This window comes from Momordica charantia (assembly GCF_013281855.1).
Source record: "Momordica charantia cultivar OHB3-1 chromosome 9 unlocalized genomic scaffold, Mcharantia_2.0 BLBB01000009.1, whole genome shotgun sequence".
Lineage (NCBI taxonomy): Eukaryota > Viridiplantae > Streptophyta > Magnoliopsida > Cucurbitales > Cucurbitaceae > Momordica > Momordica charantia.
In genome coordinates this window covers 9,462,679-9,534,767 of record NW_028275167.1, presented here as the reverse complement: position 1 = coordinate 9,534,767, position 72,089 = coordinate 9,462,679, and the positions used below count along the sequence as shown (strand labels likewise).

Below are 72,089 nucleotides of genomic sequence, written 5' to 3'. Positions count from 1 at the left end.
AACAATTATAGATCTTGATAACTTGATGAACACCAAAACTTGATCAAAATAGTCGAGGCACGCTTCAATAGTGCTGACCTGAAGACAATTATTCGCCCTGCACAAGTTGCTAGCAGACTACAGCGATCGTCTCAGCAGGATACAACGACTAACTCTGGTAGAACTGCAACTTCGAACTACTCAGATCTGGCAGAACTCTTAGACACTTGCTCTTAACACAAACTAGAACAAGAACTCAAAAAGAAGAGAGAATTCTTGAGAGAGAAGGAGAATACTCAATTGAGGTATGCTTGGATATTTCAAAATGAAGAAAATCACAAATATATACAGTTGTTTAAACATGAAACTCCTCACACAAGAATTAAGTTCAACTTTAACAACATGAAGAAAAACTTCTCATTTGAAGTATAACTTCAAGTTTAACAACATGTAACTTTAACAAAATAAAGTTACATAACACAAAATTGAAACAAAAACAACTTATGAAATAAATAATGACTTTGTTACAAACGTAAAATAAGTTTCAATTTCTTAATACACAAATTTAATTTCTGAATGTTAAATTTGTATACTCAACGGTTTTCTCAATATCTTCAAGTTTCACTTTCTTTCACTATTAAAAATGCAACAATCCCCCCACATGAAAGAAAGTGAGACAGAAAAAACACGACCAAGACGTTGAGAGTAAATAGATAAGTTATCCTGTCAGGAGAGGTGTCTTTTGGACTTGAACCTTCCTTAGTGAATATTTATCGAATTTACCGAAGAAATAGTGAGAACTAGCTCTAGAACTATCTTTCTCATGATAAATTGAGACAACAAATATCACACATAAGTTATCTTGTATCTTTGAGTTCTATACAGTTGTGTCCATTTTGGTCCTGGACAAGATCCTGAATTCATGAGAGCTTTAGAGAACATAAACCATTTGAAAAGTTCTCATAGAACCGACCCAATTCTACTCTCACATAGGTGATATTGATTAAGAGTATTCTGTCACTACTCCTCTTGTAATCAAGATATCAATATGACCTTAACATCAGCAGATTACACACATAACATCATAGACATTGGATGAAACTATAAGTTTCTTAATGTGTCAACTATGAATTATCCAACCAGTTTGCCTATTGAACAGATCTTGGGATCTCCAGTCAACTAGGTTAGTTTACCACCAGATATTTCATTTCATAGGCTTTAGCCTCATTTCCCTCGATGTATATGCAACTTGCTCTCTTGACAATTCTTTCGTTGAAGGATCTGCAACATTCTCTTTTGATTTTACATAATTAATGGAAATTATTCCATTAGAGAGCAACTGCTTGATAAAATTATGTCTGCGTCTTATGTGTCGTGACTTCCCATTGTAGACATTATTCTTAGCTCTCATTGAGGCTGCTAAGCTGTCACAATAAATACATATGGCACTTACAGGTTTCGGCCACAATGGAATATCTTCAAGAAAATTTCGAAGTCATTCTGCTTCTTCTCCAGCTTTATCAAGAGCTATAAGCTCTGATTCCATAGTATACCGTGCTATATACGTCTGTTTTGAAGATTTACATGACACAGCTGCTCCACCTAAGGTAAATATATACCCACTGGTTGACTTAGTCTCCATACTATCAGAGATCCAGTTAGCATCACTAAATCCTTCCAGTACAGATAGATATTTCGTATAATGCAATCCATAGTCCAAAGTGTACTTCAAGTACTTTAAAACTCTGACTAATGCATTCCAATGATCATGCCCGGGATTGCTAGTGTATCTTGCCAATCTTCCTCTGAATAGGCAATATCAGGTCTTGTACAATTCATTATGTACATTAAACTACCCACAACTCTAGAGTATTCTAGAGAATATACACCTTCACCATTATTCTTCTTCAACTTACAATTTGGATCAAACGGAATAACTACTGGCTTACTTTCAAAATGACCAAATTTTCTCAACACTTTCTCTATGTAATGAGATTGAGAAAGTATATATCCACTTGGATTTTTTGTTATTTTGATTCCAAGGATAACATCAACAAGACCAAGGTCTTTCATATCAAAGTTGGAATTCAACATCCTTTTAGTGGAATCAATGACACTTCTAGTTGTGCTCATTATCAACATATCATCCACATATAAGCAAACAATGACGCAATCTTGATCTATGGTTTTAACATAGACACATTTATCACACTTATTTATCTTAAATCCATTAGATAACATAATGTGATCAAACTTCTCATGCCATTGTTTGGGTGCTTGTTTCAACCTATATAGAGACTTGACAAGTTACCAAACCTTATTTTCAAGTCCTTTTACAACAAACCCTTCAGATTATTCCATATATATTTCTTCATCTAAATCTCCATTTAAAAATGCAGTTTTTACATCAATTTGGTGTATTTAAAGCTGTTATAGCAATTAACATCCTTATAGATGTAATCCCCGTCACTGGAGAATAGGTATCAAAGAAATCTAGCCCTTTTTTTCTGACGATAGCCTTTAGCTACTAAACGAGCTTTATATTTATCAATAGTGCCATCAGCCTTTGGCTTTCTTTTGAAAATCCATTTACTTTCAATTGGTTTACTCCGAGGAGGTAAATCAACCAATACCCAGGTATTGTTTTGCAAAATGGATTTTATCTCACTATTGATAGTTTCTCTCCAATAAGGTGCATCTGAAGATGACACAGCTTCTTGAAAATTTTGAGGCTCCCCATCTATCATATATGTTATGAAATCAGGTCCAAAGGAAGTAGCTTTCTTAGCTCTTTTGCTTCTTCTAGGTTCTATCTCAGTTTCCTGATCGTTTTGACCTTTCGAAAAGCTAGCCTTATGATTCCTTTTGGTACCATTACCTTTTGGTCTTTCTTCTTTAAAAGGAAATATATCCTCAAAGAATTCAGCTTCAATAGATTCCATAATAGTATTGTTATTAATATTAAGTATTTCTGATTTAATCACCAGGAATCTATAAACAGCACTATACATGGCATAGCCTATAAAGACACAATCAACTATCTTAGGTCTAAGTTTTGTCCTTTTTGGTAAAGGAACTTGTACCTTTGCCAAACACCCTCACACTTTGAGTATTTTATATGAGGGTAACTTCTTTTTCCACACTTCATAAGATGACTTATAAGTCTTCTTACGTGGAATTTTATTTAAGATAAAATCTGCCGTAAGTAAAGTCTTCCCCCACAAATTATGGGGTAAACCTGAACTATTTAACATGCAATTAACCATGTCCTTCAAAGTTTGGTTCTTTCTTTCAGCTATACCATTTTTTTGTGGTGTATAAAGTGCTGTAGTTTGATGGATTATACCATTAACTTCACAAAATTCAGAAAGTGATGATAATTCATATTCACCACCTCTATCTGATCTAAGCACTTTTATTTTCCTCTCAAGTTGATTTTCAACTTCTGCCTTATATGTTTTGAAACATTTAAGCATCTTTACTATGTAATAAATATACATATCAATATTTACTACAATCATCAATGAATGTGACAAAGCATCTATTACCACCTCTTGTGGGAATACTTTTCAAATCACATACATCACTATGGATTAAATCAAGTAACTCATTACTTCTTTCCACAGATGAAAATGACTTTCTAGAAAACTTTTATTCAACACAAACTTCATATTTGTGTCTATTATCAATGTTAAAATTAGGCAATAGTCCTACACATCAGTGTCAAAGAATGATAATTGACATGCCCTAGCCTAGAATGCCATACATCACACAACTCAACAATATAAGTAGAATAGTTGTTATTATTATTGTTGTTCTTGGTCACTTGTGCCAGTACATTCAATTTGAACATGTCATCATTTAGATAGCCCTTTCCCACATACATACCCCCCTTAGTCAGAATAAACTTATCTGACTCAAATACAAGCTTGGACCCATTTTTGTTGAGTAGGGTTCCTGACACAAGATTCTTTATAATCTCTGGCACATGCCACACATCAGTGAGGGTAAGTATCTTTCCAGAAGTCCTAATCAGCAGGACCTTTCATCTGCCTACCACTGAGGTTGTTGAAGCGTTTCCTATGTACAGTTTATCACTGTCATCTAGCTTCTCATAAGTGGTGAATAGTGATTTATCCTCACAGACATGCCTAGTAGCACCAGTATCAATCCACCAACTTTTGGTGTCAAATGCCATATTTACCTCAGAAATGACAACAATTAAATTGTCATCTTCCACAGTGTTGGCCTGGTTGTTGGAGCTTTGTCCCTTCTTGTGTCTACAATTTGCAGCTATATAGCCACTTTTGCCACAAACCCAGCAGATTGCACGAATGCGCTTGTTAGCGTCATTCCTTGGCCCAAGATTCACATTCTTTGTCTTGACTTGATTCTTCTTGGGATGACGCCTTGAAGCTTCAGCAATATGGGCATTAGCTTCAACTTTACGTGGCTCTTTGTCTCCCTTTCTGTTGTCCTCTTCAATGTGGAGTTTCACAGTAAGATTCTCCATGGACAACTCCTTTCGCTTGTGTTTGAGATAACATTTGAATTCTCTCCAAGCAGGAGGCAATTTCTCAATCACAGCAGCAACTTGGAATGGTTCATTAATAATCAATCATTCACTTTGCAAATCACTGATGATAATTTGCAATTCTTCCAACTGGTTGACTACCAACTTGGTATCAACCATTTTATAATCTAAGAATTTTCCAACAAGGAATTTCTTAGTACCGGCATCTTCCAGCTTATACTTCTTGTCTAATGCCTCCCACAATTGCCTTGAGTATCAAAGGCATTGCAGTAGACATTATACAAGGTATCATCCAGGCAACTCAGGATGTAGTTGCGACATAGAAAATCTGAATGCAACCACGCTTGCTTGGCAGATTCAGTTTCAGGAGTGATTGCTTCTAGGGGAGTAGTTGGGCATACCTCCTTTAGGATGTGAGCAAGATTTAGGGTGGTGAGGTAGAAGATCATCTTCTGTTGCCATCTTTTGAAGTTTTCTCCCTTGAACTTCTCTGGTTTTTCTACATGTGATTTGACAATGGTCGATCCCATCATCGTAGGAGCATTGACAGAAGTGTTTGCAGCCATCAGATAATTGTCTTCAGATTGTTGGGTAAATATACGCTGTATATGTAAACTGGATAATAGTAGCAACAATTTACAACGTAACTGGCTACAAACAATTATAGATCCTGACAACTTGATGAACACCAAAACTTGATCAAAATAGTCGAGGCACGTTTCAATAGCGCTGACCTGAAGACAATTATTCGCCATGCACAAGTTGTTAGCAGACTACAGCGATCGTCTCAGCAGGATACAACGACTAACTCCGGTAGAATTGCAACTTCGAACTACTCAGATCTGACAGAACTCTTAGACACTTGCTCTCAACACAAACAAGAACAAGAATTCAAAAAGAAGAGAGAATTCTTGTGAGAGAAGGAGAATACTCAATTGAGGTATGTTTGGATATTTCAAAATGAAGAAAATCACAACTATATATAGTTGTTTAAACATGAAACTTCTCACACAAGAATTAAGTTCAACTTTAACAACATGAAGAAAAACTTCTCATTTGAAGTATAACTTCAAGTTTAACAACATGTAACTTTAACAAAATAAAGTTACGTAACACAAAATTGAAACAAAAACAACTTATGAAATAAATAATGACTTTGTTACAAATGTAAAATAAGTTTCAATTTCTTAATACACAAATTTAATTTCCGGATGTTAAATTTGTATACTCAACGGTTTTCTCAATATCTTCAAGTTTCAATTTCTTTCACTATTAAAAATCCAACACTTCTTGGTTAAACCAAGAAATTCATAGGCCAATTCACCAAGGTTCTCCTACTCAAATAACATGTTATGCTAGATGTATGGTATATTGTTGGGATTCTTGCATTTACAAGCTTATTTTGGAATGAGACACTCAAACACAGGGACGGATGCAGGAAGGGATCGGGGAGCACCGCCCCCATAAATTCATAAATAAATAATATATAGTATACTAATTGGCAAACAAAATTGTTTTTCTCCGTTGGCTTTGATCTCAATGCACAGGTGTCGTGCCCCCACCTCTTGATCCCGCGATTAACGCTTGGAATCGTATGTTTATTTCCATTTATAAGTAGTTTTTTTTTTTTTGAATAAAAAAGTAAGTAGTTTTAATTTTCATGTCTAACTAAATTTATATTAAATTTAAATTTATAATCCTAAACTTAGGTAAGCATCCTATTTCTATTCAATTTCTACCCATTTATCCATTAATTTGAAGTGTTGTTAATTTGGAGAGCAACACTTCAAAAGAATCTCAAAATTAAGTTTCTCAGTTAAGTTTGATTAAAAATGAGTAGTTTTAACTTTTCTGTCCAATTAAATTTATATTAAATTTAAATTTTTAATCCTAAATAAGTATCATGATTTTCATGTTTCTATTCAATTTATACCAATTTATCTATTAATTTCGACAACAAAATTTTAAAAGAATCTCACTAATTTAATAAAAATCAAATTTCTCGATTAAGCTGGATTAATGTACAAAATGCACCATTAAATAATTTTTAGAACTTATAAATTTAACTAAAAATACCAACTATTATTTTTTTAAAATCCCAACTATAATGTTTTTTTTAAGAAGACTAACTCTAATGTTTTCTTTTGTCTATTTTTTCCAACAATTTCAAGTGAAAATCTATCAAAAGATCAAATTTGCGATATATTTTTAAAGTTTAAGGGAAGATTACAACACTTATTCCATGAGTAAAATGCAAATTGATATATTTTTTTTAGTACAACACCATGTGGAGTGGAGATTCGAACTCACAAATTTTTTTTCGGAAATATGTGACTTAACCAATTGAGTTATGCTCAGGTTGGCATGCAAATTTATACGTATGACAAAATTCATACTTAAAATTGATATTTTTCCACTATATTTATATGCATTTTTCCTTCCTAACTTAAAATTTTGGATCCATCACCCCTCGAACATAATGAAACTTCGTTCATCCAGTACTATATGACCCCTAAATTGATGGACAAATTAAGATCGTGAAGGGTGGAGATGTATCTATAATTAGGTGGCTCACAAATTCAAGGTCAAAGGAGTGGTTGAATATTGTTACAATACAAAAGTCAAAGAAGTGGTTGAATATTGTTACAATACAAACTAAAAGTAGAAGAAGCTCATCCACTTTCCCAACCGCCAAAAGTAGAAGAGCTACTCTTGGCCAGAGATAGGGAAGTTAAACAACAACAAATTTGCTTAAGGGGTGTTATAAGTTCATGACCAAAACATTTTTTTTATGGGAAATAAATTTCATTATTGATGATTTGAAATATAACAAAAGATTTCTCCAATTAGATGCGAGAGAATTAGATTGTAACTAAGAAAGGATCTCATTTTTTTCTCCAATATTATAAAATAATATTGATATAAATGTTGATTAAACTAATGGGTGATGATTTGATATTACATGACAATAGGTGTCAAGAGTCGTAAGAAGTCCTAATAATTTTTGTGAAGATATCATTTTTGTTCAAAGTTGAATTATAAGAAAAAAGCAGTCGAATCAGATTCTCTCTAATGATTGAAAGATGGATCTTCTCATATTCTAGCTATTAGGTAGACACCACTGATCTAGATATAAGAACTTTGGAACTTGGTTCCATAACGTTTTCGTTTCTTGTTTTCGCTCGGTGAGAAACATAAGCATTAAATGTTCCTATTTCTCATTTTTTAATTAAAGGAAATGTTCTAAATTGTGTAAAAATTTTAGAAATAACAAAATTAAAAGTTTTTTTTTCTCCGTCATGTTTATAGTTTTTTCCAAAACATAAACAAAACATAATTTTATTATTACTGAGTTATAAAATAAATATTAACTATTAACAAATAAATATAACATTAAAATTTTGAACATTTAATTTAACAAATTAATTTTTATATAAAACTTTACTTTTTATTTTAAAAAATTAGATATATTATTTAATTAATATAATTTGCCACATCGGCAAGTACAATAAACAATTTAATTGCAATTTGCCAAGTCATTTTAATATTAGTTAATTAAGAGCAAAAAAAAAATCAGGGACTATTTAGAACTATTTCTCAAACTTCAGGGACAAAAAATGCTTATTTTAAAGCTTCATCAACCAAGTTGACACCTGCTTCAAACCTCAGTGACTAAAAGTGCTCATTTTGAAACTTCAGGGATCAAGTAGGCATGTACCTCAAACCTTAGGGGCCAAAAATGAGAATAAAAAATGGGTATATGATAACTCTCCAAAAGAGAGTTATTTGAGTAATTAACTGCGTAAATCTGTGCATAATAGTGAGGTTGTGTGTGTGAAATTGCGTTTTGTGTCCGAAATTGCTTATAGGAGTGAAGAATTGAATGAAAAGTAAAAGAGTATGCTTTTAACTTATTTATTTGATAATTTGGTACAGTTTCTTCTTAGCTCCCTACTTTCGACTTCTTTTGTGTAGGATAGGAAATTGGAGAGATGAACTAGTGGGAATGTAGCTGAACTAAAGGAAAGGGCAGGAGCATTATCGTGCCAAAGCACATAAAGCTGGAGCAACTGCAGGCGGCAGCACGTGACCACACTGTAATTGACCACGAATGGATTTTAATCGTGCCTGTACAGAGACCAACTAGGTACCTTAAAATTAGGACCTGGTATAAAAGGGGTAAAGTTACCTCAGCCGACACATATAAACACATCCCTAGAGAGAAATATTCCTTGCATGGTGCTGAAGACAAGAGAGGAGACACCCATTTTCGAGAAAAAAGTTGACGACAAGGGCTAGAGCTACTGGTTTTTTGTCTTTAACTAGCAACCTCTAGGTGCTTTAGAGTGCTCTTTCATGAAATGGGTTATATCGTCCTTTTACCCATTGTATTTCTCCCCTCCCCATGAACTAACCCCCATTTCGGAGGAGATTTCATGTTGTAATTCACAAACAGTAATATTCTAGCTAATTGACGTGCTGATAAATAGAGTTGCATTAATGTTTCATCTTATTGATTTTTGATGGCCATTTCTTTCGATTTGTTAGTTCTTGTATGATTTGGAAGTATACACAAGTTGTGTGAATAGCTCTATTTGTGGTTAGCTACTTTTCTTTAGTAGATTTGTGGAAATGAGGTCTTCATGCTTGTAAACTGCTCTTTTATGCTTGGGTATTTAGCAATGGGAGTTGTAAATACTCATTTATAGGTGTTTTGGAAAGGAACCATGTCGGTTTGAGCATCAACCATGTTTTTAGAGTGTTGCCTATAAGTGAATGAAAGTTGAAGAATCTCTCATATCTTAACATATTTTTGTTTTATCTCAAATTTATCTGTGCTAAAGCGTTTCTTGGCCCAGCACCTGCTAATTGTGTCTTTTTTCTCTTGGAGTCATTTTCACGCACATGTCTAATCGTTTAAATTTTAGCTAGTTATCCCTTGATAGTATTTTGTTACTACGTAATTCTTGAACACGAACTTGAGATTTAACACTCAATCCCTCTGGATTTCGACCTTATTTATACTACAATCGACGAATATGGTGTACACTTACACTTGTATTCACATTGGTTATGGACACGCAATAAGTTTTTGGTGCCATTGCTGGAGATTTTGTTGTTGTATTTTAAGTAATAGTGTTTGAGAATATGGCGCTGAAAGAGTTTTCTCTTTCTTACATTTTCGATTTGGCCTACAGCACTTGCGCACTCGCCCCCTTGACGCCAAAACTTGCTTGTCGCCCACTCCATGCCATTTGAGGAAATTATTTCCTTTTTATTTTATTTAGATTATTTTATTTTTAAATAAATTAGATTTAAGGAAATAGATCGCACTGCTGGAAATGTGTTTGCAATTAATTTATTTTCTTTTATTAACCTTAGATTTTAGGTTTATTTTATTTTACAAAATTCTCGGAAAATGTCATTGGCTTTTGCCTATAAATAGATGTCTTTCCCTTGTAGTTGAGATAGCTAGCGAACTTTGAATTAAGTAAAACTTGAGAGGTTTCTATTACCTTTGACTACGTGCAACCTCTCCCCAAATATTGTATTCTTTTGGGTGGTTGAACTTAGGATATTTTATTTACCCTCGGAGCGTGCTTGTTTATTGGTCACCAAACTTGTGGAGCGTTTCTGACCTTGAGTATAGTTAGTAATCTGTCTACTCTTTCTAACGACTACAAAGGTAATCTACCAACCTTTCCTCACGAGTTGATGATTGGTAACAAGTGGCTAGAGGCTCGAGAAGTTTATACGCTTGGATTGTCGCGTATCGATGGTTAACTAAGAATTCAAATAAATATTTTAAAGAAATGTTAAAAATATATCAAATAAATTTCAAGGAAACCGGCGTAATTTTAAAAAGCATAATGGTTACTAAGAGTGGTTAAAATAAATAAAAAATTAGGTGTAACAAAAGTTTAATCGAATCACTTTCTTCAAACATTTTCTAAAGTCCAGAATTGGAGACCTTGGGAAAAGTCAACAAAAGTTCAAATAGGAGACCAGGAAGCCTCGAAGCCCCTCAACTTTAAAATAATAAGTATTATATACTAAATAATAGCCTGGACTTTTCAAGATCATACATTGGCATAGTAGATCGTGCCACCAAGTCTCTAAGGTAGGAGGCATTTGAAGTTGTCTATACTTTAGGCCGGACCTGTAAGTCAAAGTTAAAATGAGCAAGTTCAATATAGACCACATAAAAGAATCAACCCAAATTTGTGATGTTATTCATCATTGGTTTCCTGGGAAAACTCTTCCACGTCATCACCTTTTTAATATGTTCAACAACACATAAGCAATAGAACATACTAAATCAATCATCATTCTACGAGCACAGCAACATGCATTCAATATACTCAACTCTAAGTGTTCTCAACTACAAGGCTCACTAAGCCTCTAGCTCTCTCAAGCCTTTTCAAACTTATCTCAAATTTCTACCAGACATATTCCAACTCTCATCACATAGATCCTTGACCATTTGTACTTCAGGTCCCGATACTTTATCCAACATTGGCGTATCGACCATCAACCATTTGTACCCAATAGTGATGTATCAGCGCTCAACCATTTGGACTCGAGGCCCTGATACTCGCCCATTCTTTTCCCATTTCATTCCAGAACTCACATCCAATCCTAGTCTCCTACGAGGATCTTAGCACATACTCTCTAAGTCATACTAACAACGACTCTTCACAATAAGTCAATCTGGCATGCTGTTATCTTGTCAAACACAACCACATTCGCTCTCTCAACAACATCAACCTGCTATTCACAAATTAAGCCACAACTAACAACTTTCCAGCATGGTTTTAATCGTACATAAAAATAAGCACAATAAACCTCACAACAAATCAGTATGCTTCCTTCACAAAATAAACAATATAACATTAATAACCTCAACAATAATATCTTCAACACATTTTAGCAAGTATATGGTTAACATACATCTCATCCGTCCATAAAAGTTCATCATAAACAGCATAACATGCTTCTAGTCCAACAACAACTAAGAAACTATAAGAGATATATGTTAGAGTAAACATACAGCAACACAAAGACACAATCACGCACGAACACGCCCCAATCTTATACATGTCTGAATGGCAAAATACATATCATCTTTACAACCTCATTGGTCGGTAAAAATTAAAGGATATGAAGAAGAACGGAATCTAGCAATTTTCTAATTCGATCAACTTGTTCTTCTTTACTCTTTAGTCTCTTTGATATATGAATTATATATATCTACTATGGGTTTTTTTCACTCTCTCCGATGTATAGAGGTTTGCAACTTAGCACTTGACCGCACGATGCAAATTAAAGAAACTACAACATTAGTTTCCTTCCAACAGAAAAAAGTAAGTATCAACTTCGCTATCTATTTCGAGAGTTGAAGAGTTAGGTTATCCTAGTGAGATTTTGATCAGGATCTTTTTGTGCTCCTATAGGCAATTTGGAATTCTCAGACTTTGGTTTATGGGGGAGAAATCGATGACGGATATCAGTATTTGGGTAGAGCAATATATCACAAGTTAGAGGTCAATTTGAAACATAAATAGACAAAAAGCAATGTGAAAGCTTCCCTTGGGTGATTTTTATAAGGTCAACACAGATGCACCATTTATTGCAGGTCGGGACTAGCATTATCATTCATGTCCTAAGGGGCAAGGTACTACAGCAACTTGAGCTTCAAGCCTCCTCGACTTTTAAACACTTAGAATTATTACTAGATAATAAACCAAGCCCCCAGGGCAGCCGGTGTTCAAATCTTCACCTTAAACTTTTTTTTTTTTAATTTCTACTATATATATATATATATATTCTCTAATTTTCTTTATATAAATATAAATATATTTTTTTGTTTAAAATTTTTACTATATATTATATATTTTTACTTATTATATATATAATTAAAAATATAATTATATATATATACAATTTTTATATAAATATAAAGATATCAATTTAAAAAAAAGACACTTACTAATATATATATATATATATATATATATATATATATTAAGTCTAGGGGTGTCAAAAAAAATCTGATACGCCGAAGAACCTGAGCAACCCAACCCCAACCCAACCGTTGGTTAAATTTCAGTTTGTGATTTGGTTCGTAGATTTAGAAAAGAAGATGTTGGTTCAACCTGAATCAAACCGGTTTGTGGTCACTTTTGTTTATGTTTTTGTCCCTACAAGATGCATATTCTACCTACGGAATGCATACCTAAATTTTAAAATATAATATTTCTTGGAAATTGCATTCTCACTGCCACTTTTATTACATACAACGTCTTCCACGGCCACATTGTAAATTTGGATTTTACAACAAAAGATGTATATAGAGAAAATGTCCGAATAATTTATATATATATATATAAATAGCAGGTAAAAATACTCAATGATAAATAACAATTTTGCTCTATTTTATGCCTTTTTTTTTTTTTTTGAGAAGAAAACAACTTAACATAAAACAAATTCCGGAAAAACTAAATTGTCCAGCCACGAGGGAGTTTGACAACTTCACTCTTCCCTCAAATCGTTTTCCATCGCTCGTCTGGCTAAGTCATGGGCCACCTTATTTGCCTCTCGACTGATATGTCTCATTGAAACTATCTTCATATCTTCCATCATCTGCCAAATTTCTTCCAAAAGCCAAATAATTTCAGTTTGATCTTGACACTGTCTGTGAAGTAGATGAATGGCTTCGAGGGAGTCAGATTCCAAGTGAATTGGTCGACAGTGTTCTTGTTGAATTGGTCGACAGTGTTCTTGTCGAATCGCACGCAATCCCTCGCAAATAGCCATCACCTCTAGGTAAGTAATATTTCTTTCCGTTCTTATAATTCTACAGTCTGCTTTGATGACTTCTCCCTTCTCGTCTCTTAAAATCCAGCCAATCCCGCCAGTGTTTGTATCAGCTCGCCATGCTGCATCCGTATTTAACTTCCATGAATTTGACGTGGGAGGTTTCCATCGGGCACCTGTATTATCTCCAATTCGCCTTATCAGGTGCAAGTCCTTGTTTGCCGACTTTCCTTTTAGATTTGTGTCTCGACCTGCACTGTTGATTATGTATCTGTCAATCACCAATTGAATATCTCTAGTTTCTGAATGAACACCTTTGAAAATTGATTTGTTCCGCATTTCCCAAATCTGCCAAGCTATTATCATGCTTCTTCTACGTTCTTCTTCACCAGCCTTATCCATTAGCCACTCCTAATACTCTTTTGTAGTCCAGTTTGTCCTGTTAATGTAGAAAAAATTTGCTTCAATAGGGGTGTAATTTATCCATATATCTTTAATTACCTTACATTCCCATAGTATATGTTGAGTAGTCTCTTCTTTTTTCCCGCAAAAAGGACAAAACAGATCAGTAATAATTCTTTTTTTCACCAGATTAACTTTAGAAGGAATAATATCATTATAACTCTTCCAACAGCAGATTTTAATCTTTGGGGACACATTAGTTTTCCAGAACTTCTTCCACCACAGCTTTTGATTTTCGCCATTAGAAGTAGAACATTCTTTTGCTCGCTCCAATTCCATCCCCAAGTGATAGGCGCTTTTAACCGTGAAAAACCCTCTTTTGTCTTTATTCTATATAATTTCATCTTCTTGACTCTGTCGCGGTAAAGGAATTTTAAGAATCATTTCAGCTTCTTCCTCACAAAAGTTATCACGGACAAGATTCTCATTCCACTTTCCCCTTTCACTCATTAGACATGCCACAGAATTGTGCTTCATCCCATCTTGGACATAAACTGGTGTGCAGTTGCCTTCTCGAGGAATCCATGGATCATTTCCTATGGTAACAGTCGCCCCATTCCCAATTCTCCATCTACAGCCTTTTACAAACAAATCTTTGGCCCACATTATACTTTGCCAAACAAAGGAAGGATTTTTCCCAATTTTAGCCCTCATGAAGTTACCATGAATAAAATATTTTCCCCTCATAACCCTCGCAAAAAGACTATCCGGACTCCTAATCAATCTCCAACATTGTTTTGCTAGCATAGCTTGATTGAAAATGCTCACATCTTTAAAACCCATACCCCCTTTATCTTTACTGATACACGTCTTCTTCCAACTCCTCCAATGTATTTTCTTTGTCTTATCTGATGATCCCCACTAAAACTTAGCACATAAAGAATTGATTTCTTTGCACAAGCTAACAGGTAACCTGAAACAATTCATGGCATAATTAGGAATGGCTTGAGCAACTGCTTTAATCAATACTTCTTTACCTCCTATTGAGAAAATTTTCTCCTTCCAACCTTGAAGCACCTTCCAAACTCTCTCCTTAATTGAGTTAAAGGCTTGACATCGACTCCGAGTTATCTGTGAAGGTAACCCCAAATATTGCCCTAGAGTGTTCGTATACTTGATCTTCAATTCATCTTTGATATAATCGATCATCTCCGAACTTGTGTTTTTGCTGGCCATAAACATTGACTTTTCAAAGTTGATAATTTGCCCTGACGTTTTCTCATAGAAGTGAAGAACATTTTTAATAGCTTGACAATCTCGATGGGTAGCTTTGAAAAAAATCAAACTGTCATCTGCAAAAAACAAATGGGTTATAAAAGGGCAATATTTATTTATACACAAACATGAATAATTTCGAAGTTGTTCCTCTTTATTAAGGAGTGTGGAAAGACCTTCTGCATAAAGGAGAAAAAGGTACGGGATAAAGGATCGCCTTGGCGAAGACCTCTTTGAGGAAAAAAATTCCTTCTAGGAAACCCATTAAGAATGACTGAGAAGCTAACAGATGCAACATAATCCATTATCAAAGAAATCCATCTACTACAAAACCCCAATTTCTCCATAACTGCCCTCAAGTACCCCCACTCGACTCGATCATACGCCTTGCTCATATCAAACTTCATAGCGACCACTCCATCTTTCCCTGTTCTTTTATTGTTAATTGCATGAATACACTCAAACCCAATCGTCGCATTATCTGTAATTAATCTTCCTGGCACAAATGCTGATTGGTTGGGGGAAATAACCTTATCAAGAACTTGTTTCAACCTATTAGTCAGGACTTTTTGCCATAAACTTGTAAATCACATTACATAAACTTATAGGGTGAAAATCTTTCATATCTGAGGGTTCCTGTTTTTTTGGGATTAAAGCAATAAATGTTTTGTTAAGGATCCCCAGCTTAGACTGACCATTTAAGAACTTCAAACACAGATTGGTCGTTTCCTCCCCCACAATATCCCAATATTTCTGATAGAAAATTGCCTGCAATCCATCTGGTTCGGGCGCCTTCGTAGGGTGCATACCTTTTAGTGCCCTCTCAATTTCCTCCTTCACAAAAGGCTTTATTAGTTGAGCATTATCCTCATCACTAATCTTAATAGAAATTGAGTTGAGAATTTTCCCCATATCTTCAGCAGAGGCATTCTTAGTAGAAAAAAGAGTCTTAAAATACTCTGTAGCAATTTCCCCCATTTCCTCATCTTGATCGGTCCATCCCCCGTTTCTCCAGTCCAACCCTTTAATTATGTTTTGCTTCCTTCTCTGGCTAGCTTTAATATGGAACCACTTTGTATTTCTGTCCCCCCATATAATCCAATCTTCTTTAGCTCTTTGTTTCCAGTACATTTCATCTTCTTCGAGGAGATGCTCAAGCTCTTTCTCTGCACCCATCATGGCTGCTCTCCAGTTTGTCTCCCTTCTGTTCATAATATCTTGAATTTCCTCCTCTTTCCTAGCAATTGCACCTTTAATGGACCCTTCTAATCTTTCCTTGTTCCACCTTTTTAAATCATGTAAACACTTCCCTAGCTTTAAATTGAAGGTAACAACACTGTCCCCCTCTATATCTTGCCAATTTCTCCTAATAAGCTCTCTACAGTGCTCAAACTTCGTCCAACCCTCCTCAAAACGACTAGGCTTCCATCTTCTTCCTTGTTGACTGACCGTGTTCCACCATTCCCAATCGGCAAGTATCGGTCTATGATCTGAGGCGAGAAAATCCAGGTGCCTCACAACAAAAGAAGAGCATAAAGTGTCCAACTCCACATTCAGCAAGAACCGGTCCAAACGCTCCCAAATCGTCTCACCACGAAACTGTTTATACCAAGTAAATTTATCTCCCGCCACTTCCGCATCTAGCGACCCACAGTGATCGATTACATTTCTAAAGTCCTCCATCTGACTTAATCTTCTGCCAGCACCTCCTTCTTTTTCAGAATCCATGGTTATCTCATTGAAATCACCACCCAAAATCCATGGCATATCAGAAATGCTATTGAGTCGCTTCAGAAGCTCCCAAGTCTCTCCTCTCCTCTCCGTCACGGGTTGGCCATAAACTCCAGTAAACCTCCAACGCTGATTATTTTCTTTAATATAAATGTCAATGTGCCCCTGAGAATAAGACATTACGTGGACGTCTGTCTCGTTTTTCCAAAGAAGCATCAAACCGCCACTATTTCCATTACTCGGCACATTTATACAACAATCAAAATTTATCTCTTTCTTCACTGTATCATCCATCCTATTGCGGCATTTGGTCTCCATTAAGAAAACCAATTGGGGATTATTTCTGCTCACTATATGACGTAGAGCTCTTAATGTTCGAGGATTCCCCAATCCCCGAACATTTCAACTTAAGATTTTCATTGTGTTCGGCGGGACTGTCTCGCAGCCTCCACCGTTATTGTAGAATCTTGTTTTGTTGCTCCAATACACCTCCTCTTATTCTCCAACTCAATTGTTTCTACTTCAATTTGGTGTTTTCTTCTAATCAATTTATTTTTCCTGTCCTCCACTGCTTCATTTTCTTCCACTTTGTCTTTTCCTTTCCTTTGTTGCCGCGTCCATGTCCTCATTAATTTTTTCCTTTGTTCTGTATCACCACTCTCATTTCCATTCTTAACAATCAATTCTATATTAGCCACTTCGTTTCCACAAGAATTGTCCTCAACCACTAGTGAATTTGGCATAAAGAAATTACTTCCTTGATTTCCAACATTTGCCTTAAAGGACTCACGCATATCTCTCTCTTTTATGCCCATATTAATACCCTCATTTAATTGCTTGACTAATCCGATATCCGTAGGTAACTTTTCCTTTCCTTTACTTGTGCAACTTTCTTGTTCCACCTTAGCAATTAATGAGGAATTTGTCCCCCATTTTCAACGTTGATAATATATGATTCCGCATTTTCCTCTCTTTCCGTTTTGCCATTTATTCCATTTTCGGTCGTTGCATCCTCACCGATAGGGATCTTCGCCGCCAGACCTTCAGCCTCTCCGACTGTTGGATTTTCCGTCACCTGATCTGTTTGTTCTTCCAGCTCTTCCTCCTCAAATCTCCACTGGTATTTCCTACTACCTCCACGGCCTCTGCCTCGAAAAGCTTCTCTACGTCCTTCTGATCTATTGCCTTTTCGTGGCTGATTTGGTCCCGATCTTAACCAGGCACCATATTGTAGTTCATCACCTTCATCATCATTGGTCTCACAGTCCTTTATCACATGGCCAAGTCTACCACAACCATAACAAAAATCTGGGAGCTTTTCGTATGTTATGGGTATCCATCTTTCATCCGCCATCGCACCGATCTTTATCATTACTCCTCTACGTAAGGATTTGCTAACATCAATTTGAGATCTAACTCGAAGAGTTTTTCCCCAGCATTTCCCGTCCTCATCGGAATCTAGCTTTTCAAATTTCCCTACCAGATTTTCTAAAGCTATAGCTGTCTTCCTAGAGAAACAAGCAAATGGTAGTTCATGGAAATGTATCCAAAAAGATGCATACCTGAATTCCAGCTCGTTGAAATGGCATTATGCTCTTAGATGGGCTAAAATCTATTATTTTAATTATCCTTTTCTTTCTTAATTTAATCTTAAATCTATCAAAGTTGATTGTTACTCCATTAAAAAGTCTATCGAACATAGTGGGAGGGTTTTAATCAAAAATAGAATTTTAAACTACGTAATCTTTGTTGAATAATCCTAGAACCGTTTGTTTTTGTATTAATTGTAGTGATATTTTTTCTTTTAAAAAAAATAACAAAAGAGAAATTTTGGTTTTTTACCGTTAAATTATGACTTTTGACTTAAAATTTTCAATATCATTCTCAAAATAAATTTGAAAATTGTTCATCAACCAACAAACAAATTATAAAAAATTCAACTAACTAAATACCCAAAATAATGTTAAAGAGAGGACTAAACTCACACATAAAAAATACTCCAAGCTTGTCACATACTAATAATAACTTCAAACTTAAGACACATAATGCCCAATTCCAGCCTAACAAGCTAAAACACAACCATCTTAAAAAATAATATAATTTAATGTCACAAGAAGAAGAGAAATAATTTAATATGTATTTTAAATAGTGACTCATCTTTCCAATTTTTTCAAATATAACATATTTTTATATTTTTCTCAAAATGTGCAATCTCATATTAAATCGAGATGAGAATATTATTTTTGTTTACTTGAAATTTTCTGAAATCGAAATCAGAATTCCTTTTATACTATTTATAAAATTGTCTGGAATCAAAATTGAAATCAAATACATAACAATTAATTACAATATACCATTTCGTCTTTCTAGCTAATTAAAAATACATTATCGGACTAAGCTCTTCTTAATTACAATAATAATAAATGTTAATTTATTTTATTACTATACTATTGATAAAAAAATATTTTTTTTATTATAACAATTTATTTAATAGTAATAAATAGTGAGTAATTAAAATAAGATTACATCAATTAAAATACTTTTTTATTAGATCAACCATCGTTTAATATAAAATATTATCATTCTAATATTTAATAATAATGGATTCTATTTTAAAAATATATGATATTAATTAATAATAACAAAGTAGAATTTAAAATTAAAAGTTAAAAATAAATTTATAATATTTTATAATAAAGTCACATAAACTAATAAAAATTGTATAAATTTTTATTAGAGAAAAGATTATTAGTAGTATAAATGAAAAAGAAATAATAAAAGTATAAAACAATTAATTAAAAAAAGTGACGGGTATCAATGAGAGATAAATGAAAAAAGTTAGTAAAATAATTATAATAAATATGTGGGGCCACGAAATGAAAAATAGAAATGAGATTGATAAGATTGTGGAAGATGAATGAGATTACACATTTTTTTAAGTTAGATTATAATGTTTGAGATGAGTCACATCATTCGATTTCATTCCTACAATTTGGTAAAGACCAAAAATTAGTTCTCATTCCTTCATTCTCATTCATCTAAAGTAAACATGACCTTAGTTCTTGAAGTTTAAATAAATATTTATTTACGTGGCTTTGAGTATGCATATTTATGTACCACAACATGCATGTTTTGTAGCATATTGACTAGTATAATGACCGGTTAAGACGATTATCATGTGAATGAATATTATGTGGCAAATAACAACAAAAATAATTATTCTTTTAGTTGAGAAACTAAAATAGATATTTTGAAGGTTTAAGAGACTCAAATAGAATAATCCTAAAAATAAAAAAATCAAATTTAAATAAAGCCAAATGAAAAGAAATTGGTCAAACTTGGTCCATAAACTTTTATAGTTGTGTTTCATAGGTGTCTATAAATTGTGTGTCCAAGACGTCCATAAACTAAAAAAAAATATGCATAATAAGTCATTGAACTTTTAATTTTGTTGCAAACACGAGAATAGTTTTGCGGTTAAGACATCTACTCAAGGTTGGAGGTTCACACTCTCATCCCACATTTGTTATACTAAAAAGACGAAATTGAAAACTCAAACTTATTAAAGTAGTTTGAAGACCTAAACAATATTGAACGTTTAAGAATTTATAAGATACTTTTAAGGTTGAGTTGCCTGTGAGACCTAATATTGAAATTTTATGGACTAAATTTGTAATTTAACAGAAAAGATGTTTAAATACTATTTTGGTCTTTTTTCAGACTTTGGTTCATTTTGGTTCTATACTTTGAAGTTTTGTTTATTTTAATCTATATAATTTCAAAACGTTTGTCTTTTAGTACAATATATTGGGGAGAGGATTCGAACTCACAACCTCGGTTGATAAGAAAACAATAGCCAATTGGATCTAAAAACCCTTATGCCTATGTAAACCCCTAGATCACAAATGCTAAAACCCTCAAATCAAGATGATGTCAACCCAAGGAAGAAGTTAGAATAGATTTACCTTGATGATCAATATCAAGAGTAGAGAAAACTTGTTTCTAAACTCAAGATTCGTACCACTCCACAAGATAACTTGATCAAGGCTACTTGAATGACTCTAACATGCAAATCTAACACTCAATAATTGCAAAGAAAAACAAGCTCTAGGCTTTTGAAGTAAAATAGCAACTTTCATTCAATCATAAAATATGTATTTCAAAAGAAACAAGCCAGGCTATTTATAGCCTCCAAAACAACCCTAAAGAAGTAACCTAAAGGCATTTGAAAGGTTGTAACTCTCAATTACATGATGACCATAACATCCACTAGCTAAAATGTAACTTAAAACACATAAATGAAATGTTTAAAACTGAAAATATAACAAAAAGAGGTTTAAATCCGAGAATTGAAGTCTTGGTCACCCTTCAAAGACTTTGTAACATCTAAATTGTAAATGAAGCTTCACTTAAAGTAGTTTGAAGTGTAATTCATTAATTGATAGATGACTTGCAATAAATGAAGCTTGAGATGCACTCAAGTTCATTGAATGCAACTTGAGTTAAACTCCACTTCAAGTTCAGCTCCTTTAAAGTTCATTTAATGCAACGCCTCCCTTGAGCTCTACTTGGAAGATATTGACTTGAAAAGTTCCATCTCTCTCTTGATTATCCCTAGCCGAGCTCACCAAGTATTGAACATGAGAAAGTAAAGCTTGTTATGACTTCTTGACTCTTGATCTCATTATGGGTCCTTGAGGCATGACAATGGTGCTTCCTTGGTTCACATCAAATGTATGTGTCAATTACCACTAAGCTATGCTCGCTTTGGCCAAAATGTCTGTTTTGGTCTTTACATTTTTAAAAAGTGACAATTTTGGTCTCTTAATTTTTTTTATCTTATTTCTTTCGATTATAATTTTAGCATAATGCACCACTCACTAAATTTCTTGAAATACAACGATAAAGTTGTATTAAAAGGTTTTCATAGTAGAAATTTGTGTTAAAATCAATATTTTAAATGTTGATGCTGGTAGAAATATAGAAGTTTCAATTTGATAGAAATGTCAATGGAAATATCAACAAAATGTCAACGTTGATTTACATTTTTGAAAAATTATAAAAATAAAAAAATAATAAAAAATATTTAAATTAACAAATAAATATTTCACACTTTTTAAATAAATTAAAAACCACGATAAAATACACTTCTGACCATTGAGTTTGAGAATAGATTTCTATTTGGTCATTAATATTAAAAAACTCACAATTTGGTCTCGACCTTTTACAAAATAGTTATAAAAGGTCTATAAAGTACTTTAGTGTCCATTTTTAGATGATACGACAATATTTATTACTTTTATATTATTTTAAGCTTCTGCGTCATTTACCATTTTCCTCCCAGATTTTTTAAATTTAGTAAACAAATAGAAACCTAATATCAAACTTAACTACCAAAACAATATTTTACCCTAAAAATTATTAATATTAGTATTATGTCAAATTAGTATTTCCATTTTGATATCTTTAAAATTTTATCAATCTATTTGCGATATTATAAAAATGTCGATTCATCTCTTATGACGATGACAAACCATAGACATATGAAAATTTCGACATGTTAACGAAAATTTAATACTTTTTAAAAAATTATAGAGATTAAAATAAAAGTTTTAAAAGTATAATCACAATGCATGGACTAAAATAAATATTGAGTTTAGCGTGTGCATAAACAAAATGAATAAAAATAAAATAAAAAAACTATTGAATCAAAATAATATATGAATTTTGAACAAAAAAAAAATCAAAAGAAAAAAAGAAATCTAGGAGCCGTGCAAGAACCAAAAAAGGAGCCGCAGTGAGTATTTGGCCATAGAAAACAAACAAACGACAAAATTTGCAGCATATTCTTCGATCCCTTCGATTTTGTTCCTATTGGTGTCAAGAATTGCACAAAAATGTGCCATTGATCACTACATTGCGAGTTGTTCTTGCTGCACAGCGGATCCGATTTAGGGCTTTTGGATGGACCGGATGCAGTCCATACAAAGCCGTGTCGAGTCGTGGATTAGAGATCAGCGCGACAAGGTTCTCAAGGTCTCCTGGGGACCTCTCCAATGGAAAATGCGGTGGCCATTCTGGAACTCCAACTACGGGGAGCACAGGAAGAAGATTCAGCGAGAGTACGAGCGCAGGCGGCAGCAGCTCCATGCCCTCTGCCTTGCTCTTCAGGCCGACTCTGTTGCCGACCTGCAGGAGATTCTGTGTTGCATGGTCCTCTCCGAATGCGTTTACAAGGTACGGCCTATCCCCACTGCCTTGTTTATTGATTTGTTTGCGTTTTTATGATTTGGGAAGTTTGGGGGAATGGGAGGGAACTGGGTTCTTTTGATTTCTAAAATGTTGGGTCCATGATGTTAATGGCTTGGCAAACTTCTTGTGGAACTTGGTGCTAGAAAGTGTAAATCATGAAATGGATATAATCAGTACCTTCTAATAACTGATTGGTTTTAGAAATTTCCTTCCAAGGACTATAACAACATGGCAGATCTCTAAGATGCTGTATATCTAATTTGCTCTTGATGGTGATTCTCCAAAGTACTTTGTCCTCTTTTTCGAACCTTCACAACCGTTTTGTAAGCAAGGCAAAATTGAGGCCACCTAAGGAAGAAATGGTTGAGAGACTTTGGACTAGTTGCCTAGATGGCTGCTCCCTTCTCCATAGTTCCTCCCCATATAAGTTTTTGAAGATCTTCTCCAACCTCATTTAAACCTCAACTTGGATTCTAAAAATCAAGGGAAAATAAGAGGGTATGCTAGTCAAAGCGACATTGAGAATAGTAGTTCTAACTCTTTAGATATAGGTTTTCCCCTCTATTTTGCGAGGGTTCTTGTCTCATCAACTAGGTCCCAAGAAGAAACACCCTTCTAGGCGATGGGGGTCTGGGGGGAGGTTTGATCCACTACTAAATTTAATACCTCCCTTTGGGTGTTGGTGTATAAACAATTCTGCTATTATCTTTTGGTTCTTGTTGGTTGGCTTTGCCACTATTTTTCATTTCATCTCCATTTATTATGAATTGTCTTTTCTACATGCTTGTTGTATATCTTTTATTTGTTCTATTAGGGTATGATTTTTTCATAAAAAATGGTAATCGAGGTAATTGCAATTAATTATCCCATTATCTTAGAGGCTGCTTGTTTGGGAAAACAACTTGTTGCCTTTGTTCTGTAAATTATTTTTAGTTCCTTTGGGTAGTATGTAAAGGTTACAGTTAAGGTTACTGTGTGCCTTAAATTACTATTCATAGGTATATGATTTTGAGAGTAAGAATAATTTTAGTTTGTTCTGAGAAAACAAGCTGAGAACAACACAAACTATAGATAACAAGAGAAAACAATTTTTTTGAAAAACCCTTCTAAACCGGGGATAACTAGCTCCTGCTTTTGTATTTATTATTTTGTTAATAAAATTTTGTTTCCTATCAAAAAAGGAAAAACAAGAAAATGAAAAACTATTCTAAACACGAAGTAGTTTTTAAAGTAGCTTCCAAATAACTTCTTATTCTGCTAGTGCTACTGCTACCACAACCATTTCCATGCAGGGAGTAATTATCTATCTCATCTCATGTATGTATAGCCTTATATATGTGGATGTGTGTCCTTACTACATGGAAGTAGGCATGGCAGGAAAAAAAATACATATGTTAAAAGGGAAAGGAATGTAGCTAGAACTTCTGTGCAAAACAAAATCAAAATGACAGGTAATAAGGATAATTAGTAAAGGAAGATATTTCACATTTCAAATATGGAAAAAAATCTTCTTTTTGCCAGAATTCCTTTCTTGTTTTTATTTTTTATTTGTTTATTTTAATATTCGTGAGTTTTTCAGGTCATCTTGAATGCACCTTGACTAATCAAATGGACGACCACATGACCCTACAACATTTGGTTGCCAAGAAAACTCATCGAATTTTAAATTCGGCAGGTGACCACTATAGTTTGAACCCATTCTCCCTAAGCCCCTCTACTTTTTTTACTAGCCCCAATGACCACTGACCACTAGGCCAATCCAGGGTGGTTAGAGAATCCTATAATCTATGACTACAATCTTATGAGAGTTCGTAAACTTGGTTCTTCATTTTTGGGTGCTTCTTGTCTCTTCGGGGACGTCCTCTAAAATTTTTTGGATGCTCCGTTTTTTTTGGGCTATGTTTTCCTTTTTGTTTGGCCTTCTTGTACTTCACTCCTCTTAATAAAAGCTGTTTTTTAAAAAAATTACTTCTCTTTCCTGGAGGGAAAGGAAAATTGCTAGAATTTTTGCACAATGAAAGAAAAGATAATTCAAGGATAGCTTAGTAATAGAGGATGTCCTAGCCCCTAGGAAGATAGCTTCTCAGTTGTATAGTGGTGTAGAACCCGGGGGACCTCTCCACTGTTTTCTTCGTACAATTACGATGATAACATCGAATCAATAGTACCTTGAAATTTCAATTCTAATTTATATGATTATGTGTTTGGGAGCTTGGTAAAAATGCTCTCTTCTCTCTCCTCTTCTTCTCCCTCTTTCTTCCTTCGATTTTAGTTTCGGCAGCCTAGATTCGTTGCTTTTACCATTCCATTCCTTCTTATCCTATCAAGTGTTTATTCAGATTTTGTATTAGTTTGGTGAAAATGGAAATTAGCAGTTGCTATAGTGATAACAAGTTCTATAATAACATAATAACTAGTTCTATTGCATTTGGAAGTATATGCACATTTCATGCTTGAGAATGTGTTTAGAAGTTCACTGCTGTCAATTCATCCTTCCCAATTTTTATGGTTTGAAAGACACATGGTTGAATTAGTTTATACTCCTCCCTACGCCTTGCTTTTTCCATCAGTCTCACAGTGATTATGGTATTGTTCGAATCCACAAATTCAAAGCTAGTCAAACCTGGTTCTTGGAGTGGGTGGTGTGGTTGACGACTGGAGGAAGAATCAACGCCATAATCCCAGGAGACTCTAACAAGGTGAGCTGGTCAAGTTTTTGGAAGATGTTGAAAACATTCTCGGTAAGAAGCATAGAGGACATGAGGCAGGGTTTATTGGAAAGCAAAAGACCTTTTCCTTCCATCAAAGGAAACAAACTCTCAAACGGAGTGAAAAAAGACAAAAAAGAAAAGAGAAAACAAGTTTCTAAACAAGGTGATACGACCCAAAGAGCAGATGAGAAAAACTACATAAAGGGCCTCCAAATTTGCTCTTTAAGAAGAATATGGATCACCACTTGACTGTAGATTGTTCAAACTTTTTGGATACCCAAAGATTTCAGGAAGTTTTGGAAAATGAAAAGTCCTCGTTAGTCATTTAAATGTTTCAGATGATATTGGAAGATGAAGATACTTTGAAAAGGAAGGCTGAGACATTTAAAAACAACAAATTAAAGCAAAAGGAAGTTATTGAAGGAAGAGAACAACTCAAGTTTATGCATTTAAACTCCTCGAATTATGGGGATTTGAATCTCCCAATTAATGAGCAATTAGTTGGTATAAAGGAGGGCCATCCAAAAGGTTTTTCAATTTTGGAAAACGTATTTCCAAGATTTTCGCATGACAAAAGGAAGGAATCAAGTCCTTTGAAGAAAGAAGCTCATTTATTGGATAAGAATTTGAAAGGTGAAATAGTAGTCCCTACCGCTGGTGTTTTAGTTGATTGTAGCCCTAGATTCAATCCAAATTCTTTGCCGCCAAGGAATTTTATTCCTCCCTTGCATTTTTACTATTTGAAAAGGAAACAATCTTCGAGGCTTTTAAATGGTATTGATTCTCTGAAGACAGCTGGTCTAAATCAAACTGATTAAGAAAATGAATTTAATGAGGAAAGAGGAGGGATTCGGGAGGGTGAAAGTTGTTCGCAAATGCTGCTCATTCAGGCACACTCTCCTAATTTTTCCAATGATAATTTTTCAAATAGGGAAAAGACATCCATTCAGGCAGCCGCCTCTCTCCTTTAGAATTATTAAGTCAACTAATGATGATATAAGGAAAAGCTTGATGGAGATGGACACATTTGATTCAGATGACGAAGATGGATTTAGTATGAGGATAAACAGCCAAAATTCTACACCTATTTTGGAAGATCAAATGACTTGTTTTGAAGACCTTTTGGATCACTCTGTTGCCGAAGATTTTAATAATCTCTTCGGATTGGACAATAAGCTGGTCTCCCTTTTGTTCAGGAACAAGGAAAGTCTCATAGTTTGCCTTCAGATGATAGAATTTCAGATAAGGAAGATGCAATCCCTCACAATCAGCAGTCAATTCCTCCATACTTCGAAGCAGTTGGGATATCTATTGTCCCCATTCAAAATTTTCCAAAAAATTCTATCTTGAGGGTTTTCAAGAAACGTCTTATGATCAAGAAATTCATATTGAATTTTTGTCCAAAAGAAGTCTTTCTTCAAGCATCAAACTTGCAGCAGATTAGAAGGAAGCCTCTTTCTTTTTGAGATGAAATCCAAGTCAATGTGGCAGAGGTCTTTTCAGGGAAGGGTTGATAGGTACTTGAGGCTGTGAGTTTGCACCTAGGTTTTCCATTGACGATGATGGAGAAGCTTGTGGTGGAGATGCAAACTCGAATCCATTTCCTCCATTTCTCCCCAAAGCCTTCATAATGAAGAACCATATCCGGAAAGTCCCAATCCACCATGTCGAACCATCTCGAATCCAGCTCCCAGCTTGCTTCTATTTGACCTCTTGGTCTTACGACTCTTACCATTTATGAAGACAGAAAAATTGGTGTTTCTGATGCATCTGTTTATCCATTCAATCCATTTCCTAGATGGTGTTTAATTATAATTTGGAAGGCCGTTCGTTTCATGTTAGACTGTAATTTCTCTGTCTTTATTGTTCTTTCATTCCACTTAATGCAAGAAGTTTAAGGGGAAAGAATCACATGTGAAGGTGCTTATTGAATCACAACTTGATATTTCCTACACCTAAGCGTGATGTAAATTGTTATAAATAACTTTAAATTTGAAGAGATATAAGAAGATGATGTTCTTTATTTGGCCTTCGGTCTGGATAAAACTAGCTCCTATTTTTGAACGAGAAGCAACTTTTCATTAATAGATGAAAAGAAACAAAGTGTTCCAGGATACAACCTCCAAAAGGAGAAAAACAAAAACCAACTACCATCCAAACAAAGAAAGCCAAAACAACAGCTCCCAAAAGAAAAAACCAAAATACCAGGCAGAAAACCACCAAACTAACCAGAACTAAATACAACTACAGCTTAACAAAACCTAACAAAAGAACAGCAAACCGAAACCTCAAAAAAAATGTGAAATATAGCTAAGAACAACGTACAGAAGGTTGGGAAGTAGTACGCCCGATTCACCAGGTTCTACCACAGCGGGGCCCAATCATACTCAAAAGAAGAGTTTGGCATGAGAATGCAAGCGCCGAAATCGAACAAAACGTCTGAACATCCAAGGACGAAAGAAAAATGCTTTATCGTCTTGGAAAATTTTGAGTATTGGCATGAGAACGCAAGCGCCGGAATCGAACAAAACGTCTGAACGTCCAAGGACGAAAGAAAAATGCTTTATCGTCTTGGAAAATGAAGCTAAGCTCTGTCTATCCGAACAAGAGTATACTCAATCAGATTAGCCTTTTTTTTTTTTTACCTGTTCGCTTGCACTCTTACGTGTGTGGTTGTTACTTTTGATCTATGTTTAACGAAAAACAACTTATTATTTTTTTTTGAATGACAAAAAACTTTTCATTGATATATGAAAAAGAGAAAAAGGTCGAGGATACAAACTTCCAAAGGAGGGAGAGAAAAAGAAAATAGGCCAAAGCAGAAAAGAGGCTCAACAAGGAGCATTACAATCAAAATAAGAATAATAATAAAAGCCAACAATAGGATCAAGTGTCTTTAACTTCAAATTTGCCCACTTTAACTTCTGAAAATAGATCTTTGAGATCCTGCAAAATTTGGCACGAATTGCAGCTGATTCTCAAACCCGATCAGCTTGTAACTCCAAACTTCTTCTGAAAAACTCATCTAACATCATAGCCTGATCAAATAGATCTTTGAAACACAACTTATTATTATTTTAAAGAATGTAATAGCAAATGAGGCCTTTGTCCAAGTACAACCTTACTTGAACAGGATTTGTACCTCCGTGGCCTTGAGTTCTAAAGATGAGGCCTTTGTCCTAGTTGGTCTGTAATCAATGAGTTCTTAACAATTAGCTTGACATCAGTTACCATTGGACTTCAGTTGAAAAATGATAGAGGTCTGGATGATTGCATTCTGGTGCTATGTTGTCTCTTCTAATTATTTTTACATTTTTGTAGCTTTTTATGCTGCTGTTTCTTTCTGTGTATGTGAAAATTATCTCCAATCTCTATATTCTTCCATTTGTTAACTGATCTAAAGCAGCTCTTGTCCTTGCATAAAATGTCTCAAATGAACGAACATGATAGAGACCTGCAAGTGAGTTAGTTCGAGCTGTGAATAAATTCAAGGCTGACTTCGGAGGACAAGTTGTTTCTCTGGAGCGTGTGCAGCCATCCTCAGATCATGTTCCACACAGGTTTCCTTTCTTTTTATTGAATTTGTTTGAGAAATGTTTACTTCTGCTCCCTATAATTATTCATATCATACACAAACTCCCTTCCTATTCATGGGTTTCTTTGAATGTCACTTGTCAATATGGATTTGTACTATGCAAACCTTTCAGTTTACAATAATGTTGGAAAAATTGAGAAAAGTGAGTTTAATGATCATATGCTTACAGCGAGTTTTAGCTTATTTTCAATTTGGATTGTTTACCAACACCTGGAAATGAATGAAGCTCATAATAATTTTCTTATTTCGTGCTGTTCTATGAACTTTTTTTTTATGATCCATCTTTTTATTTAAGCCTGTAGGCTTGTAGGTGGTTGAATGTTGTAAACTTTTGTTGGGCGTACTTATCGGACTTTATTGTTATTTTTAGGTATTTGTTGGCAGAATCTGGCGATACATTATTTGCTTCATTTATTGGAACAAAGCAATACAAGTAAGTTGGGTAATAGTTGATTCTCTTGCTGCTTGAGTTTACTACTCTAGTATGCGTTGTGTTTGTGTGTGCCTGCTTTTTTCTTCTCTCTTCTTCTGTCTCCATTCCTCCTCTCTTTTTTGTAATTTCATGTTTTGTATAAAACAAGGGATGTAATGGCTGACGTCAATATACTACAAGGAGCTATTTTCCATGAAGATGTAGTGGATGGTGTTGATGGGACTGAAATTTTGAATTCTGATGAAGATGAGAATCGGAAGGGAAAATTTGAGAACTCATGGAATCCCCTTGAGTCAAAGGCTAAGCAGCTGAAGGATAAATCCAAACCTGCTGCCCATCGGGTAACTAATTTTGTTGGGGTTCTCTATTTCTATCCAGCTTATTTTAGAACCTGATTAGGAATTGTTGGAATTTATGTGCCTTTCTATATCAAGATTTTTTGGTTATTCTGATTTTCCCCACTTCCATGTAAACCTTTTCTTATGAGAAACAAATTCATCGATACAAGTGATCTAGAAAGAAAAAAGATGAAAACAAGCTATCCTCCAAAATTTCCTATCTGTAACTACAAATTTCTCCAATTTTCATTTGATTCGAAGGAGAGTAATTGCAAAAGATCTTATTTAGGGCACTCTTCTGAGGAAGTAATAAAACAAAGAACATTCCAAAATCGGCTGAATTTATTATTAATCGCTGAAAGATCTTGATCTTCCCCTCTAACCAATTTTTATAAAGAATAGCCTTGAAGCATTGTTCAGATAATCCTTATCTGTTGAGTGCAAGGGCAACAAATGAAAAGGTGGTTAACATCTTCTTGATTGCTCCTGCATGGGGAGAACTGCCACCCTGGAGAAAAAAAAGCCATGCTCTTTTCTTCCTCCAAATAATTTACGCAAAGCAGCTTATCCTTCGCATTATATTAATCCTCAGGGTTTCTTGGCTCGCGCCAATGGAATACCTGCTTTGGAGTTGTACAGGCTTGCTCAAAAGAAGAAACAGAAACTTGTGTTATGTGGACATTCACTTGGTGGAGCTGTAAGCCCGATTCTTATTTTGTTTTAGCAGTTGATTTTATGTACAGTGCTAATTCTTGTTGCTCTCCTTAGGTTGCAGTTTTAGCTACTCTTGCCATTCTTAGGGGTATTGCTGCATCTTCTTCTTTAAAGGAGAGTGAAAAATTTCAAGTCAAATGTATAACTTTTTCTCAGCCTCCGGTTGGAAATGCAGCTTTGAGAGAGTATGTCTTCACATTAGATTTCTTAGTTCCCTGTTTTTTATAAAATAAAATTATTTTTTAATTTTTTTTGGTTACCTCAATATTTTCCTTCAGTTACGTCAATAGGAAAGGCTGGCAGCATCATTTTAAGAGTTACTGCATTCCAGAAGATTTGGTCCCACGTTTATTGTCTCCTGCATATTTTCATCATTATAATGCACAGCCTCTTAATGTGTCGCCTGAGACCCGTACTAATTTACTGATGAACAAACATGAGGAAGGGGCAGGAAAGCCAAAAGAGAAGGATGGGGAGCAGTTGGTTTTAGGTCTGGGCCCTGTACAGACTTCCTTTTGGAGACTTTCAAAGCTCGTTCCTTTGGAGAGTGTCAGAAGGCAAGTTAATAAGTACAGAGAAAAACGTAACGATACTGTTGGGACATCTTCAGCATCAGATTCTGTTTCAACAGCCTTACTTGAAGATGATGTAGTTGAACCTCAATCTCTTGAAATTGAGGAGGGTTTCGATGGCATATCTCTCAAGCCAATTTCTGACTCTGGTAATTGTCCATCTGTGAATGAAAAGTCTCCTAAAAAGAATGGAGCTGGCAGGAACTGGCGTAGAGTGCCTTATTTACCTTCATATGTTCCTTTTGGGCAAGTATGTTTTAATATTTTGGACATAATCATTTATTTACTTCCTTTACTTCCTCATTTTTTTCTTCCCATCTGGTTCATTTTTCTATTTCTTTATTGAAAGTTTTCTTAAGCATAATAAAGAATGCTGTACATTCAAACACAACTATTGTTATATCGTAGCTTTATCTCTTGGGGAATTCTACGGTTGAGTCACTTTCCGGAGCTGAATATTCAAAGCTAACTTCGGTATGATTTTCTTATGCTTAGCCATCTGATTTTCTTTTATATGGAAGCTTCTATTGATTATTGCCTTTTTACTAGCAGTTAATTTGAGAAATAATTGGAATTTCTATTTTGGTTCTGTTTTGGAATTTCTCATATTGTTTGCTTTCTTCTGGCAAAGGTATTTTCAGGTAAGTTCTGTCATTGCAGAACTACGGGAACGATTTCAATCACACTCAATGAAATCTTATAGGTCTCGATTCCAGAGGTAGTTAATCACTTATTATGTCGTAGCTTAGTTCTTATCATACAATTCAATTCTTGAACCTTAATTAAATGAAATTCTTTGTTTAGAATACTATCTTGATTGAGCAATTTTTATACTGGAATTGTATAAACATTTTCTATAATAATAACATGTGGCTCTAAGGTATCTAAACGGAGGCTATTTGTTTTCATACTTTTTGGTGCTTTTATTGTGTGCTTTGATAGTAATTTTTTTTTTTTTGAAAAGAAACAGATTTCATTAATGTAATGAAATGGAAAAGGAGCTTTGGTAGTAATTTGTGATCAAGAAAATTGGGTTCTTTAAAGACTTCCTATGGGGAGGCCCAAATCTTACAAAAGGGGTACACATGGTAATTTGGGTTTATACACAGAAGCCATTTCTTTACAGGGACCTAGGAATTGGGAATATCAAGCTGATAAATAGTTCCCTCCTGGCTAAATGGGTCTGGAAATTCATCATTGGAAAAAAAGCTCTCTGGCGCAAGGTTATCCAAGAGAAGTACAAGATTCTTCCAAATATGTCTTGGCCTATTAATTCCTGCCATATATCCTCCACTCTGCCTTGGTTTCACTTATCAAAAGAAATCACAACTATCCAAACCAAAGCTAAATGCAGAACTAGTGATGTTAATTCTATCAAATTTTGGACAGATTTTTGGTTGGACCAAGGCCCTCTCAACACAAACTTCCTGAAGCTCTTAAAGCTGACTACTAAACCAAATATCACCATTTCCGATACATAGATTTCAGAAACTAGCTCGTGGAACCTTAACTTACGTAGGAATTTGAAAGATATGAGATTTTGGAGTGGACAACTCTTTCAAATTTTCTCTCAATACCCCGGATTAGTGGTGGCAGAGATGGTTGAGAATGGCTTCTGGATGCTTCTAAAGACTTTTCTATGAAGTCCCTCCTTGCATCGCTTTCAACAGTTAACATGGAAGCTGATCACCTTTACAAAGCAATCTGTTATGACAAATTTCCAAAGAAGGTTAAGTTCTTTATTTGGGAACTTAGTCACAGGGCATTAGTACCAATGACGAGGTGCAGTGAGGATAGTGAAACTTCAAAAACATCTTTAATTTTTCTGCCTCTGTGCTGACAGGTTTGGTCTGACATTATGAGCTCCTTCAATTGGAGTTCAGCTTTTCCTATCAACATCCAGGACCTCCTCTCTTATGTTTTTGTGGGCCACCCTTTCAAGAAGGAATGAAGGATAAAGAAACTCTATGGAACCACCTGGTTAGGGTTTTCCTTCGGAAGTTATGGTTAGAGAGGAATAATCGCACCTTCAAAGACACTTGCGAGTCCTTTGATTCCTTCTTTAGTTCAGTGGTTTTTGTGGTGATGTATTTGTGTAAATGTGTACATCCCTTTGCTAATTGTAGCTGTAATACTCTTCTTACCCAGTTGCAAAGTTTTTTGTAACCACAAGGGTGGTTTGGGGGACTTCTCTCCCGATTGTATATTTCATTCTATCAACGAGATTTTGTTTCTTCTAAAAATGGAGAAGGCAAGATAGTTTGTGTTATATTGACTTTTCTTAACTTATTTTTATAACCTTATGAAATTTCTTCCATGGTCTAGATTTTTATTTTATTTTATTTTTTTGAATTTTAACATAAGGTAATTTCATTTGCATGTTTAAACTTTTTCCATATTAGGTACTGCCGTACTGGTATTGTTAATCAATGATGTTGAGAAGTCCTTGTTTAAACTTCATTTGTTAGCTTTCTTCTGGGCGGGAGATTGATGCTCATTTAGTTGGTTCTGAGTTGGATTCCACTTTACTTCATGTTGCTATTTAGGATCCCTTCTTCAATGAGTTGCAAGATCGAGAAGATATAAGATATTAAGAGATTTCTTGTGGGAAGGAGTCCATGAAGGTGGGGTCCCTTTGAATATGGGAGTTGGTATCCAAGCCTGGCTCCGGGGGTAGGTATGAGAAATCTGAGTCTTCAGATTGAGGCCTTGCTTCCAAAAAGGTTTTGGTTATTCCCCTCGGAAAACTTGACTCTTTGACATAAGATCATTGTGAGTAAGTATGGTTCTTTACCTCCCGACAGGATCAAAGGCACTTTAAGGAACCTGTGAAGAGCTATTGCTTTGGGATATACAAAATTCTATTGCTTTGTTAGGTTCATTGTTGGGAATGCGATGTTGATTTTATTTTAGGAGGATTGCTGGTTGAGGGATAGCTCTCTTTGTTGCTCTTCCCTGTCTTTATCATTTGTCCTCTTGTAAATTTTGCCCGTTGTGTCTATCATTGTTCTCTCTAGGGATTGTTTATCATTTAATTTTGGGTTTGGCTGCTGGTTGAGCGTGAATCTTTGGATGTCTCTATGCTATTTTCTTTGCTGGCCAATTTGTGCCCTTGTTTGAGAGTTGGGGATATTTGATTCTAGTCTCCTAGCCCCTCTAGGGAATATGTAATTGTTTTCTCTCTTTTGTGTTGGCCCAACTCTCCCACGATGTAGCTATTCTTCTTGATTTGGAAAGTTTGAATTCTCAAGAAAGTCATATTTTTCTCCAGGCATATCTCCCATGGGAGACTTAACACCATAGATTTAATCCAAAAATCGTCTTCTACTATGTTAGGGCCTCAGTGGTGTAAAGTGTATAAAACCCATGAAAAGTCTAGGCCATGTTCTGTGAAATTAACAGTTTGCTTTAGCGATTTGGGATAGATTCCGGGAGACTTTTAGCGACTGTTTGGGACAAGGAGTTCTTTAACCTAGAGTTGTTTAATCGGGAGAGTTAATTAGTTTGGAGTTATTTAGTCTGTGACATTGATCATCTCTTCTTCCATTGTCCCAAGGGCTGGGGATGAGAAAACCCCTGAAACACGAAAAACTAACGAAGAGCAGCTTTCGAATTGCGGATAAGCATAGTTAGAGTGTAGTTACAAAAAGAATTTCTCTATGGTTTAAGCATCAAGTTGAAGCTGTAATTTGTACAAAATTACAAAAAGAATCGAAGGCTTTAACTGCGCAACCCCAAAGGATTCAGTCATTTGCAGTGAGCATGACATCAAATTCCCCGAGGCTAAACAAGATGGCATGATTGGCAAAGAAGACGAATTCAGCTCCAAAGATGAGTTGATTCCGCCTTATTTTGAAGCTGTTGGAATTACATTAGTCCCAATCAAACAAAATCAATGAAGATCTTTTTGTTTTTGGCAGATGTGAGGATTGTGAGTTTTCAAGAAAAGGCTAAGGATCATAAGGGATGCTTTTTTAACAAAATTAAAAAAAAGAACCATCATGGTGTGGTGTGGCCTAGTGGTCAATAAGGGCCAATGTAAATAGCAAAGGGCTTAGAGGGAATAGGTTCAAACCACACTTGCATAAGATTTAATATCCTACGAGTTATGTTGGTAACCAAATGTACTAGGGGTTTCCTTGTAAAAATCAAGAGTTGCCGCCCCTTTCTCTATATCCCAAGTTTACTGATTGTTTGAGCATGTTCTGGGAAGGAGGGTTTTCAGGCCTTTGTGTTCTGCATTTTCCTGTTTCTTCATTGGCATTGAGGCTTCGTTTTTTGGAGATTGTTCCTTGATAGGATTTGGGGAGTTGGCCTTTTCTCTCTCTGTTATTCGTACTTAGGGTTGTGGTTTAGTTCCTCCAAGGTTTTCTATAGATTCTTCCAAGAGTGCCTGATTTTTGCTTAGTTCGTTTTGGAGTACGTTCTTGGTTCTGTTTCTAGGGAAGTGTTTGGTTTATCCCTCAAGCATTCTTCAAGTCATGACTATAGGCCGTGTTCATGGACGCTTCTTTTGAAGCTCTTTTGATTCTCCAAGCTTTGTAGCATGCAGTTCTTAGAGTTCTTCAGCATTGTCCCTTGGATTTTAATGTTCTTTATCTCTACTGTGTTTTTATTGCTCTTGTTGAGCTTATTCTACGTTATTATTGTTCTTTCTCTTCTTCCTTCATCCTTTGGGGGTTTGTATCCGGAACATTTTCCTTTTCATATATTAATTAATGAAAGGTTGTTTTTTTGTTAAAAAAACTGTGCAACCCCAACCCCAAAGGACTTTGGTTTTCCCTTTGAAGAATCCCCCAGAATTGTAGCCCATTTCTGTAATTTTGTTTATGTTTCTATTTCTTTTTTGTTTTGAGTTGCATTTTGAGTTCCTCTTGCATTGGGATTTTCCTTTTTTGTATTGGCCTCGTGTATTCTTTCCTTCGTTTATAACGAGAGTTGTTATCATTTTAAAAGGATGTTTGGGAAGTCCTTCAGTCTTGATTGCTTATAGGGGCAACTTTCCATCTTGAAGCATGACAATATGTAACTGATTATTTTCTTTACTTTTTGACATCAAGCAGTGTTTCTGATTCTGGACTAGGCCTGCCTCTGAAACTCAGGATTGTGCTTAGAACGTGAAACATGTGTTTCTGTTTTTTTCTTTTTCTTTTTGTTTTAATTTTTAATTATTTATTATTATTTTTTAACACAATAAGTATGGCGTTTCCAGTATCACCTTTTATATTGTAAGAATCTGGTTTCTTTGCAGAATCTATGAATTATGTATGAAAGACGATGCTTCATCTATCATGGGAGTGGAACAAATGCAGCAATTTCCACATCTTCAGCAGTGGCTTGGTCTTGCCGTTGCAGGTACTGTCAAGCTTGCACAAATAGTGGAGTCTCCAGTTATTCGGACAGCAACTTCTATTGTTCCTCTTGGATGGAGTGGTATTCCTGGTCAGAAAAACTGTGAACCCTTAAAAGTTGATATTACTGGATTTGGGTTGCATCTTTGTAATCTTGTGCATGCTCAAGTAAATGGTAACTGGTATAGCTCTACGCCTCCTAACCTTTTATTTTAACTGTTAATATTTTTTAGCTTTTTATCTCACGTTTCACATGGTCAACTGGGGATATATATATATGTGTGTGTATATATATATATTTTGAATAGGATGCACTCTTTTCATCGATGCAGTGTAAAGTTATTATAGTGTAATCTCGAAGAAAGAAGTAAGAATCACAAATCTCAAAGACCATTCCCAATTTGAACTATCCCAATATGTGTATATCCACAACCTTACTCAACATAAACTCACCCAAGAGTCCTCCCATTAGAATTGATAACAAAAAGTATAATTGGAAAGTAATTTGAACGGGGTTCTTTCAGTGGAATGGTAAGAGGTGTTTAATAGGCCCAAATAATCCTGCAGCCTTGTGTCTTTGGTTTGTCAACGGTGAAACGGTGAAGATAGGTTTCTAGATTCATACCTCTGATTTGGTCCTCTTTTTGTACATTATAAGACTGCCTCTTTTTTATGCGTGATGCTTGCTTGAAATTGCTGGTGATCATGCGGTCCCTATTAGAGACAACTGACTTTGGTAGTCTATGGAGCATAATAACCTCCTTGGTGAACAAGTTGGCTATTGATGAGGTCGAGAAGGGTGTTTCAGTGGGAGCAACTGTATAAATTATGGAATCACTACCTAATTCACCTATGAGGTCATCAATTACTGTAATAAGATTCTTTCTTCTTCTTTTTTTTTCCCTTCTTTTTCGTTGATAAGAAACAAAGATGTATTCAAGAACAGGGCCACAAAAGTAGGGGTCGGGAGTAAGTGGAACCCCAGCCCAAAAATCTACAAAAGAAGAGTTTTTCAATCACAAATAATCATTGCAAGGTTTATGAAATAATTTCTTGTGATTGGAACACCACCACAAGGAAGTGTGCGGCACGAGATAACAAAAAGTTACCGTAAGTTGCATGATCTCTCTCATTCCAATCCAAATAAGCCGAAGGAGATTATAGCTGCCAAATTCCATAGAGTCTTACCTTTGCCTTTAGAACTCTAGCCTGCAAGGGCTTCCAAAATCTAGTTATCCACTTGTCTAGGTAAGTATGCAGATAAGCTGTCCCTTCCGAATTTTAAAATATGAATGTGTTGTCTCCATACTGAAGATGGATGACTTACAACAATTGATCTCCATTGCAAATGCCCTTAGCGCACTTTTTTTTTTTTTTTTTTTGTAAGAAACAATTTCATTGATGTATGAAATTATAAAAGCCCATCGGAGGGTTACATAAAACACTTCCAATTGGTCAAGAGGGAAGTGTAGCTATAAGAGAGCTTTTACACCAAGTGATAACTTTATAGGAGAGCTTAGCGCTCTTCTTCACTGCAGAAACGAATTAGGGGGTTGAGAGAACATTTTGGGACCATGCCCTAAACTTTCCATTTTGGAGAAAGATAATAGACCTACCTTGGAAAGTCTTCCTGTTTTTTCCTCGCCTCATACTAGCCCTAGCCCTGACACGCACGAACCTCAATGCCCATCTATATCACCTTTTGACAGTAACCCCTCGAGCCCTTGCCATTGACTGACACCCCTGCATCTTTCGCTTTCCATCCCGCAGACATATGACATCCAGCAAGCCGCGTCACATCTGTACCCTTGCATATCACAAGACCTTCTACCTCCTCGACTGCCACCCCTGCCCCATACACTCAACCTCCCCCTGCTTACGCTTTACCCCCACCCAACACCTGCTCTGACCCCCCTACCCCCCAAAATCCTCTTCCTCACCCTACCCTTCTCCTCGAGGCCCCAAAAATAGTCGTTAATATCGCAAAAAAAGATACCTACCTTGCTTTGGGCACAAAACACTCCACCAACCCCCCTGAACTTCTCTCAGACTCCGACCAATGCATCTCAGACTCCGATCAACACTATGGGCATGTGCATTTTCCCCATCCCCACAAAACTCTCAAAGAAAACCACATCCAACCGGAAGGAATACAGGGGAATCAGAGAGCTAGCGGGTCTCACTTCTTCCATCAACTATGACAAACACAAACCAAACCAAGGTGGGTCTTTCTCTGTTAAATGACTTTCCTCTCTTCGAGTGTTAGAGGTCTCGGCTCTTGGAACAAGAGAGTGCTGATAAAGACCCTCATCAATGAGCAAAATCCCACCGTCGTTATTCTCCAAGAAACTAAACTTGAAGTGGTTGACTGTCTTACTGTTAAGTCGCTTTGGAGCTCCAGGGACATAGGCTGGACAACTTTAGATGCATCGGGCACCTCAGGGGGCATCCTAATCATGTGGAACGATCCTTCATTTCAGGTATCTGATATTACTTTGGGGCTCTACACATTAACCATCCTTCTCACCCTTTTAGACGGTTCCAAGTTTTGGCTAACAGGTGTTTATGGCCCATCAACCTCCGAAGACAAGCCAGCTTTCTGGACAAAGTTGTCCGACCTTTCCTTCCTATGCACTAATCTTTGGCTTCTTGGGGGAGATTTCAACTCAGTCAGATGGTCACATGAGAAATCATCCTACCACAAACCAACTAGAAATATGCACCAATTCAACTCCTTCATCGTTCAAGCTGGTCGACAGAACCTTCCTCTTACAAACGGTCTTTATACGTGGTCGGATTTTAGGGATCCCCCTACTCTCACATTGATTGACAGATTGTTAGCTACTAATGATTTTCTTTTGAAATTCCAGAATGCTTCTATCAAAAGGCTCAGTCGACCAACTTCAGATCACTATCCTCTTCACCTCTCTTTTGGCATGTCTAGATGCGGCCCACACCTTTTCGGTTTGATAACGCCTGGCTAAAACATCACTCCTTCCTGATCGAATATTGGTGGAAAAATACCCCACTCAGAGGCTGGCCAAGTCATGGCTTCATTATGAAACTTAAGGGGCTGAAAACAGTGATCAAAACATGGAGCAACTCTACTTTTGGAAGCATCACTCAACAAAAAAAAACCAGCTAACAACAGAGCTTGGCATTCTGGATAATCTAGAAGAGGAAGGGCTCCTAGACAAAATTCGGAGATCTATTAAGATATGTCTCCTTGAAGTGGTGGCTATGTAAGAATCTCTTTGGTGCCAGCGCTGTAAATCCAAATGGCTCCATGAAGGTGACATCAATACATCTTTCTTCCACCACATTGTGGCATCGAAGAGGAGGAAGAACACCATTACTGAAATTCTCTCCTCAGATGGTACCAGCCTTCTTGAAGAGAAGGACATCGAGAAAGAATTTCTCTCTTTTTTGGCAGGTTATACTCCAAGAAGGAAGGACAAAGATTTCTCCCACATCCATGGATTGGAGCTCCATTTCTCAACAGCAAAGCATAGAGATTGAGCAACCATTCACTGAGGAGGAGGTTTGGCATGCGATCAAAGAGTTAGGCACCAACAAATCCCTTGGACCGGATGGCTACACTGCTGAATTCTACAAAAAGTTTTGGAACATTCTCAAGGACGATATTTTGAGAGTGTTCCAAGACTTTTTTAAGAACGTGATTATTAATGCAAGCCTCAACGAAACCTATGTATGCCTCATTCCTAAGAAGCTTGACACTAAACAAGTAGGGGATTATCGGCCCATAAGCCTCATTTCTTACCTTTACAAGATCATTGCTAGGGTCCTATCTGAAAGACTAAAACGGTTGCTGCCACACACAATCACAAATGCACAATCAGCCTTTGTGGCTGGGAGGCAAATTCTTGATGCATCTTTGATTGCCAATGAGCTCATAGAAGATTGGGAGAGATGCCAAAAGAAAGGAGTGGTAGTGAAGCTGGGCATTGAAAAGGCCTTTGATTGTGTAGATTGGGATTTTCTTAATGCTGTCCTAGAGGCTAAACGGTTTGGATCTACTTGGAGAAAATGGATTCGAGGTTGTATATCTTCTACAAACTTCTCCATGATAATCAATGGCCACCCGAGAGGCAAAATCATCTCTTCTAGAGGCTTGTGACAAGGTGACCCTTTATCACCCTTTCTCTTTATTTTGATAGCTGATGTGTTCAGTCGTCTTATGTCACAATCAGCTCACCACAACCTCATAGAGGGGTTTGATCTGGGCAACAACTCCTTGAACATACACCACCTACAGATGACACAATCCTTTTCTCCACTTTTGAAGACGACCCCCTCAATAATTTGTTCAACATCAGCCGGCTTTTCGAAGAAGCATCTGGGTTCAAAATCAACCATCAGAAGTCAGAAATTGGGAATTAATTTAACTAGCAGTGAGCTTGCTGCCCTTGCATCCAGATTCCATTGCAAAGAGGGATCTTGGCCTTCTCTCTATCTTGGTCTGCCCATACATGGTAAGCCTAAATCCCTCACATTTTGGGATCCATTGGTTGAAAAAGTGAAGAAAAGATTGCTCTCATGGAGAAATTCCTACATCTCCAAAGGTGACAGACACACGCTTATACAAGCTACTTTAGCAAATCTCCCTACCTACTATCTCTCTCTCTTTCCTTTGCCATCTAAAGTTGCTAGTAGCTTAGAAAGCCTCTTTAGAAACTTTCTTTGGAAAGGCAACAAAGATGCTAATGGGATGCACCTAGTCAAGTGGAATACTACACAGCAGCCGATTTTGGAAGGGGGATTGGGCCTGCCCATGTTGAAACAGAAAAACAAAGCCCTTTTGGCCAAATGGATTTGGAGATACGCTAAAGAGTCGAACAAACTGTGGCCTGATGTGATCAAAGCTAAATATGGAATCTCTTCTTGGTCCCATAAACCTAACAAAACCTCTCTCATGACAGGAAAAGGGCCTTGGAAAGCGATTCTCAAGACCCACACACTGGTTTTTGATAGGCTGGCTTACAAAATTCAGAATGGTAGCTCCACCCCTTTTTGGACGTCTCCTTGGTTGGTCAGTGAACCCTTGGAACATCACACACCCCTTCTCTTCGCCTTATCTATGAAAAAGGATGCATCTGTTCGGGATCTTTGGTCTGTGGACAACAATTGCTGGAATTTGAGATTGAGAAGAAACCTAAAAGATGCTGAAATTATAGAATGGGCAGCCCTCTCTCACAAGCTTTCTTCGGTTCAACTATCCACAGAGAAGGACATTTTAACATGGAAACTAGAACCAAATGGCATCTTCACCACTCGCTCCCTCATTAAAGATCTTACTCAGCCTTGCTCGCATTCTCCAAAAGGTCTGTATGAGGGCATATGGAGGGACTCATCCTAAAAAGGTGAAATTCTTCCTTTGGGAACTTAGCCACCGTGCTATCAACACCGGTGATAAACTACAAAGAAGATTGCCCTATATGGCTCTCTCCCCCCATTGGTCTGTGATGTGTCAATCTAACATTGAGACCCAACAGCACCTCTTCGTCTCCTACCTCTATGCAACCAAATTCTGGAACCTCATCCATAGCACTTTTGGATGGTACACTGCTCTGCCAACGGATCCCCCCTCCTCATTGAAGCTACTCTAACCGGACACCCATTTAGAAAAGAGAAAGCTCTTCTTTGGCAAAACTTTATGCGAGCTTTCCTTTGGGTCACTTGGAGAGAACGCAACCAACGCATCTTCAGCGACAAAACTCTCCCTTTGAAATTTTTTTTGAAGCTATAGTCTTTACCGTCATTACTTGGTGCAAATCCTCCCATATGTTTCACAACTATAGCTACACTTCCCTTTTAGCCAATTGGAAGTGCTTCATGTAATCCTCCATTGAGGCTTTTGTAATTTCATAAATCAATGAAATTGTTTCTTTTCCAGAAAAAAGAGAATCCCCTAAAATAATGATGAGGATGGGGAAAAGTGAATCACCTTGCCTAAGGGCACTCTTATTGTAAAGATTTATCCCTTGGGCTTCGGTTCTTTAGATGTTTTGGGATTGTCTGTGTCTGTTCCAAAGATTGTAGGGCGATGATGGAGGAAGTGTTGTTATCCCGTTTTCTCTGGCAGGCGTGTCTTCTGGCTACTTTATGGGGTCTCTGGCTGGAGAGGAATAATAGACTGTTTAGGGGGTGGAGAAAATTGTGGACTATGTTTTGGATCTTGTTAGGTTTAATACTTCTGAATGGGGTTCGGTCACTAAGGCCTTTTGTAATTATCAATTAGGTCTCATTCTTTTGGATTGGAGCCCTTTTCTTCAGGGGTTCCCTATTGCATTTTTTTGTGTGCCCTCCTTGTTTTTTACCTATTTTCATTTCTCAATAAAAGTGCAGTTTCTTATCAAAAAAAAAAAAAAAAAAGAACTGAGAGGTTAGTTGAGGAGATGCCTCCCGAGATCTGCTTCCTTCATCTTCTGCTGAAACCTCTAAGTATAATAGCCTATGTCCCCAAAAACCTCCTTATTCCAAGTAGTAATCTGCTTCAGACCTTTGAGCTTCTCCATGAAAGCTTCTTTCAGTCCATGAACCGAGGGGAATCCAGCTGCATATTCCTACTTTTATGACCCTAGCTTTAATAGCAAGGGGAAGCCTCAGCAGATGAAGAGTTTCAACTTGGCAAAGAGTTTTTTAATTAGGTTAGCTTGGAAAAGCAGCTTGCAACTTACCCCTTATCTACTCAAAATGCTCCAGTTGGCCCAGAAATTGTGACGGGTCAGTTGAGCACCCCTCTGGTTAGTAAAGTCGTGGCATTGATAAAGAAATGAACAATATTGCTATTTTTCAAGAATTAAATGCAGAAGCTATTTTGAAACAAAATTCAAAGGGCAGCCCTTTTCCACCTGGTATGAAGAATATTGAAAGATTTATTCAGCCTCTTCCTCTTTACTACTCTCGTAGAAAGCCTGCCACTATTTTTGGAAAGGAACTCGCAAAGCCTTTGTTTGCTAAAGGGGTTCAAGTTAACTTGAATAAGGCTTTCAATAAGGAAAGGAAGGAGTTAGTATGGAAACCAATGCTTTGTGGCGTTTAGTAATTGCAAGTATTTATGGAACTGACAGCTTTGGGTGGCATACTTTGGAAGTAAAGAGTGGAGGTTGTAGCACTACATGGTTCAACATTGAAAAGCAATGGAATCTAGTGAAGCATTTCTCATATTTCAAGGTTAAGAATGGGAGACGTGTCTCATTTTTTCATCATCTATGGATCAATAATTCGCCCTTAAAGATAGGTTTCCCTCCTTATTTCGGGTGGTTTCAAACTCTCTCATCTCAGTGCATGATGTATGGGATGTTTCCTCTTCCTCTTGGAGGTTAGAGTTTCGAAGACTACTTAAAGATGATGAAATAGCTGAATATGCTGATTTGTTATCAATTTTGCACCCAGTTTCTTTACATTCTGATGAAGACCAATTTTCTTGGAGACTAGATGCTGCTGGAACAGTTCTCTTTGTAAACCAAAAGGTTTTTCTGTGGAATTACCCTCTGATTTTTGCTAAGTTATGGAACTCTTGCTGCCCCAAAAGGGTGAATGTTCTTATGTGGATACTGTTATATGGTAAGGTGAATACAGCTGAGGTGCTTCAGAAAAAGATGCCTACAAAGGCTCTCCAGCCTTCCTTCTGTGTTCTATGTGAGAGGACTTAAGAAAATCAGATGCACACTTTCTTTTTGTGCCCTTTAGCAACTGTATGTTGGGCTGAGTTGCTGAGTTTATTTAATCTCTCTTGGGTTCTAAATAAACTTACATTATATATATGGAATTAAAGGAATATGTGATATACAATACAATATGTTTTAAAAAAAGACACATTTTTAATAATTAAAAACAAATTAGAAACTAGTTCCAGAATAGTTTTCTATTATTTAAAACAAAAGTGAGTCGACACATGCTTAAATAACTGTTTTTTTAAAAGTGGGTTTTCTTCTTGTCTTGGTGTGTTCTCATTAATGTCTTTGTTTTTTTAGTACAGATGAAAGTTCTTTCAGATGGTGCAAAATAGAATTAACTTTTAAAAATTATCCTATCACATCTATTTAAAGTTTAAAACAGTTGTGAAACAAAAACCACAAACTATTTTCTGCATAGGAAACATATGCTCTATCCACTGAGATACAGGTGCTCATTCAAAAACCACAAAATATTTTGAAAATAGCTTTCCAAATAAGATTGCTCTTAACTATTGTTATAACTAACTTGGCAGTAGACCATACATTTCGAATGGACAATTAAATATTGAAGGTCTTACTTAGCATTTATTTCAGGTGTTCAACCAGGGTGGAGTCATTTCCTCCAGCTCCGACTATCTCGTCAAGTAATGGAGCCCCTGAACTCCAAAAAATGCGCGTTGTAGTTGGAACGCCTCTGAAACGACCCCCAAACCACCAGTCAGTGACTGATTCAGAAAGTTCACTGTTCCCAGTGACTAATCCATCTGTGGATGATTCTAGTATAGAACATAGATTACCCTTTAATATAGAGAAATTCATCCGTCCTGAAGGCTTGGGTGATTTTTTCATATTCTGTACTAGTGATTTCGCAACAATCATGAAAGAGGTACATGTCAGAACTCGTAGGGTGCGGCTACTTGGCCTTGAGGTATGTTCAATTCCCAACCCGTCGTCTCTCTCTCTCTCTCTCTCTCATATCATGAAAGTAACTCATGGGTTGTATAGGGTTCGGGTAAAACTTCACTTTTCAAGGCAATAGTGAGTCAGGATAGGATGATCCCCATTCCACGCATTGAGCATTTGCTTCCAGCAATGGGAGCTGAAGAAGGTATTGCTGGTGGCATTTGCTACTGTGACTCGCCAGGAGTAAATCTACAGGTTTGTATTTTACTCGTCCAGAATTCATCAACGTTATACCTTTACTATATGGTTTATATCATATTTGTTTACGTTTTTCTTTGTTGTATTGTTCTTAGGCTTCATTATTCTCCTTGTTAGCATAACAATCCTATGAGTTCCTTTACTCCATCCTTCCACTGGGCTGTCATATTATGAGATTTGTTGAGTAGGCTTGGGTTAGTTGTCCGCTATAAGATAGCTAGTTTTGGGGCTATGGTTTTAATTGTGCAAATGAAAACTCTGAACTATGTCTTTGCTCCACTAGGCTTGCCTTCGATCTTAAATTATGTTGTTGAAAATTAGTAATGTGTGTACTGCCCTTATAATATCTTTTTCATTCAATATCTTCAAACATTGGATCCTTCTTTTTATTTCTGATAAGAAATGAAGAGAATATATTAAAGGAGCTAAAAAAAAAGAACCTAAGGGCAGGGGATGAAGTTCCCTCCCTACAAAGCTAATGCATTACTGTTCTCCAATCTTGAATAATCATTGCTAAACTGTAGTTACAACAGAACTTATGGTTTAGGCACCACATAGAGGAAGTAATTTGTACACTATTACAAAAAAATTTGAAAGGACGAGAAATTTTGTTGACATGCTGGTTCCTTTTTTCCCGCAAACACCTAAAGAGGGCCCTAACTGCACAACTCTAAAGAATTTTGGCCTTTCCTTTAAGATACCACCTCTGTAACGCCTCCAAAAGCCAATCCTCCACTGTTCTGGGCGCACACAAGTAAATATGAGCTTCCCTCATCAGAAAATACCAACTCTTAGAAGCCACAGGGCAGTGAAGAAAAATATGGTCTGGATTTTATGCGTTTTTAATACAAAAGCAGCAAACTGAAGGCAATAAAGTCCAGTGTGGGAGCTGCAAATGCAAATTATGAGTCGAGAAAGCTTGGAGTTTCTATTTCTAGATAGCTCCAATTTTGCATGATTTGTATGGTTTCAATGTGGCATAAAGTTCCTTTTTCAGGAAAAAAAAAGTGGCATAAAGTTTATTTCACAAGGCGCCTCTATGTGTTTCTGTGTTAAAGGAATTTCATAATATCCCTCTGTTTTTAATGCTTCATGATTGGATGCTTGTTGGCTATTGCAGTTTGTAATCTTTGTCTCTAGGCTTTTAAACGGGACGTCTTGCCCTATATTGTCTATATATGAACATGCTTTTGACATGTATTTCTACTGATTGTATCCCTCATGTAGCTGGGAACGTGATACTGTATTTTAAAGGTGGGTTATATTCTGAGGGAAACAAAATTTTCTCATACCTTTTGTACATATGCATGTCTTTATTCAATTTATATTTTGAAGTTCTGTTCTTACCGACTAGATTTTTGTTGCAGGAACTTAAGATGGAGGCTTCCTGTTTCAGGGATGAATTATGGATGGGGATTCGTGACCTCAGTCGGAAAACTGATCTGTTGGTTCTTGTTCATAATCTGTCGCATAAAGTACCTTTGTGCGTGCAATCAAATGGATCACAGCCGAAGCCGGCACTATCTCTGCTTTTGGATGAGGCTAAGTCTCTTGGAATTCCATGGGTTCTTGCCATAACGAATAAGTTTTCTGTCAGTGCATATCAACAGAAAGCAGCAATTGAAGCCGTTATGCAAGCTTATCAAGCATCTCCCTCCACCACTGGAATAATCAATTCCAGTCCTTACGTTTTTATTCCTGGTGCTGCCACTGCTTCTTTGTCCACCAGTGCAATTATTGGAGACTCGGATATGAGAATGGCTGCCCAAAAGCTTTTTCTTGCTCCAATTAATCTTGTTAAAAGGCCCTTTCAGAGGAAAGAGACTGTTCTACCGGTGGAGGGTGTCAACTCTCTCTGTCAGCTTATCCATCGTGTACTTCGCAGTCATGAGGAGACTTCGTTTCAGGTATAAACATCTAGCTTAAAGAATCTGTAGATTTAACATGATCGTCTCTGTTTTTCCCTTTCCTTTATCAGTTTCCCAGAAAATTTTCCCCATAAAGTTTTGTTTCATCCTCCTTATTCAGTGTCTTATCGATGACTGCCTTCCTTTATCAGTTTCCCAGAAAATTTCCCCATAAAATTTAAATCTTCAATTTTCTCGTATTATTATTTTTTCTTTTTCTTGGTGTCACATTTGTGTATGATATATCTCATCAACTTTTCCCCGCTTATGTTTCAAATATGGTCTCTATGACTTCATCTCTCTGCCTTTTTTGATTGCACATGGTCTGATTTAAAAGTCACAATGTTTCCCATTTTTGAACTTACAGGAGCTGGCTAGAGAGAGACTCTTCATAGAATTGGAACACGAACGTGCATTGTCAACGGATGCAACTCGAGATGCAAAAGCCAAGGAAAATTCTTTAACAGCTGCAGCAGTCGGTGCATCCCTTGGTGCTGGCCTCGGCGTCGTTTTGGCAGTCGTTATGGGAGCAGCCTCTGCATTGAGAAAACCTTGAGCCTCGTTCATCTTGCTTGTCCCAAATTTGTGAGTTGAGTTTATATATTTGGGTGACAGTTATCGAATGGTCTTCTTTACATAGTGAGTGATCAGGTTAATTAGTTAAGCTTCCTCGATTTATTACCATCAATGACGATACATTATTATTCTTGTAAATTAATTATTATAGGGAAGAAAATTGGATGTTCCAGAAATTTCACAGATTGGATTATGTACAGAGCAGTGTTAGAAATTCATACGAAATCCAAAAAACCAGCTTGGTAGAATTCTTACTATTGAAATACAAAATTGGAACAAAATAGTGGGACTTAAAACATTAGGAAGAGGAACAGGTATATCCCAAAACTTATCATCCTCTAAATTTAGTTTCTTCCCACGAAGATAATTTTGGGTAAAAAACGGTTGATTTTCCAAAAATGATACATCCATACTCACATGTAGTTTTTTTGTTTGATGATCAAAAAATTTATACTCTTTTTTCGTAGAATCATAGCCCAAGAAAATGCATTTAATAGCTCTATGATCTAATTTTGACCGAAAAGGACTAGGAATATGCACATAAGTGGTACACCTAAAAACTTTAAGAGGTAAATTAGAGTTAAAACGAGTTGTTGGAAAATATTCTTTCAAAGCATCAAGAGGAGTTTTAAACTTCAAAACTTTAGTAGGCATTCGATTTATTAGGTAGGTAGCCGTAAGAACAGCTTCCCCCCATAAGTACTTAGGGACATTCATAGAAAACATTATGGTTCGAGCAACCTCCAGTAAAAGCCTATTTTTTCGTTCAGCAATACCATTTTGTTGAGGAGTATCTCGACAAGTGGAGTGACGAGCAATACCTTTATTTTTCAAAAACTCACTCAAATGTTCATTGAAATATTCAGTTCCATTGTCAGAATGCAAGATACTAATTTTGGTTTGAAATTGGGTTTCATATTGTAAAAACATTTGAAAATATCTTTCACATCAGATTTGTTTGTCAATAAATAGACCCAAGACAAGCGAGTATGATCATTAATAAAAGTTACAAACCACCGTCTACCACTATGAGTTAGAACTTTAGAAGGACCCCAAACATCGCTATGAATTAAGTAAAATGGTTTGGAGGACTTGTAAGGTTTTGACAAATATGTGGATCGATGATGTTTTGCAAAGATGCAGTTTTCACAATGAAATTGAGAACAATTAACTCCTTTAAACAAATCTGGGAATAGATATTTGAGATAGAAGAAACTAGGATGTCCTAGCCTAAAATGCCATAGCATAATTTTTTCTTTAACAGAGAGAAAACTATTACTACTAAAGCACTGAGTTATTTTATTACTACGAGAAGGTTCATCAAAGTAGTAGAGGCCATCCAGCATCCTAGCACATCCAAACGGATCCTGAAAAACACAGTGAGATGCATAGAAAGTAACAAGACAGTTAGAATCTTTAGAGAGTTTACTAATTGATAGAAGATTGCAGGCTAATTTAGGAACATGAAGAACCGATTGAAGAGTGATATTTTCGGTTAATTTAATAGTTCCCTTTCCTGCAATAGAAGAGAAACTGTCATCGGCAACTTTAATTTTTTCATTGCAATATGTAGGTGAGTATGATTCAAATATATTGGAAGAACTAGTCATGTGGTTAGAAGCTCCGGAATCAATGATCCACGGAGATGAGTCAAAACAAGAAAATGCTCTAGGGTTCCGCTAGACTTTGGTTGGAACTTTGAGTTACTTCAACGATTTCTTCAACCATGGTGGCAAAAAACAGATTAACTATAACAATCAGACCACAAAACTGATATTAGAGTAGAAAGACTGAACCGGAATGCCAAAAAAAATGGCAAGAAATAGACAGAACCGATGAACCAAACCAGACCAAACCGGATGGACCAGACCGATTTGAGTGAACCGATCCGAACTGGACCAAACAGATCCTAAATGCAAACCGAACCGAACTGAGCCAAGCGAATCGAGCGAACCGACCAAACCGGTCTAGGGTTTGTAAGACAACCACAACCCACGAACTAAAAAAAGCAGACGGTCACCAGAAAAATTTCCGATGGTCTTCCTCCTTACGAACGCTGGTGACCTGCAGAGGTGGGTCTGTCGTTCCCTTTCGGTGGCGCAACTACCCACGATCAGCAGCGAACGACGATGGAAAGAAGGCACACTGCTCGAATCAACGTCAGACGGTAGCGGAATAGGCACAGACGGCGACGGGCGACGGGCGACGGACGGAGGTGCGACAAGTCTCAATGTCCTCCGAGCTCCGAATCTGCAATCAGTGATACAGAATCCACGACGAAATAAACCTAGCAAGCGAACAACCCGAGCCCGAAGGAGTCGTCCGGAAGTAAGGTGCGCCTTTTGACGACGGCGGCTAGGGTTCCAGCAATGAAAAGGGGGCGGCGGCAGCTGCTCAGAGGCTAGGGTTTTTAAATGTCTTTAGGATATTTGAATTTATTTGATCTGTGTGGATGACACCGGTGCAGATCGACGGTGAGGACGACGGATCGACGGCAACAGTTGCATTGCCGTGGGGAGTTCGCCGGAGGTAGATGACGACAAGGATTTTAAAATTAGGGTTTGGTATTTTTGATGATGGCTAGGGTTTTGAGAGCTAGGGTTTACTTCCTAAGCTCTGACACCAACTTAGTTTTGATGGAATCAAATTATTTGTATTCCAATACATTAATCATAAGAAATACATGACTTTCTTATATAGAAGATAGGTTCAAACATAAATGGAAATAAAGATAAAAATAATAATTAATAGTAACAACTAATTTACAGCTAATATTTACAAATAATAAACCAACCGTTTTGAGTTCGAAGTCGAACGTGTAGTAGTTTTCTGAATTTGGAATTTTGTATGATAATTTGCTTACTGCCTGCAGATGCAAAAGTGGCTGTTGAGGTGAATTTTGGGGCCTAAAATGTAGTCAGTATGATATTAAATAAAGTAATATTCTTCCATTTACCCTCTTGTAATTATATTCTTTTGATTTATTGCATATGTATTATTATTATTATTATTTTGATATCAATATTTTTATGAGAAGGTACCGAACTTATATTGAGATATAAATGAAAGAAAGCGAAGGGACATAGGAGCCCAACAAGCTAAATAAAAAAGAGCTCAAATCTAATAATAAAATAAGATCTAATGGATAATTACAAAAGTCCTTAACCATCGAGGTCTAAAGAGAATTAAGAAATTTAACGAGGGATCAAACCTCCTCCTCTCCTTCAATAAAATCCACAAAATATCACAAACTTTGGCGAGTCAAAGAAAATGTCTATTATCACGAAAGGGCAAAAAAGTTAGCAATTTCAGGTTCGTTTGGTAATGTTTTTGTTTCTTCATTTTTAATGAACAAAAATGAATTGCATGGTTCCAATATTCATGAATTAAAGTATGATAAAATAATGTTTTTTAATTATGTTTTGGAACGAATTGAAAATGGGAATAAGAAAGAAGAAACTTGTTTGAATTGTTTCTAAAATTTCTATACAATTTTGAGAAAGTTCTCCAAAGAGGAAGAACAAGAAACATAATTAGTCGCAAAATATTTAGATTTTTTAAAAAAATTGAAAATGAGAACGTTTTCAAACGAACTCTTCTTTACCAACGCAATGCATCTCTAGGACGAGGAAAGTTGAAATCAAACTCCTCAAAACAAAATGTTCCAAACCAAGAAGGCAAACGACCATTATTTTGATATCATTCATTTAGGAATGATGGTATTTATGGCGAGTTTAGGATAGTTTTTTCTCTTTTTTATTTTTAATTATTTTTTTAAGTTTAGTATTTAATTTAGTGAGAATTTTTGGAATAAAATTAATTAAATATTTTATAATTTCTTATTTCAAATTAAAGAAATCGCTTTTGTGGGATTAAAAACACTCTTTAAAGTTTTAATTGAACAAAATTTTAAGTGCTTTTAGAGAATAAAAAGATATATATATATATATATATATATATATATATATATATTTTAAATAGTAGTGTTTGGTTAAAGTTTTTAACAAATAGAAAAACACTTTTTAAAATTTACAACACTTTAAATTCATAAACTTTTAAATAATCTATCCTAATTCTTGAATTTGAGATAAAAATTAGATTTTTCTTAGTTTGCTCCATGCAAAGCGCTCATTTTGGAGCTCACATAAACTTGTATGTTTGATCCAACAAAAAAGCTCAAAAAAGTTTCTTGAGCAATTGTATCAATTATAGCTAAAAAAAAGGCATCAACTTGATATCAAAAATTCTTTTTTTCCTTTTTTTAATAAGTTAATAGAGGACTAACACATAAATATATATTTTGTTAATTTATTCGATGAATAAATATCAACGCAAGCATAATTACAGGCACATTAACTAAAATGGATTTATATTCTTTTCATCATGTTATTAAGTAAACATTAATGAATACTACATGTATACAAAAATTAATTAAATTGTTGATCAACATGAAATTTAAAGAAATATTTTAAATACAAAATTATCTAAAGTTCAATTAATTGATACTAGTTGATTGAATAGCCTCAGATTTGATTGGTTTGTTAGCTTTTCCTTCGTTTTTGTCCATTTTCATTTGGCCACTTGTCAACAGCATCTTCTCTTGTTTGGTTTGCAAGGGAACTGCAAATAAAGTTCCAAATTGACTAGGAAAGAGTATAATCCATAGTATATAGATGAGTACAATTATCTTCATTGATATGAGATTTTTTGAGTAAAATCAAAAGGAAAGTTGTGAAGGTTATGTCCAAAGCGGACAATATCATACCGGTGAAGATACTTGAGTATCAGACTTATTGTTTTTAGTTTTATTGAGAAGTTTAAGCATTTGAAAACTATTTACTTTTTCTTCTCATTTTTTTTAAATATTCCCAAAAGATAGAACTTTTGAAAAAGAAAAAACAAGTTTGTTGCCTGTTGTTCTCAGTTTCAACAAAATCAAGTTTTGTTTTTCAATTAAAAAAATAAATAAGAACAAGAATTAGTTATCAAATGGAATTATATCTTTCTTTATTAAAAAAGAGAGGAAAAAATGTTACCAAATGAGACCTAACATTTTCCTTTTTTGTTTTTTATTTCATCTTTTTCGATAAATAAAACCATAACTGTGTTTGGTAATTCTTTCTTGTATCTTGCTATTTGTTTTTCTTGAAAAACAAAACAAAAGCATGTTTTGTAACAACTTCTTATACCTTGTTCTCTATAATTTTTAATTATAAAAAGTAAAATTTTAAAGTAAATATTCAAATTCTTTTATCTTATATTTATTATACATTTTAAAAGTAAAATATGATAAAATAATACTTTTATTTAGGTTTTGAAGGGAAAAAAAAAACTAAAAATAAGAACAAGAAACAAAAAAACTTCGGGCAGTTGGATAACGATTTCTGCTTTTGGTTTTTGGTTTTCTATTTTATGTCTGATAACCCTTTTTTATTTTTTTTAAAATAGAAAACCAGAAATTTTTATAACCATTTTGAGTTTTTTGTTTTAAAAAGTTAGAATATTGAAAATATAGAGAGAGAAAATTAGATGACAATAGCGTGAGTGAGAGTGAGGATGCTCTCTCTCACTTTCGTGCTAGTGAAAATTTTTAATCTTCGTCTCCACCTTGTTCTTTGGTCTGAGAGATCTTCTCATGAAAAATTACCCGTTTTATGATTAATTTTAATTATTTTTAGAATTTAAAAAATGAAAAGTGTAATAAATATAAATTAATTATTTAAAAAATGAAATTGGGGACGGGACATACATTTCCTATTTTTGGAGCGGGGCTCGACCCTGCAAAAATTATACTTGGGGTTATGCGCACTGTCCCCGTACTAGAGTTGGGTTCTTTGTAGTTTGAACCCAAGACTTCAAGAATATGTCTTCAAGCCCCAAGCCACCTAAACTATCCCTTCTTCATAATTTCCATGAACGATTGAAGATGGAATATTTGATAATAAAATATCCTCACGTTTTATGGTAAAGTTTGAAAGAGAGATATGATCATCATAGAACAGTTATTCTGTTAGAAATATATTACAGAAAGATATTTCTAAAATAATAGATACATATATTTAATTTAATTAATCAACATTAAAAATAAGAAAAGCCTACAAATTATGGATTGAGATAAGTTCGTAAATGTTGTCTATAGAGAATATGTGCCCCCACTACACTGAGTTATTTGACACTCCACTCCGAAGATACAACAATCCTTGTTTTAGCAGCTCAATTCTCTTAGGAATCCACAAATGCTTGTATATGCTCAAAATCATAAAACTAAAAAACAACTCTGTGTATTTTACAGAAAACAACTTGCGGGAAACTTTGCTGGAACACACCCTAGGAAGTTTATCTTAGTCTAGTTGCAACAATTTCTTCCTAATTATTAGAAAGAGTTGACTGACCAAGTTAAATGAGAAAAATAACATAATGAAATAAAATGATAAATATAAAATCTATATCTATAGTATATATAAAATGAGTTCTAGGGAGAAACTTTCTCCCTATTTTGCCCTTTTAGTTTCAACATTCCTATAGATATTTTGAGGGCAATTTTGTCCTTCAAATATAAAATTTTCTCTCACCCCCTTTCTCTCCTTCCAATTGCCACTTTCTTTTTTTTTTTTCATTTCTTTTAAAATATTTAATCTCCATTATTACAAATTTTACATTTCTCAAATTAATTTTCTCTTTCTAATAAACTCTCCCCGTTAAAGGTTAGAATATAAAGAGTTAGAATATGAAGTTTTATCTCTTTATTTCTATGTTAAAAAGTTATAACTTATTTTGAATTATAATTAATAAAGAATTTCAAAAGTTTCGTAACTTTTATTTTTTACACCTATATAAAGAGTTTTTTTCTTACTCTTTCTCCCAACTTTTTCTTCATCAAAACTTGAGTTTCTTTTCTCTTTCGGTAGGTAAATTTTCTCCTTTAGTCAATGTCTTGTGTTTTCTTATATTTAGTTAGATTGTTTGATCGAATATTCAACTTTTTTAGTTATTTTTTTTTCCAAACGACTCAATTAACTGGAAAAAGGAAAGTGAAAATGAGTGATAAGGTCGAATCACCTTGGACGGATCTACTTTGGGATGACACTTGATAACCGCGAGGACTCTCTCAATGACCTCCTCCTTGGTAAGGTGATCATCATGTGATGAAAATAGTCGGAGCAATCCATCGGAACATGGCTGTGGTTGACATTCCTGACGAGATAGGGCAAGGAATTGGACTGGAACTCCAACATAGCAAAGAACAGCTGTCCTGAACGCATCTCTATCTCTCATTATTTTTTTTTTTGTCATTTTATTTTTCAATGACTCAAATAAGAAATTGAAACAAAGTTGTATTTACTTTTATTTATTGTTATGTTTACGGAAAAAAATGATGAAAAATCCATGAATATGTGTTTTTTTTAAAAAGAAATTTAAGTAATTGAAGAATAATACTTTTAGTCACACTAACCACATCAATGGGTGATGAGAATTATTGAGACGTTGTTTTATGAGATAAACATTGAAAATATGAAAAAACTTGGTGAGGTAAACATTTAGAGAAAAAAAACCAAATTATATTATAAATTTTAACTATTTAATTAAATTTTATATTTTTAAACGTTGAAATAAAAACTAGGAAATTTCACGTGCACCGCACGTGTTTCTTACTAGTATTTAAAATTTTCAACATATTCTTCCTAAAACTTGTTATGAGTGGATACACCTGAGACTCCAAGATTTCAAATCAGTGATTATTTAAAATCAGTTCAAAATTGTGCGTTATGCAGAGAGAAAATTACTGATGGAGATATATTAGAGAATACATTTTTTGCCTTTTATGTCTTGAATATGCTCTTGCAGCAATAATATCGAGAGAAATGTTCTAAAAAATATTCTGAACTTATATCATGTCTTCTCGTGGCTGAGCACAATAATGAATTATTTATGAAAATCATGAATCTTAGCCATCTGTAGTTACAAAATTCCATGAAACGAATATTATAAATTTTAACAATCGTGGTCGAAGTAGGTCGTGGTTGAGGTCGTGACCACGGTAGAGGAATAAATAATTATTCATTTTGTGCTTATCATGATAATAATTCAAATTTCAAGAGAACCACACGAAATGATGATCAGGAAAAACTTCACAAGATAAAGAGTTTTAGAATTGTTGAACATAATGTTTCGATGCAAAATGACTGGGCATCCCTAACCTAATTGATTGAACTTCATTTTTCAGTTTCTTGTGCATCCCTAACATTTCCATATTTATATTTAATATTGTCTAACATTTTTATTAAGGTTTTCTTTTAAGCAAATAGCTTTGTTTTTTTTAATTGGAAAATATTTTTTTCTTAAGGAAAAGGAAAAAGAAAAAGAAAAAAAGGTTAGGCCAATAATATTAGCAAAGAATACAAAATGAAGAAGAAGTTTCCTTTTTTGTTTTTGTTTTTGTTTTTTACGCATCAAAAGAAGTAAAAGCTATTCCACGAATATTGTAGATCATTACAGCCAATATTTTAGTATAGGCATCTCTTTTCCTTCGTAGGAATTTGATATATAGAAATTGAGAAGGAATAAACTTATTTAAATATATATATATATATAGGTTTAGGGTTTAGGGACTGAAACGAAATCGAAAATTAAAAAAAAAAAATTTGAACCACATTAAACTAACACATGTTTGGATAAGAACTCCAACAAGCGGGTAAGTATATTAACCAATATACTTGTTTATATTAATAATATCCAATCAGAACATAACTCAACTCGATTAGATGTTCAAATCAACTAGTCCAAAGTTTTGGATTTTTTTTTTTCAAACTTCATCTTTATCTCCATCGAAAAGAAAAAGGAACAATTAAATAAAAAGAAAAGGAAAAGGAAAAGGAATGAAGTGGAAAAGCACGTTTTGTGGGGAAAAGAAGCAATAATTCACACTTTATTAAAAAAAATCAATTAATTGTTAATACTATAATAAGTGGAGGTGTGCTTGTTAGATGTAACTTTAGTTTTCCTTTTTTCTTTTTTTTTTTAATTATTATTATTATTATTATTTTTTATGTAATTTAGTACACTTGGAGCCTAGGGAAATTTTGACTACTTGCGTGAACGGCCCCGTGACTTTAGCCACTTCTCTAGTCACATTCATTATAAATCATGTCCTCTTTCTCTTCCATAAATCTACGTCCAATGCACAACCATTTTCAAAAAATCGTACCAATCGAACTAACATTGATCACACTCGACAAGTTAATTAATCGGAGTAGTTAAGAGCCTGTTCTTTCTATTTGTTGTTTTCGTTTTCTTCATTTTTAATAAAGAAAAATAATTTTATGACTCCAATATCAATGAATTCAAATATGATAAAACAATTTTACGAAACAAATTGAAAATATGAACTAGAAATAAGAAACTTATTTGGTTATTACCACACTTTCTAAAAAATTTGAGAATGTTTCAAGACAGGAGAAACAAGAAATAATAGTAGCAAAATGCTTAGATTTGTTAGGAAAAAAAATGAGAACGTTACCAAATGGATTCTGAAATTCTAAAAGCAACTCATTTACGTAATTTCATTTTTCTAAAAAAAAAAGAAATGCATGGTATATAGTGATTTTAGTCATGTTAAAAATTGCTTTTATGATTATCTTTTGATACAATATGTAAGGATGAGAGATCGAACTCACAACCTCTTTGATACAATATGTAGGGATGAGAGATCGAACTCACAACCTCTTGGTTGGAGATATATACTAATTACCCTACACTATTGACAAATTATTTTATAATTTGATTGGGAGCAGTATAGCAATGATTTTATAATAAAACAAAAAGAAGTAAAATATTTTAATAAAATGTATATAAAATACAATTCATTTGAGTTGTGCATTATAATTAATCCATGTCCCACTTGAGAAAAATAAAATAAACACATGCATGAAGTAGTGAGTGAGTGAGTTGAGAATGAATATTTGCAAAACTAAGATGAACTAATTATACAAAGAGGGCTCTCACATGGAAGAACCTCACCAAACCAAACCACCACAAGAACACCAACAATAAACAAATTATATATAAGAGTGACAAAGTCTTACTATGTGAAGAAGCCTTGCTTGCTTCCCGGGTGCCCGACCGAGCGTCTATGGTCGGGTTTTGGGGTCGTAAGGCTTGGTAGATTTGTTAGAGCTCTTCCTCTTCAACACCACAACCCAAGTGAAGGCTTCCAGGAGGAGGGCGATCACGGCGACAGTGACGATGACGATGATGTAGGCCGACTTCCATTTGTGGTCGGGGTTGAGTATGTGGAAGCCTTTGAAGATGTTGATGATGCTGAGGATGATGATGGAGTATCCGACGCTGTGATGGTAGATGTTCCAGTACACTCGGAATTTGTGGTCTTTTTTTGGTCGTAAGAACAGTGCAAACATCTGCCCAAACAAACAACAAATCAACAAACCACTTTCTATTTCTACTTCTTTCTTGTTTTTTTCAATTGAAAAAATAAATTCTCTAAAATTTTAAATTTTAGAAGTTTCATTTTTTAAATTAAGCATTAAATTTTTTATGTTATATATATTTATTATGCATTTCATAATTTAAGTTAAAACGATGTTTTTGCAAACCAAATAAATAAATAAATTTGATTTTGTTGTTTCCAAACAATTTTTTGTAAATCTTTCTCGAAAAATGAGAAACCAAAAATCTATATTTCTCACAAACAGAATTCGTTGCAAATTCCCCTCCTTGTGAAGTTGAGTTTCAATTTTAAAATTTGTTGACAGAAACTTATCTTGAAACAAATTGAAACAAATTAAAATATTGAAGGTAAAAGTAAAACTTTAAAGATTTTAAAAGATAAATTCGAAAACAACATAGAAGATTTGGTATAATTTAGCATTTATTTAAATATACTTAAATTATATTTTGGTCTCTAAATTTTTAAAGTTTTTTTAATTGACATTTTTAAATGTTTAAATATTTTATTTTAGCCTCTCAATTATCCATTAAAAAAATCATTCTTCTTTTTAATTGTTCTTTCTTTTAATTTTATTAATAAAATATTCAATAAATATTTAGCATAAACAAATCTTTCATTTTTTTTTGAAACGAATAAACAAATCTTTTCATCATCACCCAAATCAATAAAAATATATCCAAACAAATATTTGAAATAACATGTAATCATGTTAAATTACAAATAAAAAAATTACTTAAAAATTAAAACAGCTTTTTGAAAAAATTAGGACCTAAAACAAAGTGCAAAAGTTGAGAGTAGAAAAGCTAAAGATTTAAAAATAATTTTTGAAATTTTTGAAACAAAGTAAGATTTAAAAATCAACCAGATGAAAGTTTTCTCTTTCAAAAAAAAAAAAGGTGCCTTTTTTTAATTAAAAGAAGATTACTTTATATATTATTTCTAAAATTTTAAAACCGTTTGGAAAAGGGAAAAAACAAAATCGTTCTTGTATTTCCATTCATGTATGGAATAAGTATAATTAAGTTTAGAAAGAAAACAGAACATATTCTAAATCAAGTTGCTAAACCAAATTTACTTATTTGAACAAATATAATAATAATCACAGAGAGAAATAGAGAATGCACGAACACCATTAAAAATAAATGAATAATTCTTTCTTTAGCTACTTTAATTTTAAAAATAAATAAATATGATTTTCCTAATATTCTTTCTCCCAATCAATCACCATCATCAATCAAAGTAAAGAAAAGATACTTTCTCGGCGTTCTTTACGATAATTTTCCGGGAAAATTTGCAGAGCTTGGGAAAGAAAAATGGCGAAACAGAAGCAACTAATTCCGAGACAGAGTAAAAAATGGGAAGGAAAAAACGAAAATACCTGCAAAGTGGCCATGGCGAAGAGCGCAATTCCAATATTCCGGTGATCGGTAGCCTGATACCCTACCGATTCACTCCCAAGCTTCAAACCAGTCGCCCACCCGGCCACTCCAATGGCGTACGCCGAAATCTGACACGAAATATGAAGATAAAACCACGCCGGATCCGCCTCCGGGAAAACCCTAAGGTACCTCGCAATCACAACTCCGATCGGGAACAGAAGCCCCCAACTCACAGCGTTCAGAACTCCATGAATCTGGAAATCAAATCAAATCAAATTCGAATCAATACGAACACACAGAACCACAAAATTCCGATCAAATCGAGAAGCCGAGAGATCGCACATTTTTCCTCTTCGTTCGCGAATCGACTCCGCCGCTTGCGGCGCCAGTCGATCCTCCGCCTCCGCCGCCACCGCCGGACAAATCTAGGGCTCCTTTCGAGTTCAGATTGGGCGCTGCGAAGTCGTGTGTGCCAAGGCTGGTTCCTTCGACGGACGGCCCGACCTGCCAGACGTGATTCACCTTCTTCGCCGCCTCCGGCACCTTCAGTTTCGCGAAAATCGTCAATACGCCGCCTGAAAACTCCGCCGCCGTGTCCCAAACCTCAAACGAAAGCTTCGCGGGCTCCACAGATCCATAGGAGGCGACATTGTAGGTCTTAAGAGTAGGAACGCCGTCGGCGAGGTAGGCAACGAAGGCCTGAGAGCCGACCATACCGTCGGCCTTGGGATTCACCGCCCAGGCGATCCATCCGCCGGATTTGGCCGGAGATGCGTCGAATGCGACGGAGAGAGAGGAATTAGAAGAATCGTAGGTCCAGTGGAGGAATGCGGAGAGGGAGGGGAGATCGGCGCAGTGAGAATAGAGATTGTTGTTGGAGAATTTCCGGGAAGTGCAGGTGAGAGAATTTACTCGGGAAACAAACAGAAAAAGCAGAAGAAGGGAAAAAATCAACCCCCAATCTCCGGAAGAAGAAGAAGCCATTGGAGGAGGAAGGGGAAGAATTGGGGGCTGGTTTTTTTCTTTTCTTTTGTCTTTTTTTTTTCGGAACAAAATTAGGGTGTCAGAAAGAGTAACGGCGAAGCCACTGCTTTATAAATAATAATCACAGCGCGGCAGAATTTTGGTACTATAATTAGAGAGATCGTGTGGGGAACAGATGCTACGGATCTGCGACACGTGGCGGGTTCGTCCTCTTTCTCGGGCTGATGGATTGTCACACGACAATTCGTTATATTTTTCAAATTTTGTTTCCGCCGTTTGGATTTAGTTTTAATTTTGAAAGTATTTATCTTTAGTTTGATGAAATTTTGGGTAGACACGTTGTAATCATTTTAATTATAGTTGTTGTTTTCAGATATATAGTAGATTTGTTTTTTTTTTAATTGTTTTTGGATACTGTAATTTAAATAGTAGAAAATCTGAAAATAAACATTCAGAATTTTTAGATTTTAAATTTTAAATTTTGTAATGCAGAGTTAGTTAAAAAATATTAAAACTTTGCTAAATCTATTACTTGGTGTTATAAATTGGTTAAATTAGAACATGTAAAGCCTAATGTATTAATAATTATACAAGTTTATAATATATATTTTAATAAATTAATTAATAATATTTTATAGTGAACTAAAGTTTGGTAGTAACTAGTACTGGCTTACAAATATATCACTAGATATACTCTGCAACTATTCAAAAATTTAAATTAAGATTCAATTTTCAAATTGGCTACTCAGGAGAAGTGTTCATGAAATTTGGTTGAAGTACTTTTTAGATCCAACTCAATTGTTTAGGTGGTAAATTTATTTAACCCAAGCAACCTTTATTATAATAAACCTAATCCAATCCAACGTTAAAAATTTTTGGTTGGTTGGTTCGGATTATTCGGATCATTTATTCAAAATATTGTATAACAAAAGAGAAAAAAATAAATAATAATATGTTAAACATTTATTTATATACTGTCTTATATTTAATTAAGATATGTATGTCTATGCTTATTTATATGGTTAAAAAGTATACTAAAAAGACTTTAAAAGTTAGTTTTTTTTTTTTTTCTTTCTTGAGATGGTAGCAAAGAAAATAATCAGTAAGCAAAAATAGAAGAACAATCTCAGCAACAACTCCAGAAACTTTCCTAGTCATCTTTAAGCAAAACCATAGAAGAATGGTGACTACTGCCATAGATGCCAACTGATGCGCCGCTCTGTTTCCTTCATGGAGGGTAAAATTGAAACATACCACATCAGAGAAATAGCAACACCCACGTAAATCATAAAGAAGACGCCCCACATCAGAGAGATCCTTACAAAAGATGAAAACACTGTAAGGAATCGGTTTCCGACGAAACCTATGTCAAGAGCCACGACAAACCCTCTCGAACACCCATGGCCTCTGCCAAGTCCACTGAAGCACAATGAGGGATAAACAGAGACGCTCCAAGAAGAAGATGCAAACACAATGAGGGATAAACAGAGATTCTCCGAGAAGAAGATGCCCCTTGGAATCACGAACAATAAGACCAAGGCCAAACTGCGAAGAGGAGGAGAGAGGAAACATCAGTATTCACATTGTAGCACCCAAGCTTAGGAGGATGCCACCTGCAATGAACACACTATGAACCTACATCACGCAAGAACGACTGAATTGGGTCATGGTCGCTCGTTAGCTCTTAATATAGTTCGTCGCCCAATCACCCATCGAACCAGTAGGAGACTCCCTTAGTACACAAACCCAATTATGAATGTTCCAAATGACCTAGAGAAAAACAGCAGGCCTTCAAAGTCATCCCATTGAAGTTTTTCCTGTAAACCCATTAAGAAAAATAGATAATTGGGGATAGCCCGAAATGCAGGAGATAACCGAAATGAGGATGTGACCAAAAGGACAAAGCCGCATCACAGAACCATAACAAGTGGAGGTTGGATTTGTAATGATAATGCAAACAAAGTCTCACATTGAGTAAAGAAGAGCATGGATAATTATCTCCATTAGTACGAAACATTTTGGATTAAACAAAAAAACAAAGTATTATGCCGGATTCTAGTTACAATTGAAATGGAATTAAAAATCAAATTGGAACTTACAGCTTAAAAGAAAACTAAAGGAAAAAAGGAAAAATTCAACAAAACCTTTTACCTATAGGAAAAATGATAGTTTAGCTTCGTTATCTCAACAGTGGAAGATCACCCTCCCCAACACAACTGCATAACTAATAGACATTTGGAATATCCACACCATGTTGGAACAGAATCGAACACATCAGAAGCCAGTTGCCATGTCGAAATGCCAAATGAATCCATCTGGAAGATGAGACACCCCTGATACTGTTCATGACACTGAGTTCACTAACAACAAAAATAGAACTAAGCTCCCGACATGAGGCCCGTAGCGTATTAGAACGGAATGAAATAACAGGCTTCTCAAAATTTATAGTCTGCCCAGATGCACGTTCGAAATAGCGTATAATATCTCGGACCACATTCCCTTTTTCCCTTCCAACTTAAAAAAGAAGGCTATCATCTACCAAGAAAATGTGTGAGAGAGGAGGCTCTACCGTGCAATAGATAAATTGGTAAGAGTACGTCGTCGCTTCACCCCGTGGAGGAAACAAGAAAAACCTTCTATACACAGGAGAAAAAGGTAGGGGAGAAGTGGATCCCTCTGCTGGAGTCCTTGACTTGGAATAATATGCCGAACCCATTCACCATTGAGAATGAAAGAATAAGACATTAAATTCATAGACCATAAGTTCATATACACCCATGACTCTGCAAAGGCAAGCTCAAGCATAATATGTTCAACAAATACTCACTCGACCAGGTCATAGACCTAACTCATATTGAGTTTCAACACTGCCAACCAACCTTTCCTTGCCACCAAGATTTCAGAAAATGAACACACACTCACGTCCGAAAATCGCATCGACGACTACACAACGACCCAGTATGAACGAAACTAGCACTCGTTTCAGGCTGTTAACCAATACCTTAGAAATCAACTTATACACCACATTACAGAAAGGAAATCGATCAAAAATAAATATAATTATGTATAATTTTTATGATGAGTAAAAGAAATAGTTTTAAAATTAATAATAAGTTCAGGTTGATTCAGTTCACCCTAAAAGAATAAGTTTCAAAATTGTAGGTCACCTTTTACGACCTACAATTTTTCTAGTATTATTCTTGAAACAAGCTTCGGGAGAGGTATATTTTGCCTTTAAGTTTCTAATTTAGCATTATTTAAAAAAAGTAGAAAAATAATGCCACATGAATGTGGCATTTTATGAGTTGTAGTGAACTCATAAAATGCCACGTTAGTAGAGTCCAAGCACCAAATTAAGTGTCACATCAGCTTAACTCATCATATCATTTTGAATAATTTTCTAAATTTAAAAGATTAAAGGGTCACTTTTAAAACTTTAGAGACCAAATAGACACTGATCTAAATTCTACCTAAACTCTACAAATAAAAAATGTATTTTACTCGATATATTTATTCTTTGGGCAAAATAGGTTCATTTTGAGTTTAGTGTCTATTTGATCTCTAAAGTTTTAAAATAAACACTTTACTCCCTGAAGTTGAGAAAATAGTTTTAAATGGGCTTTTAGCTTATTTGACTTTAGTTTACCTGATATATGAGATGACTGGCAATTAATTGATATTAATTGGTGACTAGTCAAGGTAACATGATAATTTTAAACGAGTTCACAAAAAAATATTATTTTTTAATTTTTTAGTGGGGTGAGCCAAAAACCTATTAATAGATAAGAACACATTCCAACCAATTCCTATATCAAATTCGAACTAGTCTCTAATCCCTATTGGGAAAAAAATAGATCCTTCTGTAAGTTCTTCAAACAGGTAACAAAGGATGAGATAAGGATAGAAAAGCTTAACACCATAAGGATTATACTGGTTTGCCACTATCTTGAGACTACGTCCAGCGAAAAAGCAAGTTCAACTATAATTGAGAATATTACAATCGAGATCTCACTTAAGATATTACTATCTTGATTCTAAGTATCCTAACAATGGCTACCTTGGATTACACAATTGAAAATACTCTCACTAAACCCACGAGATACAAACTCCTTTTTCACACAGTACCTACAACCACTCAAGTCTCTCTTATTTGGATTCTGTACAAATGAAACCTTAACAAAATGGTTCTATTTATAATAGGTTAAATATCTCAATCCTCATAGGAAAACAATATTGTAATCCTTATAAGACAATAATATCTCATTCCTCGTAGGAATTGACAATAGTGTTGAAAATCTTTTTCCTCGTAGGACACGGGTCATCTATTTTGGTCTCATTATCCCAACAATCTCTCACTTGGAGACAAAACATCGATCTTGACTCTCATTGCAACAGCAGTCTCTGATAATCTTGTAAAACTCCAAGGTTTCTTCTGCAACAACTTCTGATCTTCTTGAAAAAATCTTCAAGGCTTCTCCTACAAGTTCAAAAACTTGTAAAACAAAATATCAGAAATAACTGGTCTCGATCTTGACTTTCATCAGATCTATTGTTATCGTTTCGTTTGCTACGAGACTTGCCACATTCATCGACAAACACAATCTGATAATGGAAATTGCCTGTTCATTTGTCTCTAACCCATCTTCATCTTTTATCCATGCGAGTCGTTCTTTTAAAGTTTTATTCAACTTCTTGCAGGTCAAGTAATCATTAATCAGCATCTTTCAATATCTGAAATTGGCCCCATCAAACTTCATGATTCCTTCAAAACCTGACTTATTTGCCGATCCCATGACCCTCTAAACCAAACGCTCTGATACTAATTGTAAGGAAAAAAAAAATAGATAAATCGATCATCCTATAAGTTCTTCAAACAGGAACTATTTGATTTTCTCCTTGCACAGGCTAAAATTAGATAAGTAAGTAACAATAACAAAGGAATAAGAGATAGGGATAGAAAAACTTAACACCAGAGGGATTATACTGGTTCGCCCCTATCTTGGGACTACATCCAGTCTTCTACGAAAAAAACAGGTTCAACTATAGTTTGGAATATTACAATGGAGATATATTACTATCTTGCTTTTAAGTACCCTAACAATGACTACTTAGAATTACACAATTGAAAATACCCACACTAAACCTATGAGATACAAATTTCTTTTTCACACACTGCCCACAACCACTCAGTTTCTCCTATTTGGATTCTGTACGAATGAAACCTTAACGAGAGAGAGTTCTATTTGTAAGAGGTCAAATATCTGAATCCTTATAGGAAAACAATATTGTAATTATCCTACTCTTTGTAAGAATTGACAGTATTGTTGAAAATTAGGACACGAGTCATTGGTTTTGGCTCCATTACCCCAACAATGATGTATTGAATAAACTCATATAAGCAAAAAAATCTCAAATATCTTGATCATGAGACATATAATTGTCACTATAAATAAGAACCATAATTCCAACCATCGTGATTAATATTGACATAATACAAATAAGTAGATTGATCAAGTAGATGTGGCTTTTTCTTTCTAATGTGGTTTTTTTTTTTTACTCTCTTATAAGTCTTCTCCCATGTCTCTCTGCCATTCTCCCGATTCTTCTTGGTCGCTTATATTCCCTGATAGAGGATATTAGAATCAAAATCAAAGTTAGAAAGTTGAGATATAAAAATAATATAGTCACTAATTAACTGCCACATTATCTTTTTTGCTAGGTCCACCCACGGTCAAATGAGTTTAATGGGGTCATTTAGAACTATTTTCAAATCTCAAGAACTAAAGTGTTCATTTTGAAATGTTAGACCAAATAGATACTCATCTAAAATCTCCAGAATCTCGAGAGTCAAAAGTGTATTTACACCGGCGTATTTATTCTTTTTCTCTAGAAGTTCCATGGAAACCAATAAATAATGGTCAGTTTGTTATGTAATTCAGATTTTGTTTATTGTTTTTAAATTTATTGATTCAGTGAATAGAAAGATTTGTTTTTTAAAACTATTTTTGATTCCGTGATCCAAAATAGTGGAAATTCTAAAAACAACATTTTTTATCTTTTAATATTTTCAAATTCTCAATTTGAAACTTTAAAATACAAAATTTGATAAATATATTATATCATGTTACAAACTCATTTCTTTTTCTTCTTTTTTTTTTTGTTAAAATTAAAAATTTTAAAATGTAATATATTGGAATAATTCTACAAAATTTATAACATATATAGTTAATAAAATTAATATAATTTTTTTATTTAACTAAATATTTAGTTGATAACTACTACTAATTCACAAATACACTGATAAACATTTTGAACAATTTTCAAACACATATATGAAAATAAGGAAAACAATTTCCCATACAAATATATATATTTCTTAAACTGCCTAAGTGTTCGATTTTTTTAGAACAACTTGCATTAATACTTAATAAATAATTTCCAGAAAGATTACATGTACCATTTTATTAGAACACTTCATATTAAATTGGTCATTACTTTTTGTACAATGTATAAGGTTTTAGGAGAATTTTTTTTTATCCCTTTCTACATTAGTTCCACGTTTTATGCTAATTTTAAGCCCAAGCCACTTAGAAAGTAGAACTGGGGAGGAATGGCAAATTAGAAAGGAGGAATTTTAATATTATCATAGGTACCACATTCCACTATAATAAATGAAATTGGAGATCCTACGTCGTAAAAAAAATATATGACTAATTACGTGACTAATATCAATATCTATAAGTATAAGGGTAGTACTAGTCCTTTGGAAATGACGCAGTGGCAAAGACCTTGAGCTTCGTGGTATCATGAGGTCTTGGGTTGAAACCATGTGGTGGTTATAGTATTGCTAAGTCCAAGCAACGAGCATTGGTTATAGAGATCCACAACGTAAGCCACACGGTATTGATTTTGAGATATAAAAATGTTAGGGTAGTACAGAATTCAAAATAACTTTAAATACAACTCATACTAAAATGACCTATAGATGTTAGTGTATTAACTAAAAAAATTTAGCCTCGAGAATAAGTATATATAGCCCTAGTTAAGGTATGGATAACCTCCTCTTAAAACTTGTAGACTCAAATTCTAACCATTCTTAAAACTCAAATAAAGAATTTAAGTTTTTTTTCTTACTTTTTTAAGTTCAACAAACGTAAAAATAGAGATTGGAACTTGATACGAATATAATTGTTCATTATTGTATTTGGTATATATTTCTTTTTTGTGATTTTGTTTCCTTATTTCGTATTAGACAATTTCGTATATATCATTTTTTGTATCAACGAAAAACAGAGGAAAAGATTCCAAGTTTCACATGGTATCAGAGACTAGGTGTTTGCTAGGGTTTCTTGGGATATTTCTATACGATTGGAAGAAAGGTGCCACTGAAATTTTCTGTCGGTCACCGCCTATTTGCTAGGGGATTTGCTAGGTGAAAGGTTTGGTCACCGATCTGCAAGCTTCTACCGGATTGGTCATCGGCCCGTCTGAGTCCGCGATCGCTCGCCCATCCATTTGGTCGTTGGTCGCCGGTCGTCGTTACTGTCGGTCTCTCAATCGTACGAAGATTGAAGACTGTGGTTATTGTTCGATTTTTTTCGTTCGATTTATGGTCAGAACTTGTTTGCTCTTGGACGCATGTCGATTTACTGTTAGAGGTTGAAGTTTGTGGTCGCCGTTCGATTTTGTGACCGCCTTCCATCTTTTGTCGGTCGCCGTGTACTGGTAGGTTTATGGTTTAACGCTGCAGTACGAAATTTGGGGCTTGCTACTGTTCTAATTTAGTGCGGTTCAAGATTCTGGTTCGGTCCAGTTCACGTTTCTGGTTCGATCTGGTTCAAGTTTCTAGTTTGGTCCGATTCAAGTTTATGGTTCAGTTCAGTTCAAATCGCTGATTCAGTTCGGTTCAAACTGCTGGTTTGGTACAGAATCAGTTCTTTATTTTACTGTTTTTGGTGGGACTTATTTTTGGGTTGGCTTCCTTATGACAAATGACAACAAAACTCCACTGGCAAAAACTCCATTAGGAGTTGTCACAAAAATTGATACAAGTTCTCCGTTTTACCTAGGGCCACAGGATCGTCCTGGTGATTTCATTACTCCGGTTTGTTGGAAGCTCGATCATTTTGACGAATGGTCTCATGCGATTCGAGTTTCTCTTTCTTCTTGGAGAAAATTTGGTTTTCTTAACGCAACTATCACTAAGGTCGTTTCGCCAAATGTGTTGGGTGTGTTGCCCTAAACTCGTAGTTTGTATTTGTGTAAAAACAAATATATATTCAATAAAGTTTTATTCAATAAATTTGTTGTTGAATTCATAGCATTGTATTGTCCAAAATCCAATAAACTAAACATGCGAGGTTATTTTAGTGTAACCGGGACAGTATATGTACTGGGTATATATTTGATATACCCCTGGTATACGAGGTATATATTTGATATACCTTGATATACAAGTGGATAATGTCCCGTGAATAACCTAAAGGGTCTATAGTATATGGATAAGGTTGGATATCTTATCCTGGCAACACTATGGATACGGCCCACTCTGTAAAGGTTACAGATGACTCGATCCAGGTCGTTCGTGTGGAGACATGCGAGTGGGGGTATCCTATACAATGAGTTTGTATAAGATCGGACCACGAAATAGCCAATCTTTAGATATAACATCGTTAACTAATAGATTGCTGTTTCTTAGGATGACTAGACAACTCATTCTCAATCCTGAGTGAGTTATGGACTCCTGCCCGTGAGGGCTCGTCCTTTGATCTGTATGGGTGAGAGTGGCCCAAGTTGCCGACTCAATATTCCTACCATTTTGGGACGAGACCGAGTGGGGAGCTGGGAACATAACTTCACAAGATGGAATTCACTCCTCCCCGACTTTAGGGGAGTATATGAGTGTTCTCTTAAATGCTGACTCCGGGACTTGAACAAGGGGCCCCACTCTCATTGGCCCGAGAGGGACTTCCGGTTATTGGTCGGACCATAACCGGGTTGTTCATTAGAGGAGCAGTGGAATTTAAGAAGTAAGATGTAACTCAGGGGTAAAACGGTAATTTGACCCAACTTGAGTTATGAGCACTCGTGAATGATTGACTTGTCATTAATGGTCGTATATATCCGTGGACACGAAAACATTCGGCAGTGAGAAGAGTGCAACTGCGGGTCTTTAGTGGAATGACCCGTAGTTAACGAATGTTCATTAACTCGGTAAATGAGTTTGACGGGTTAATCTCGTATCGTTGGAGCTTCGGATCTGTAGGTCCATTAGGTCCCCTTGCTAGCTCATAACGGGTAAAACGAGGATCAAGTTTTGGAAGAATTTGAATTGTTCAAATTACTAAAGGAATTATATGTATATTGATACATTATAATATATAGTTAATTATAAATTAAAACTATATATTATGAGAGAAATTATTTGAATGAGATTCAAATAAAATTAATATGAATAAGATTCATATTAAAACTATAGGTTAAAAATAATGTGCATAAGACGTACATTAGAACTATAGGTTATACGAGAGAATATGGTTTAATTAAATATGAGATATTTATTTAAATGTTAAATAATTAATATTAATTTGATTAATAATTACTTAATATTACATTTAATTAATTATTAATTTGATTAATAATTACTTAATATTACATTTAATTAATTAATTATTAATTTGATTAATAATTATTTAATTTATTAATTATATTAATATAATTAATTATTAACTCCCCTGTATTATTGCAGGGGAGTGGGGAGTTATGTGACGTGGGGTAACTCCCCACGTCACTGGTTTTTTCTAGGATTTGCAGAACTGTTCTGCATAGAAAAGAAAGGCACAGAAAAAAAAAAAGCTATGCCAGTTCTCTCAATCGATCTCTCTAAAAAATTCCCTCTTCTTCCAAACGAAACGTTCCCACAAACGTGTTCTTGAGACACAGAAGGATAGTACGGAAGACACGGTGGTGGTGTTCGGAGGGAAATTCATTGAATAAAAGTTCTTCAAATGTAATGGTGTTCTCTATATTTTTCTTCTTGCACTTTGTGATTTTGTTTCCCAAATTTCACGAACAACGGTCCGCTTCCGCTCCGGGATTCACATCCCTTCAAAATGATGATTGGGTAACAATTCATTATATGCTCGTTTCATGGCTCATGAATACGATCGATCCTGAGGTATGCTCTATACTATCTAGTTATAATGATGTCAAGTTGTTATGAGATGATTTGAATGGACAATTCTCCAATGTCAATGGTCTTCGAATTTACCAACTTAAGGGATATATTAGTCGGTGTGAACAGAACAAAAATATGACTATTGCTGTTTACTTTAGTAAATTGAATATCTTGTGGGATGAGTTAGATAAACATGAGCCTCTGATTTCTTGCGAGTGTGGAAAGTGTACTTATCAGGTTGGAAAACTACACGAAAAATGACGCTCTGATGATAGACTTCATCAATTTTTACTCGGTTTGTGTTCTGATTATTATGGTTAGTTGAGGACTACTTTTCGGTCATAAGACCCTCTTCCATCCTTGAATTGGGCATTTCAGCAAGTGGCTCAAGATGAGTGGGTTAGAGGAATTACTCGACCTAGATCAAATAATGATGAGAAACCTGAGGTGGTTGGTTTTGCTGTGTGTACGGATAATAGACAAAAGTCACAATTGGATCGAGCAGAAAATACAGTATTGACCTATACTCATTGTCACAAATCAGGACATTCTAGTAGTATATGTTTTGTTTTACATGGCAGTCCAGATTGTTATTTGGAGATGTATGGGTCCTCATCTGATAATAAAGGAAATTTTAGAGGTAAAGCCACGTTCCACAAAGCTTCAAACAATTGTGGGCGTTCCACAGCACGTGCAAATGTCGTTGCCGTTGATGGCCCTCACAGTACATCACCCGTCGTGTTAGCCCCTCTGGAATTTACAACCGAACAGTGGGCGGCCTTAACAGTTGAGTTTGGTACTCCCTCTTCCAACCGGCTACACGGTAAGTATAAAATGACTGATTGGATTATTGATACCGGATGCTCATCATGTTACAGGTAATGATTCTTGTCTATTGGATGTTCACGTGGTTACATCTTGTCTCGTGGATCTCTCAGATGTTCAAACTGTAGTTGCTACTAAAACAGGCATTGTGAAACTAACAGACTCTATCCTTAATTACAGTGCAATTTGATATCGGTTTCACAATTGAGTG

At 35.2% G+C, this 72,089-nt stretch overlaps 3 protein-coding genes across 5 annotated transcripts; 1 reads left to right on the top strand and 2 right to left on the bottom strand.

The window, feature by feature from the left end:
• Positions 1-13,045: 13,045 nt before the first annotated feature.
• Positions 13,046-13,732, bottom strand: LOC111023608 (uncharacterized). Its single transcript, XM_022301085.1, has one exon. The coding sequence runs from the start codon at positions 13,730-13,732 to the stop codon at positions 13,046-13,048; it is 687 nt and encodes a 228-aa protein (XP_022156777.1).
• Positions 13,733-22,543: 8,811 nt separating this feature from the next.
• LOC111023604 (lipase class 3 family protein) lies at positions 22,544-48,296 on the top strand. Of its 3 annotated transcripts, XM_088118141.1 has the most exons (15): positions 22,838-22,975; positions 24,570-24,665; positions 29,152-29,261; positions 29,667-29,729; positions 29,878-30,070; positions 30,660-30,764; positions 30,836-30,966; positions 31,060-31,603; positions 31,762-31,827; positions 31,995-32,071; positions 36,605-36,886; positions 44,999-45,332; positions 45,410-45,562; positions 46,933-47,472; positions 47,840-48,296. In XM_088118141.1, exons 5-15 carry the CDS (start codon positions 29,885-29,887, stop codon positions 48,026-48,028), a joined length of 2,607 nt encoding a protein of 868 aa, XP_087974267.1. In that variant the 5' UTR covers positions 22,838-22,975; positions 24,570-24,665; positions 29,152-29,261; positions 29,667-29,729; positions 29,878-29,884; the 3' UTR covers positions 48,029-48,296. The 3 variants fall into 3 exon arrangements, with proteins under 3 accessions (XP_022156772.1, XP_087974268.1, XP_087974267.1); XM_022301080.2 differs by lacking the exon at positions 24,570-24,665 and having other exon boundaries at positions 22,544-22,975; XM_088118142.1 differs by lacking the exon at positions 24,570-24,665 and having other exon boundaries at positions 22,834-22,975; positions 29,108-29,261.
• Positions 48,297-57,897: 9,601 nt separating this feature from the next.
• LOC111023610 (Auxin-responsive family protein) lies at positions 57,898-60,987 on the bottom strand. The gene is made up of 3 exons (XM_022301087.2): positions 60,235-60,987; positions 59,892-60,146; positions 57,898-58,463 (listed from the first exon to the last, which is right to left on the bottom strand). Exons 1-3 carry the CDS (start codon positions 60,874-60,876, stop codon positions 58,176-58,178), a joined length of 1,185 nt encoding a protein of 394 aa, XP_022156779.1. The 5' UTR covers positions 60,877-60,987; the 3' UTR covers positions 57,898-58,175.
• Positions 60,988-72,089: the final 11,102 nt, after the last annotated feature.

Coding starts and splice junctions, on each gene's coding strand:
- LOC111023604 (XM_022301080.2), top strand. CDS start 22,703: ATGGACCGGATGCAGTCCATACAAAGCCGTGTCGAGTCGTGGATTAGA. Junction 30,071..30,659: donor CCAAACCTGCTGCCCATCGG/GTAACTAATTTT, acceptor ATTAATCCTCAG/GGTTTCTTGGCTCGCGCCAA. Junction 32,072..36,604: donor TATAGGTCTCGATTCCAGAG/GTAGTTAATCAC, acceptor GTTTCTTTGCAG/AATCTATGAATTATGTATGA.
- LOC111023608 (XM_022301085.1), bottom strand. CDS start 13,732: ATGGATAAGGCTGGTGAAGAAGAACGTAGAAGAAGCATGATAATAGCT.
- LOC111023610 (XM_022301087.2), bottom strand. CDS start 60,876: ATGGCTTCTTCTTCTTCCGGAGATTGGGGGTTGATTTTTTCCCTTCTT. Junction 60,147..60,234: donor CGCGAACGAAGAGGAAAAAT/GTGCGATCTCTC, acceptor TTTGATTTCCAG/ATTCATGGAGTTCTGAACGC. Junction 58,464..59,891: donor TCGCCATGGCCACTTTGCAG/GTATTTTCGTTT, acceptor TTGTTTGGGCAG/ATGTTTGCACTGTTCTTACG.